This window comes from Sus scrofa, chromosome 11 (genome assembly GCF_054392235.1).
Source record: "Sus scrofa isolate SSC_HxYL_T2T_F1_AM1 chromosome 11, Sscrofa_HxYL_maternal_Yorkshire_Landrace_v2.0, whole genome shotgun sequence".
In the NCBI taxonomy this organism is placed as follows: Eukaryota; Metazoa; Chordata; class Mammalia; order Artiodactyla; family Suidae; genus Sus; species Sus scrofa.
The window spans coordinates 67,739,665-67,811,753 of NC_139393.1; the positions used below are offsets into that span (position 1 = coordinate 67,739,665).

The following is a 72,089-nucleotide window of genomic DNA, read 5'->3' on the forward strand; positions in this document are numbered from 1 at the left end:
ACGGAAAAAAAGCATATTTTTCAGTGGCTCCCCTTTCCTTCTGCATAACTTCTTTCACATCTTCATAAATCTCATACTGGAAGCAATTTATATTAACAGCAAGCTTTAACACAGAAGAACTAAGTTTTCTAAATTATTTGAAACAAGAATCTTTTTAAAAAATTGGGGAATTTAAATATGGGACTTTAGGGACAGGATTTTTTTAAAAGGGTTCTTTTTTTCATGGTATTTTAACATTAGACCAAATTCCTGGCGTGTCTGTAAAGCTGCAAATGACACACCACTGATGGCAGGGAGAGCCAGACTGTGTTCTGTGGAATGAATGGTACAGGTTAGAAATGATGGAACAGAAGTGGCTCCGGTGAGAATGCCAAATTAAAAACAAAACAAAACAAAACACAAAAACAAAACAAAAACAAAAAAAAAACCAACCAAACATTTAGTAGAACAAAGGTCGTTACCACCGAGTGGGAGAAAATAACTCCCAGGTTCACTCTAAAAACAAAACCTATTTGAAATATGGTGTTCACAACAGTAATCCTGGGACACAGGTGGATCTTTTCAAAGAAATCTTTTCAATCATCGCCTACTCTTGTTTCTACAGATGCGTGTCTACCCAACCTGACAAGCAGGGGACTCGGCCCGACTCTTACCTGCACAGCAACATAGATTTTCAGGTAAAGACAGTGTTAACATATTTGTTCTTATTGGATGATATCTCCTTTTTTCACTATTTTATAAATTCTGCAAGTATTGACCATTGCCAAATTAGATTTTGTTAAAATAGTTAATATTTTCTCATCTTAAATAACGAAATATGTAGGATTTTATTTAACTTTTTATTCTGTTTTCAGATAAACCCTAATACTTGCAGTGGACACAAAATGATAGCAAATACTCCATAGAGTCTGTCAGCTATTTGTATTATATGCAGTTTTCTAAGGCGTCTAGAAATTTAAGCTGGTGTATTATTTTCATGTGCTTTGTTTGATGTGAAACATCTTGAAACTAAAAATTTGTTCTCAACCTTTTATGTCATCTAGCCTTCAGAACTATTGTTAATTCCAAATGGGTCAGTTCTGATCCTTCAGGGCAAAGAAACTTTTCAACAATCATTCGTTTTCATTAGCCTTATTTCAGAAGTTTTGGCAGAATTTTTAATGAAAAATCGTTAAGATTATAATTCCCATGCATAGGGATGTAATGATTTTTTTTAACAGTTAGCATTCTCTTTCCCAGTGGATAACTGTAACTCTCACCTTCGTTTTTATGTGCTTACTACTAAATATTTTAAAGTCATAAATTTAAAATAATTATCTCTAAGTACATACCTTATGGTTCTTTGTGAGAGAAAAATTAGGAAACATAGAGATTCAGATATGAATAGTTATATTACTTTGGATCACGAGGAAAAATGCAATTTTTAACGGCTTTTTCTTGTGCAACCCTATTCGGAAAAAAACACTTAGGTACAGTTTACATGCACAACATGCTTCACCCTTTCCTTGACTATTAAAACCACTAATTAGCAGCTGTTCAATTACTTAAAATAGTCGAGCCGTGTATGCTGTAGCTCAGGGCAGAATGCACAAGTAGAAGAAAACCAGTAGTGAAGTCATCATTTCCCTTCTGAAGGACAGTTGTTAAACAGATCTTACGTCTCGATTTATTGTCACAATGTGATCCTGAGCCTCACTAAGAAACCGTAGATTCAAAAGACCTGTTCAACACAAATATGTTTTCTTTATCCCATTAAAAAGTTAGTAGTGAACAAAACTCAGTTACTGAAATAACAGTTACTAACCGATTATGCATAAATTACTAAACATGAGAGTACAGAAACTTCGTTTCTCTTTCATTGTTAGCATCTTTCTTGACAAAATTCTGCAGCAAAATGTAAATTCATGTTGAATTTTAGATTTATAGTCATATGTAATATTTGCAGGAAAATGGTTGACTTGGTTAAATAATCTTTTTGTAGCTAATAATTAATACTTATTTTTAAATTAAGTATGATTTACTAAAAACTTTTTCAAAGACTATTATATTTTTAGAAATAGCATCATTTAATATGTGTGGCAGAAATGAACAATTAGGATATGTTTATAACAAAATAGTTTTGTTGGTTTCCACTTGGTCATATAAAATATTTTCTTTTGTCATTTTCTTGTAGTTGCTATATTTCTTGGAACCATGCATTCTTGCTAATTTAGAAATTAGGATCAAAATGTTACAAACCTAAAATTTATTAGAAACTCGAGATTAGAAGCATTTGATAAAATAATTCAATCCAGACTCTTTGGAATAAAGTTTCTTTTTCACATTTGGCAAATAGATCATTTTGTCCCAAATCCTTCAAAAAACATTTCATTAACATAATTCGTAATAATGAGGAAGTAAAAATTGTTTAGTGTTTAAAAATGTAAAACTTTCATTCATTTTTATTTCTTAAAGCACAAAACATCCAAAGCAATCCTTAAAATAGAGGGCATGTTATGTCAAGAAACTTTTTAGAAAATGTTTGATACTTTCATAACATCAAAGAAAATGATAATAAAATTAACAACAAGACTTCCCCCCAAATCTAGTCAAATGTCACCTTTGTGCTATTACAGGTCTTACAAAATAAGGACAAAATGATTTGGGGATGTGTTTTCCTACATCTGGTATGCCATATATTCTAATATACCCTCACACTAAGCAATTAAGTTCAAAGATTTAATTAAGAGGAAGAAGAAAATGTTCTCCTTTCTTTTTCAGATCTACTACTTAATTTTTCCTTATTTAACCAACGTATCTTAGATTAGCATAAACAGAATCATATGTATTCCCTGGTCCTCCCCTTCCTCTGGAGAATGTAAGATTTAAAGGAAATGAGCATCACGCTGCTTCTTTCTTCCAACTGTAACTATTCCACAGCAATTCAGGACATAGATAAATCTACACATGCCTGTCTTGTTTTGAAAAGCTGAATTTAAACATCCATACGCAGCTGGTGGAAGTATAAACTGCTAAAACCAATGCAGAAAAATAATTTCACTTTACTTGGTAAGGTTTAATGCATGCATACTGTATGACCATTCCTGTGTACTATACTATATAGACTAGAGGAATTTCTCTTCTTGTGCCCTGAGAGGCATGTCCAAGTTCATAGCTGTTCTCAATAGCAGAAAAACTGTAAATAATTCAAAAGCCCAATGACAGTGGATAAGGTAAACCACTCATGGCATACTTATATACTGGAACATTTTATGAGATGGAAAATCAATGAACTGCAGTTTGGGCATCAACAAGAAAGATTTTTTAAACACAAACATTAAGTAAAAAATTATGGAATGGAGGAATACAATATGGTTTCCTTCCATTAGTTTCAATTTCAAAAAAAAAAAAAGAAAAGAAAATAAACACCCATTGTTTAGGATCACAGGCAAATGTAGTAAGATTATAAAGAAAATCAAGGCCATGATTGGCACCAAATTCAGGAGAGAAACTATTTCTAGGAGAGAGGGAAACAGGTACAAGAGAATACTATGCACTCAAGAGACCTCAAAGGGACCAGTAGTGTTTTCTCAAGCTGGATAATGGGTATACAAGTGCTCAGGGCTTTTGTGAGTTTTCTGTTTTGTTTTTTCTAACGGCTTTCAGTTTTTTGAAAATTATATATGTACCACATTTCACAATAAAACAAAGAAATCAAAGAGGAAAGACGTTGAATTTAGTCCTATAACTGGTTAGCAAAATGCTAGTAACTTGCTGAACGGTTTCAAACTAGCCTACCGACTAATTGCATGTCTTCCCTGGACCAATAAACAAGCAAACAAGCCCACAAAAAAAAAAAAAAGAAAGAAAGAAAGAAAAAGAAAAAAAGTGTATGTTTAAGGACAGAGTAAACCAAGAGAGGTATTTTCCTAATGTTCATTGCACTAAATCTAAATTCATTGGCTCTAAATCAAGGCAGTGATTCTCAACAAAATCCTCAGTGAATCTCACCCAAGAAAAGGAAGGAAGATGTAGAAAGGGGGCAATATACCTCGAGGATGAACGTGAGAATGATGGTGGGAGAACTGTAAAAAGTTGTCCCCCCAGCTGTGTTATTCCCTTAGAGCAGCACGCCTTCACCTCCACCCATCTCTCTCCCTAATCTCCCCAATCTCTCTCAGCTCCCCCACTCTCACCCCTTAAATATATAGACACTTACACTTTATTCTTTCCCATTGAGAAGCCTCATCATCTCATTCATTCACACCTTGAACCATTTATTTATCAAGCACTTACAGTGTGCCAGGTACCAACTTTCCAAATAAAGCAATGGATAAAATAAGCAAAAACCCAAAGTTCAGAAAATTCAGATACATGTAAATCAAGTAGATGCCACTTACCCACTAGGGTTAACATCATGCTTAGTCTGCTAACCGGGAACATATCTATTTCTTTTCAATTAAACAAATAAACTTATAAACCTTATATACTTAAAAATAAACTAATAAACTTCATAAACTTAAGGTTTATACATAGACATCAGTGTTTCATTCACCCATCATTTGATATACAGTCTAGTCCATTTCTTTGCCTATGAGCCCATTGATTGAAACCCTTCATCACCTTTCTTGTCTAAGCCGTTCACATCACGCATTGTGTACAACTTCCAGATTCAGGTTCTTCCATGTAAAAGAAGAATTTGAAACAGACCAAAAGTTACAGTTAAGGACACTTTAGCTGAGAGCCGACACTGGGCGGGGTGGGGGTGGGGGAGTGGTCCTTGTAGTTTTTCTCCCATCCTCAGTCTCCCACATTTTTTTTTTTGTCTTTTGTCCTTTTAGGGCCTCACCCGTGGCATATAAAGGTTCCCAGGCTTGGGATCTAATCAGAGCTGTAACTGCCAGCCTACGCCAGAGCCACAGCAACGCCAGATCCAAGCTGCATCTGCGACTTACACCACAGCTCATGGCAACACCGGATCCTTAACCCACTGAGCGAGGCTAGGGATCAAACCCACAACTTCATGGTTCCTAGTCGGAGTCGTTTCCGCTGCGCCACAATGGAAACTCCTTGCACAACATTTTAATAGTAGTTTGTATCACTTTTCTTTCATGAAGCGTTCTAAAACATTCAATTCAGTTTCTCTAGAAATATCTTCTTTTCAAACTTATCTTGTATCTTTTTATGAAATTTTAAGTTAGGCTATTAAAATAACTGCAACTGACATAAGAGGTTTCAGAATTGACATCTTTTGGGTTTTAACTCTCAGATTGTTGATAAGCACACAACTCGGCTGGTGGAAGCAAAGATGAGCAAGAATTACTTATCAGAGAGGCATCCACCAGCCTTAAACACTCATTGTCTTTGGCATCAGTCACAAAAGAAATGGAGAGGTTCTGTTAACCGCATGTCAGTTAGGGGGAGGCTGGTTGAGAGAACTTATTCTACTATCAAATCCAAATCAACCACAGCAAAAATAACAAGGGGTCATGAGGAAGGAAACTTCAATCTGGAAAATACTGTGAAAAGACGGCTCCTATGGGGAAGATTTTAACCTATAAGATGAAACTGACATGCAGTTTGGGGGACTTAGATTCTGCCCTAAAATACAGTGGTTTTCAATCTGTGCATCCTACTGCTACCCCTGAAACAGTGTAAAAAAATATAGAGACTATAATAAGACTGATTAAAATCAGCAAGAAGAATGGTGCCTACTTTCCTCAAAGAAGAGTAGATGGCTTAGATGAGCTACTTATTAAAAACAGTTGGAAACCTATTGGCACCATCCTATGAAAGGCTATACATGGAAGAGTGAAAACTCACAGGATCCTAGATTTCACTCTGCAAACTCGAATAATAGCCACCAGCTATCAAAGTTCTGAGTTTCCAATACTGCTGTAGGAGAGACCAACCGGGAAAGAGGCAGCATAAAGGGGCCCAAGCAACCCAGCAAAAGCCCTAGGGGAAGGGCTCCAGGCACCCCAGTGTGGGGACAAACACCCTCTCCTAGTAATATACCAGAGGAGCAGGGCAGGAGGCTCCCGGGGAAACTGCCGGCCAGAGCTGGAGGCCGTGCACCTGCGCCCCCCCACCCCTGCCAGGGCTTGATGTCTCTGGAAAGAAGTCACTTTGAAACTGGCTAGAGAACAAAAATATAAACATGCAAAGACAAAATAATAGAAACGAATACATTGTAATAAATTCAAACCTAAATCCCTACAAAAGTGAGGAAAATAAAGCCAAGCTGGTACTGCACCCCCCTTGCACGCCCTCCTCCTCCCCCACCTACAGATGGTCAGGTTTGGGTGGAACAGAGAGGGTCAGGGAGCCAGTAGGCCTAGACCCGCGGCAGCCTCACCACCAAGGGTGCAGGTGCAGCCCAGGTCAAGGAGGCAAGGGGCTGGGCCCACGGAAAGGTGGAGAGCTTCGGTCTAAGGGACGTTGGCCCTTACGTGAAGCCTTGGCCCCTCATCACTGTCCAACCTGCAAGCCTCGCCTCTGGAAATCTACAAGCCCGGCGCCCCCCACCCATCCCTGGGGATCGGAGGAGACTCTGTGGGCATCGGAGCAGCAGCGGGCTGGGCGAGACACTCCCAGCATCAGGCCCCTAGGATTTCCAGCAATGTTGGCCAGGCAGCCTCTCCATCCCCGCTCCACTCGCCCTCCCCATTGAATCTTCTCTCGTGGACCTGCTTTGGGTTATTGGAATATTCTTCCAATTGCTCCCAAAACACCTGAACCCAGATTTTTTTTAAAGCATGTAGCTTCCTTTTACCGTTGCTCTGCGCTCGAGTCCCTTCCCAGCCGCCTCTTGTCCACACATGCTGCTCATATTCACCCACCTCGCCTTGCAGGCTGATGCTTTGGGGGACGGGGTGGGGGGGTGGGGTTATATCACAGTTTCCGGAGCTCGCCCCTCCCTGCCTCTAGGCCCACGTCCAGCTGAACCCGGGTTTCTGTTGCCTCCTGGGACAGCTCTGCGCAGGCTGCCGCTCGCCTGTTGAACTCCAATTTAAAATGGAAACTTCTCCATCACACACCTGCCATCAGAAAAGTGCAACAGACTACCTTTGTTCGACTGATCCGGTGATTTCCTCTCCTGAACTTTTACAAATGTTGAATGGCATAGAGTTCTGTTTTCATTTGAAATAAATTTTAAAATAATTGAGTTTGGAGAATTTCACAGCATTCAGTGGAATAACTGGAGACATACTTGTGTTGAAATAAAATCAAGGTTTGGGGGGGAAAAAAAACCAAGGTTTAGAATCCTGGTCTGCACCATCTAGGCCTTAAGATTCTGCAGTCCTGTCTTTTACTTCTGTTTTCAATTTGTATTTTAATTTTATATGTTTATTAGAAATAAATGCCACGCTCTAAACATCACCATTATGGGCCTTTCAAATAGGACATTTTAATCCCCAGAATGGAGGAAGCTATACTCTTACAATGAAGTCTGAAATTCTGAATTGCTTGAACTTAAACCTTACCAAAAACTCACTGTTGTTCAGCTTAGTTTCCTTATTTTTGCCTTGCTCAAGAGTAAGCTTTGGCATGGCTTGGCAGCATGGTGAGAGCAGGGTTTTAAGAGCCACGTGACCTTAAATCATCCTGATGGTTAAGTACAATATGTAAACTGAGATACTGTGGGATGCTTGCTTACATCATTACTCTCACCCACCAGCCAACCTTGCTGAGGGAAATCTCTCTTTCCCTCCTTCATAAAGGCACCTAAGCTAATCAGGAATAGAAAACAAGCTTGACTAGGCTATTTTCAAGTATCTTCTTCAGTCTGCCTTACAGAGGATGTACAATTCAGAGGAAAAGCAAGGCATTCTCTTGTGGTTCAGTGGGATAAGGATCCAGCATCGTCACTGTGTGGCTCTAGTTACTGCTGTGGTGTGGGTTCAATTCCTGGCCCAGGAATCTCTGCATGTGGTGGGTAAGGCCAAAAAAAAAAAACAAGCAGAAAAGCACATTCATGAAAAGCTGCTGTTAGGGTGTTCTTGCTCTACCATTCTGTATAACATAATTTCTGACCAGAAACAAAGCAAAGTGACATCACGGCAGCACGTCACTTGGGCGGTGGAGAGGAAAAGGACTTGTCTCTGAGACATTTCAACACAATGTGTTCAGTGAAGAAAGTCAGCAGGACACCTGTCAATACACAAATTCACCCCTTGTAATAGGGATGCATGCAATAACCGATTCGTGTTGAGATTTCTTTGTGCATGCTGACTTTGGGAACTGACTTATTAAAATGGATACATCATAGTGGAATCAGAGGGTTCTGGCTTTGATTCTCAGCCACTTGAGTGTGCTGAGAACTTGAACAAGTTTGGGTACTACTCTGAGCCTCAGTTTCATCTTTTTAAAACAACAATAATCTATTTTATTATCAAGTCCATGTAAATTAAAACTGCTAAGTGTTATATGAAAGAATATGTTTGTGACATAAACATATTTGTGTCTATACTTCCATATGCAATGAATTGAATGAGAGAACGAGCTCTCAGTGATAAATACCAGGAAGGATGAAGCAATATATGCATTGCCTGTATGAGGCAAGATCATGCGTTTGCTCTAGGAGCCCACATTAAGAAGAACAAGCATTCTTATACTACCCTTATTGCAAGAATTGTGTTCCATAGTCTTTGGCATGAGACCATAGAGAGTTACAGGCCAGAAGAAGAGGGACTGATGCATTTGCAGACATATATGTGAGTCCATAGATTTTATTTATTTACTTATTGTCTTCTTAGGGCACACCTAAAAGGTTGGAGGTTCCCAGGCTAGGCGTGGAATCAAAGTGTAGCTGCTGTCCTGCCACAGCTACAGCAATGCCAGACTGGAATACCGTCTGCGACCTACACCACCGCTCACGGCAACACTCGATCCTTAACCCACTGAGCAGGGCCGGGATGGAATCTGTGTCCTGATGAACGCTGGTCAGATTTGTTTCCCCTGAGCCACGACGGGAACTCCTCCATAGACTTTAAAAGTGAGCCCATTGTGGCGCAGTGGTTAATGAATCCGACTAGGAATCACAAGGTTGCGGGTTTGGTCCCTGGCCTTGCTCAGTGGGTTAAGGATCTGGCGTTGCTCTGAGCTGTGGTGTAGGTCGCAGACGCGGCTCGGTGACTACAGCTCCAATTGGACCCCTAGCGCGGGAACCTCCATAGGCCGCGGGAACGGCTCAAGAAAAGACAAAAAGACAAAAAAAAAAAAAAAAAGGTGAGCCGAGGAGTTCCTGTTGTGGCTCAGTGGATTAGGAACTCAACTAGTATCCATGAAGATGTGGGTTCAATCCCTGCCTTGCTCAGTGGGTTAAGGACCCGACACTTCCACAAGTTTCTGCGTAGGTAGCAGGTGCTGCTTGGATCTGTCATTGCTGTGGCTGTGGTGTAGACCTGCAGCCGCAGCTCTGATTTGACTCCTAGCCCAGACTTCCGAATGCTGCAGGTGTGGCCCTAAGAAGAAAAAAAGAAAAAAAGAAAAAATAAAGGTGAACTGAGTAAGCTACAATAATTCCTGGCTTGCCATTATATTATAGGAGGAAAAATAAGGAAGGAAGGTTACAGGTTTTCCCTCTTACATCAGAATTACTTCTAGTGGGTGTGGCCAAAGGCAGAGATCCACAGAATATTATACTCCTCTGGCTTCTCCTGATCTGTCTGTTTTGAGGCACTCATTTAACAAAAGGTCATGAAAAAGGCTTGTCAGAAACAGTATTACTGGCTAACCACCATCAGGTCTTTCTGCGGCCTTAAGGAAGCAAAGTTAGAAATGATACAAGAAGAAAAGGTGGGTCTCAGCAACAGCCCTCACAACCACGCTCTTTATTAGTGAGGCAGTGATTCGTAGAGTCTTGGAGAAACAACTCTCCAGCCATGCTGCCTGAGCATGAATCCTGTCCCCACCGCTTCCTGTGTGACCTCAAAGAAGTTAGCTAACCTCTCTGTGTTTCAGTGTCCTTATCTCTAAAATCAGGATCACATGGATATTAGGAATTACCTCAGATAATTTTTATGAGGATTAAATGAGTTCATATTTGTAAAATACCCCCTATACAAATATAAGTGGCATGAAAATATTTGATAATGATGCCTAAAAAGTACTGCTAAAGAGGCTGTGTAATGATAGACGGGAAGAATTGCTTAAGCAGCTTTTATCTAACCATCAGTTATTTTGTTTTGGTATTAGTGTTAGGGTTAATTCTTTTTTATTCCAACAGAACTAGAATCTTAAATACTGCTGGAACCAGGAGAAAGCCTCAATCAACTCTTCACCTAGCCTCCATATTTTTTCCATTGATTTCTAAGGAGATTTTTGTCTCAGAATGGAAATAACTGGTAAGTGTTATATTTCAATATATTTATTTTGCATATGAGTGGTGCCCATAATCTCCATCGATAGTGTCCCACAACCAACTGAGGGTGTTGTGGGTCCAGGGAAATACCTCCTCACCTCCAGAGCTTACTGATGTGCATATGTGCAAATAGTTACAGTTTCCTCCTCTCTTTCCCCTTCACCAAGGCCAACAGAGTTTGGAAGGAATTTTAAAAATAGATCTATTGAGGAGTGCCCATTGTGGCGCAGCAGAAACAAATCCAACCAGCAACCATGAGGTTGCTGGTTCGATCCCTGGCCTCGCTCAGTGGATTAAGGATCCGGCGTTGCCTTGAGCTGTGGTGGAGGTCACAGATGTGGCTGGAATCTGGCCTTGCTGTGGCTCTGGCGTAGGCCGGCAGCTATAGCTCCAATGAGACCCCTAGCCTGGGAACCTCCACATGCCACGGGTGCAGCCCACAAAAGACAACAACAACAAAAATCAGATCTGTTGATCGTGACTATCTATACTCACCCTCTTCGTAAAGCATGAGTCTGATAATTTCCCTCCTTCCATGAGTATCCAAAGCTGTTCACAATGCCCTTCACATTTTTATTTTTGTAGCCTGTGGAACAATGGTTAACCAAGCCTTGCCTATGGGCCCATATCCCTATTTTTAAATAAAATTCAGTGTAAATAAGATGATCAGACAGTTTATGTACAATTCCAAGCAAGCTGATAGCTCTTCTACCCACTTGTGTCTAACACTAAGTATTAACCAAAAAAAAAAGGAAATGGGAAATTTAACATAAGGTATCCAGCATATCCAAAATTTTATTTTGCCCACTGAGAACATTAAACATTCTACCATCTTAATTTTTTTTAAAAAAATAGCAATTTTAACACAAAACAATAAAATAGACATAATTTAAAGACAGTCCTTAATATGGAATGCCTTTAGGATTTTTAAAACAATTACATTGTCTTTATTCTCCTTTTTTCATCACAGACCTAGTATTGTCTGTTGAGAAACCAGTGTGAGAGACACTGCTATAGATCATGTTACTTGCGTGTAATAGAGCTGTCTTAGTCAGTTCAGGCTGCTATAAGAAAAAATACCATAGTTTGGGTGGCTTAAACAACATTTACTTCTCACAGTTCTGGAGGCTGAGAAGTCCAAGTCCAAGGTCAAGGTGCCAGCAGATCTGATGTCTGATGAGAGTCCACTTCCTGGTTCTTAGGCTGCCATCCTCTTGCTGGGTCCTCCTGGGGAGGAAGGGGCTCGAGAGCTGTCTGGGGTCTCCTTTATAAGGGCACCAATCCCATTTATGAGGCTTCCACCCTCATCACCTCATCACCTCCCCCAAGCCCTACCTCCTATCACTTTCACATTGGGGATTAGGATTTCAACATATCAATGTCGGGAGTACACATTCAGTCCATAACAACATGGTTTAAGCACATACAGCCCCATGCTTCCTGAACAATATCCTCATCCCTGTAACCTGAGATGTACCAGGTCTTACAAACGGACATCAAATTTAGGAAATAGTACAAGGAATTAGTCTTTAATGGTTTATAAACCCAAGTCAGTCTAGCTCCCTTTGAAACATCACGTGTTACAAACAAATTTACTAAATGCTAGAGTAATCAGCATTTTACACTGCATGCTTAGAATTAGGCTTCATAAAACTTGTGACATATAAATTAGCATCTTGATACAAATAGTTGCATTAATATACAAACAAATGCAAAATGGTTAACTTGCATTCTAATTGCGTTAACATCACATACGTAAAACATCTAAGTGTACCTTTTATTCTGAATCTCCTCCATGTAGGGTCCAGGCTTTTTCTTTAAGTATAGCTTCATTGATTAGAATTTTATTGGTCAGATCATGTCCTTTACATATAAACTATACTTCAGGGACTCTTCTGAAATTTCTAATATTGGTTTAATAAAAATTAATTTGTAAAACATTGGCAAAATGATGTGAGAAACTTTTAGATTTTTGGCTTATTTTCTTCATAACCTTTGACACTTCTCATGCATATCTAAGTTAACAGAATCTTTTTTTTTTTAAATCATACTGTCTATAGGGAATCTTTCTGAAGACTTCAACTCAGGTTTCCTAGAAACAACAGTTTTCCCATCCAACTCTTATTTCATCAGTTTATGTAACATTTAATGCAATTACATAATTACAATAACAACTAGCATAAATTGGTTTAGAAACAAACACAGCTGATTTTTGGCAAGCCCCCAATTCTGACTGGTGGGAGCAGAAACCTAGAAGTTACTGGAAGGAAGCCTACAAGCTCTAGTGAATACTCTGTGGCCTTGGGTCAGTATGTTTTGCAGAGGAAAGAGAGAGCTTTCATGAATGTATTAAATATAAAATAATATATTTAGGTTAACTATTTTCTCAGTCTCCATTAACTACTGCAAAAGCTAATCGTGAATAGAATACTAACATATTAGCATTGCCACATTATGAATGACACAGAGAAAGTCGTAACAATGTTATTTACAGACATAATCATTTAAAACAAAATTGTACCTGGAATATTTTGGCTTTGAAAAAAATGAGATTATAGGTGTGGGGCAGTGATATTAGATCTGCCCTATTCCCTCCTCAAATTTTCAAGCTGACCACAGAAACATCATAACAGGGACAAACTTTGTTTCCTACATTTTACCCTCCGCTGTCCTTTTTCAAACACTCATTATCTGTATCACACTTCACACCTACTACTTCTTTCAAACCCGTACTAAATCTTTTTAGCTGGTCAAGTGTCCTTCATTTCTGATATCCAAAATTTTCTTCCCTCAAAATTCTTCCACATCAAAACTTAGCTCTTTCCTATGTCAGTGCTTCATGTTCTGTTTTTGTTAGGTTAGTGGTTAATAAGGTATACCAACATGAATGCATTCATGTGGTCAATATCATGAATATCTAACATATGTCCAGTGGTTGATGTGCTCCCCTACTGGGACAACATATGGGTTATAATAGAAATCTTACAGAGAGAATCTATCACCTAAAAAGGTGTAATTAATGGTAGGGTACTATGGCAGACTTAAAAACTGGGAGAGAATTTTCAGTGACTGTACTTCTTAGCCCCCTTTAAAAATCAATCCTATGGAAACCACCTAATCATACCAATCATTAAGACTGTTAATTTCTTGCACCAAAGACATACAGCTGTCTCAATCAAAGAAGAAGGACAAATTCAGAAGATACATCTAAAACTCAAAACATTTTTATTTTGATTCAGAAAGTCAGTGTGTGTGTGTGTGTGTTTATTTTTGGCATACTTGTTAAAATATGTTTCCAAAGGAAAAACAGCATGCTGTCTATAATTTCTAGAGGACTACTGATCTAATTTTAGGTCCATTCAAAGGGTTTATTCTTAAGAATAGCTGGAGTCATTCCTATCTAACACCCTAATCCAGCTACAGGTTACTCAGCTGTAACCAACAAGCCAGGGCACCACATTTGTCCCAAAAGCTAGAGGCAAAAATTGAAGCAAACAAAATCCCCAAATGTAAAGCTCTCCACTCATACACAGTTTGACTAAATCTCTTTCTCCGGCCCTTTTTTTTTCCTTAAACTCCATAAATCAGGAGTAAGAAACCTTCTGTCTCAGGCCATATCAGTTTATAGCCCATACTTTAAATCTTTGTTATTTTAGAGATAAAGTCTAGGTTATTGGATGGTAGTACACATTGCATTCCATTATTCAATAATTCTCCACCATTTCTGAAGTTTCTGTTTTCTTCCTTTGGCTTTCAAGTCTATGAGCTCTACTTTTAATATAAGAAATAACAATTCCACAGATTCTGAATGAGACGCTGGGACTTACACAAGTTTATCATTACCTCTTTAAAGTGGAATTACTAAGAAATTCTTTTCAATTGTTAATTTTTCATAAACTAATTTACTACAGCTCCTTATGTTATCAAACATAGTTTATAGTTTGAAATATTTATTTGTCCCTATACATTTGAAAGTTATAATTTAACGAGCATTCGAGTTCCCACTGTGGTGCAAAGTGATTAACAGCATCTTGGGAGCACTAGAATGCAGGTTTGATCCCCCAACCTGGCACAGTGGGTTAAGGATCTGATGTTGCCACAGCTGCAATTTAGATCGAAACTGTGGCTCAGATCTGATCCTGGCCTGGAAACCCCATATGCAGTGGGGTGGCCAAAAAAGAAAAAAAAAATTTTAACAAGCATACCTCCAAATATCCACATATGTATATATACAGGCTTTGGGGATCAAAATAAAATAAATGTTTTTTTCTAGCTTTAAGTGTGATTCCAGAATTTGTCCTGTTTTTTGGTGGGATGGTTTTGTGGTCTGTTTTCCATGCAAAGAATTAGGAATCGGCCCTAATGATTAGGTGTCTACCAAAGTACGCTTCTGAACTGTCTTAGTGTCTACAGTTTTGAAGCCTTAGGGAAAGATTATATGTTTCCTTCAGGGTAAGCCACTAAAGGGAATTATAAAATTGGCATTTTCTAAAGCCTCTTTCAAAATGTATTGACACTGTGGTTGATGGCCTGCATCACTAATGGTTTGTAAGCAAGTTTTGCAAAGAGAGCTGACTATATACACAGTTCATTTTAGAAGACTATTTAAAGGTTTTTGGTTGGTAAAAGTGGCATATTTCTAAAAATACTTAATTAGGGAGTCTACCAATACAAAGAGACAAGTGAAAGAGTTCCATTGCTCCAGGTTCCTGCATCTTACGAGGGTTGGTCTGTCTCTGATTGTTTCGTTGCCTAAATAGATTAATCCTTGGAAAATCAGAGAATCTCAGCCAATAGGACAGCATAGGATGTTATGCCAATTAACTGAGGTATTGCCATTTTTTGTACCCACCATGAGTAATAATAAATTAACATTGCCCAGAATGAGGCTAGATTCTCAGAAATAGCAGTCTTTTTTCATGCACACACATGCCCCACTAAAATAAATTAGATTTAAGATTTAAATTAATTAGCATTTAGAAGTTTTGTTTTCTGTAGTTTTTCCCCCATTTGGCTTTATCTATTCCCAATTTGGCAGAGGGAGGGGCCGTTGTAAAGGGTGTGGGCAAGGCTGCAGTAGAAATGACTTTGGGTAAAACAAAATTAGAATTAAGGAAAAGGTGCATCAAAGAACCAGAACCTTTGGTTTCTGAGGAAACTATTAAAAAAAAAAAAAAGAAAAAAAAAGATGTTCTTAAAGACCATTTGTTTGAGCCAAGAGAGGCAGAAAGTAAACAATAGACGTAATAAGAAAGTAAATTGAATGTTTTATTTAAGATATAAGTGCTTTAAAAAACAGTAAAGCAAAGAGAAGATTGGGAAGATTTTGCAGTTTTAAGTACATTCTACCAAGAAAATGGAAAATGATACTTGGCTCCAGTTCTTGGGGTTGGGGTAGGAGGGTTAGGGGACAGGATTGAGAAAACAGCCTTAAAAGATTTTGGGCTGAGCCCTTGGCTCTTAAATAAACGGGGAAAGAAATCTGTATTCCCTGCCCTCCTTCTGCTTTCTCTTCACGCATCCAGCAAACGCCACAACTCTCTTAACTTCAGTTCCCCGAACAAACAATACTGAAATGATGCAGGCATATCAGTGAAGATCCACTTTTTGTATATTTATCTTTAAAATGTATAGACATAGACAAAGAGACCCTGTATGCATGGTCTTCTCACTGGGAGGCATTGTGCTGGCTGTTTTCCTGCACAATACTTACACCCATGTCCATTCTGTGGATATTTCTTCTTGAAACAAGCACTCTGTGTTACACCATTCTGCATCTCACTCCAGGATTATCTGTAGACTGAATAAATGAATGAAAGAATTCACTCATTCATTACTGAACATTGGATTTGGCCAAAAACAGGGGTGGGAAACTTGTTCTATTATGAACCAAAGGAGGCAATGTCAAGATCCCCTCAGAACAAATGTATCAATTTGGAGGCAATTTCAAAGGCATTTTTCATTCTGGTAACTCTTAAACCAGGGACGATGACTTTGGAATAAAAATAAATATGTCCTCTTTGTACTAACTGCACGACTAGGTTCAAATGTACAGTTTATCTTGCTTCATGAACACACAACCTATCCAGCTCTACATGTCCTGCGTGTGTGAATACATATATGTTTGGATATGTAGAAGAGTCTATGTAGGGCTATTTTTAGATATTTTGATAATGAAAAGGCCATTTTTATGGTGAAAAAAATTACTGCAATGTCTTCAATGATAATTTAATCTTATAGAATGTTTTAAGAATCTTGCTCACTATTTGTAGAACAATATAATTTAGTATCTTTTCAACAATAGAAAGAACTGAGCTGTTGGCAAATAATCCTATATTTTGACTTTATATAACCATTAATAAGGATAATAGCTAATATTTATTATCTTTGGGTACTATTTGTGACCATTTACATATGTCATCTCATTTAGTTCTTAACGAAATAAAGTAGATATTATTAATGTTCTTATTTTAAAGATGAGGAAATTGAGAGCTAGAAGGTTATCTGTGATTATATGTTAGCAAATAAAGCAGCTGGGACACTCACATAGATCCTTATTGCTCTAAATTCCATTCTTTAAACATTGGTATATAGTGTTCCTATTTTAATAAATAGCCATGGAAATGCCCATTGTTCTGTAGACCAACTGAGAGGGTTCTGAGATGACTTTGGGACTTCAGGAGAAGCTGAAAGAGATTACTTAATCTCAATTTTATGCTGTCTAGTACTGACCATATAAGAATAACTCTTGGAGTTCCCTTGTGGTGCAGTTGGTTAAGGATCCAGTGTTGTCAGTGCTGTGGCTCAGGTCACTGCTGTGGTGTTCCTGGCCAAATTTCTGCATGCCCCATAAGCAGCAAAAAAAAAAAATCTTGGCTTTTGTTTGTTCTTCTGGCCATCAGCACCGTGGTAACTTTGCTATTCATTGAATGTCTATGGGAACTAACAGTGAGATTTCTTTAAATAAGTAAATAAATAAATGAGCCATTTATCTTATTTCTTTTAAAGATTTACTATAGGATGATTTGATGCCTTGGAAAGGTTCAAATTTAAATTCTTTAATTTTTTTCCATACATTCACGTTGGCATATTCTTAATGACTAGCAACACCATATAAAATGAGCAATACTGTTCTACCAAGGCAGATTTTAGGGGCCTATTCTTCCGGAGTTAAAACAAAAATAAAAAATACATGTAGTGTTTTAAACCTCTAAATCTCACTTAGCTGATATTGTTTGAATGCACTCAAAGATATATCAAATATGATAGCACATCTAGGAAGGACTGCAAAAATGCAGCAGTTAATCTTGTCTAAGAAGATGAAAAGAAGCTAGAGAGGGTCCTGCCTTCAGGATAGGGGGAAGGGGCCAGTGCACCAGAGGGAGAACTATTTATGGTGGCCCTTGGTGGTTTGTCTTAGGATCTACCCACGCTTAGTGTCCTATTGCTCAGTCAGTCTAACCTTTCCTTACTTGCTCTCTGCTATTGATTCAGGACCGCCAGTGGTTAGTACACTCTGAACAGGAAGTATTTAAGACACCCAGTTGGGATAGAATTTTGTCACCATTTCAGATTTACCAGCTAGTGTTATATTGTTGTTGCTTTACACTGACTTTTTTCTTGCTATAGTCCTCTCCTGGTTTCCACAGTTCCACAGGGAACAGGGGGCTTTAGGGAAGGGGAGGGGGAAGGGGTAGGGGAAGGGGAAGGAAGAGTCTATTCTAATCCTAATATAGCCATACTTTGGAGGCTACTGAGGTTCCAGACCACTGCAATAAAGTGAGTAACGCAATTTTTTTTTTGATTTCCCAGTGCCTATAAAAGTTACGTCTATACTATACTGTATTCTATTAAGCGTTTAACAGTGTTATGTCTAAAAAATGTACATACCTTAATTAAAAAATATTCCATTGCTAAAAAATGCTAACCATCATCTAAGTCTTCACTGAGTCAATGTTTTTTTGTAGTAGTAACATCAAAGATCACTGATGACCATAACAAATATAACAATAATAAAAAAAAATTTGAAATACAGCAGGAATTACCAAAATGTGACACAGAGACAATGAACTGAGCAAATGTTGGGAAAATGGCATCAGTGTAGACTTGCTCATCGAAGGGTTGCCACAAACCTTCAATTTGTAAAAAAAAATGCAGTATCTGCAAAGGGCACTTTAGAGAAGTACAATAAAAAGGAGGTACGCTTGTATCTTCTTTGCACATTTCCCATATTCCCAGGTCGGCGAGCTAGAGATCATATTCACAGGTAATGATTACTGGTCATTTGCTTGTTCTCAGGTAGGCAAGTCCATTCATGGCTTTGTTATCACCATGGGTTGCGTCAGCTTTCTAAAGTAGAGAATGCAATCATCTTGACAAACATATACAAGAGTAGAAGTGGTTGTATTACTATTACATTGTTGGTTAATGGTCAAAACACCATCTGCTCTAATCTATTAAAGCTCTTTCAGAGTTCCAGTCAAAAGTCGTTTTGTTAGAAACACCCCTTTCTGTCCCACATCTACTCTGGTTTTATGTCAGGGATATGTGACATGGTATGAAGTTCCCATGAACTTGGCTGTATCAACCTATACAAAGTCCACTGCTGAACGTCCTCGCTTGTCCACTTGTCGGGAATTATTTTTGATGTCAGAGAATGATATCGAATGATAGCTAGTGACTCACAGTCAGTGGAAGAAGGCAGTGCCCAACACGATTTACGACAAGAAAACTTTCCTCTGGGGGCTGCAGAAGTTTCAGGAGTCATGGAGCCATCCCAGAGAGAGGCTGTCTTCCCAAGATCCATTTCTAGTATCAGCAATGAATTCAGTGCCTCGCCTCTGTCTCTGTTTCTCTGATTCTGCGTCAGCTGTTTAACTGTGATCAGCCGGTCCTGTTCTTATAAGTTTGCCCCCCTGCCACTTTGAGGACACCTGACCCCATAGCCATTATCAAAATTTTATCCCTTTGTCTCAACTCACCTCTGATTTCATAGCTCAAAAGCTTAATAATCTTGTGAGTCTAGTATCAGTATCTCTGCTCTTTCTTAATCCTGAGCTCTCCCATTCTCTAGCCTCCTGCTGCTTCCTGCAGACTTCAACTAATTCCCTTTGTATAACACTACATGAGCATAAATAAAACCAAAAAATACCCATCTCCTTCTTCAGATAGAATTACAAGATTTATTCATTAAATATGTCTTTAAGGATACATTCATAAAACAGGAATTACATTCATGATTCTGCAGATAAGACTTTCATATTCATTAATTCAACAAATAATTTTTGAGCACATACTCTGTGGCAACTATTTTATTTTATTTTTTAATTTTTTTGGCTGTGTCCATGGCATGTGGAAGTTCCCCAGCCAGGGATCAAAGCCATGCCACAGCAGTGACCTGAGCTATTGTGTGACCTGTTGTACCACAAGAGAGCTCCTGTGGCAACTATTTTAGATGAACTTATGTTAGACTTCAAAAGATCTCAAAAATTTTTTTCTTGGTAATAGTAAGCACTAATCTTGAACACTGGCTTTTGAAATAACCAGCTCCCATAGCTAATGTGAGATGTGGATGTATACAATGCCTACCAAAGAGCCAGCTCACTTGGATAATTTAAGATATTATTAGTCATCTCATACATTTGACATTGAAAAACAGAATTCTCTTAGCTAACGTTAGAGATTAATCTTTTCTTGAATATTTGATACCGTCTGGCTAATGTTAGGCAATAATAGTTTTTTAAATATTACCTGTGTCTAATTTGTCTGTCCTGGCCATCACTCTTTGATTGCAACCAGCTCATCCATGATGGACCATTTAGAGAACACACAACAGCCAGCAACAGACAATATGCAGGTATTTAACCATATTGTCCTTTCATGTGTCATTAATCCCTCCTCTTCTGTTTGCCTTGGGTTTGCCTGCTGATTCCTTCCTCCCTGTTGTTGTTGTTATTGCTGTTTGTATTGTTTTGAAACTGAAAGATAATGTACACAGAACAAAAGGTGAGTGTGTAACCATGACTTTTTTACACCCATGTAACCACCTCTTAGATCAAAAACATAGAATATTTCCAGTTCCCACTTCCTAGGCTATTTTTCCACACCCCATTCCCATCCTCTGACTACTGCCTTATCCTCCTTTTGCTATCTTTTGTGGACTTTTATGGCTCGTAAACTTCAGTTTCCTACATCCCTTCCTATCTTAACTTGGCTTTAAACATTCTCTTGGATAAATTTTACTTGCAGCTCTCTGTAACAGCTACCATGACCTCCCAGCCAGAGAAGGCAAATGATTTGCTCTAAACATTTTGCAAGCCAACTGAACACTGGACATATCTAAGTATGTATGGCGAATCTAATATCATTTGCTTTTAAATTTATTCCCACCTAATTTGTGGGAAATTCCTATAAACAAATGTGTCAGAAATAGCTTGTCTTCCTATCACCACAATGTCATCATGCACATATTCTCAGAAAACAAAGAAAATCATTCAGATTCTCCAGACAATTTCTGAGGCTAGGGTGGGTGCGGATCTCTCTTTGGACAATTGTTGTGTAGAGCTACGATTCATAATGTTTTGAATTGTCCCTCACACTTTTATAGTGTCAGACATAGAACTGCCATCTTTTGTTCTAATTCAGTTTGGCTTTTACTTGGTCAAAACTTTGTCACGTACTTCCTTGTTTTGAATATTGGCATGTGAAAAATAAGCTAATACACAGAAATTTACTGCCTTCATTTGGAAAAGGCTGAGTTACCTAATTGACTAGCATTTAAGGGAGCAAGGGTGCATTGGTTTGTAGGATTTTCCCAAAAAAATACTCTCATGTAAATAATACTTCTGTACTTTTATAATTGTATCAGTTTAGTGATTCGCTAGGCACTTATAGAAATACAGCAATTGAACCATCACAAATCTTCAATCTGAACACAGTCATCCAAACATGAAAGTGACTTCAGAAATTTTTATTTAAAATTATAACACACAATCACGTGCAATTTATATAAAATAAAAATAATTTTTTTATCACCTAACCTTGATATACACAGAAAATATTAGGCCTGACTGTTAAGGTGAATATATAAGTACTTAAGTGTAGTTTTGTAAAATAATATAACGATTATGAAATCTGTGTTATTTTAACCAATCTTAAAGAGGTATTTATGCAATCACAATCTTGTTTCTGGAATTATTAACTAACAAAATAGATGTAGATGATAGGCTGAATCAACTTGTTTCCTCTGATACAAATTTAAGTTAAAGCCTATCTTTAAAAGCAAAATTAAAATAAGAAAACCTAAGAAGCTTTTAGGAAATTAAATAAAATCATTTAAAACCATTATTTGGAAATTACTCCTACCTGGGACCTGTCTTCTTGTGGTCTGTCTTTTATTACTTAAAAAATTTTATAGAGGACCCAGATGATGTCAATATACCCCTTTCTCACAGCTAAGTGATTGGGGAAAAAAATTCAACTTAAATCTACATATATCTGGTACAGAGAATTTTTTTCAAATATAACACGATCCATGTTTGGAACAACTTTTCATTGTTAAGTAGATTTATTAAACTGCAACCCCAGATAGCGAAAATTTACAGCATTCTATGGTTTCTAATGTGCCTCCTAAACCAAGTTTGCTACAATTAATGCACAGTTATTTCTGAGTGTTTTATCTTTCTTTGACCTTTGATGCGCACACATGCTTGGTTACACAGATGAAACATCCTGGGTCAATTTCTTAGGGTTTCTCTGTGTGAGTTAACAATGCGCTATGGATGGACACTGGCGCAGGCACTGATCAAGACAAGCCAACTGCAGGTACTGATCAGTCAATGCAGTACTATGTACTTAATGCAAGAGCTAAGTACCAGAGCTTACCAATCCTGACCTAACATAAGCAGGATCTGAAAATTTTTTTAAGCAACGATGTTCATATTCCCCTTCTAACCAGCTAAATTAGAATATCTGCACTAAGGGCCAGACGCTTGTGTGTTTTAAAGGCTCCTTGGGTGATTGTAAAGTAGAGCCAGGTAGAGAACCACTGAATTAAGTTAAAACGAGAAGTTTAAAATAAGCAAATTCTACTTCTGACGTTACACTCTTGTAAAAACACGTGAAAGACACATGGGAAACACTTTAAATGTTTAATTAAAAATGTATTAAATTTGCCTTCTAAAAGCCATAACATTTTACATATATTGATAAACATCAGTGCAGACTGCATTTCTTTAAGGGTATAGACTATCTCTTTATTGTGACAAATGATACCTAGTATGTCTAGTTTTCTTAATTAAATAATTATTGGTTACCCCCATCTGGTTCTACAGAGTACCAAAGGGACAATTTCAAAATAAATTTTTTTTTTTTTTAAAAGGAAAGTACTTTCTTCAAATTGCTTCTTTATTCAAAACCACAGACTTATTCATCTTCCCCTCTGTAATTTATATTTCCTTAATTTCAAAACCACAGATGGGATTATCAGGTTAAATGAGCATCATCTTTCTGTTCACCCCAAATTTATTGTCATTAATCGCACCTTGGAATGTCATTTGTAGTGAATAGTCCATATATTCATGTTATGAATGATTATCAAATAACATATACAAAATATAGGTGTTCTAAATTCTTAACTAAGGAAATAAATTAATCTGACATCAATGGGATTATTTTATTAGGCATTGGAAGGAATAAATCAAATGAAGCCTGAAGACTTGAATCTTTTGGCTTATTCATGAAACATTCATGGTAATCAGTAATATTCTGTAATTCTTAAACTTTTCACAGGCACATGCTCTGTCTTATTGCATCTTATAACTTCCACCATTGCCAGAAGAATAGCAGGCACTTAATAGATGATGGTTAATTTGTACTTAATTATTTTTAAAATCCTAAATATAAAACAAATTCATATAGTAAGACTAGATAGCATTTTCAGATGTTTACAGACATACATTGTACAAAATCCAACATTTCATCACTGAATTTGTCTCATTGATTGCTGTTGTTATGTTACAAAAAAGAGTTCAAAAATATTCTTGACTTATAATCAGTTAATTTTCTGAAGTCAAAGTGGGTTTTTAAATTTATTCCCCTTTCCCATAAAATTCATATCCTATGAAAAAATAATAAATTACTATAGGAATTATATTAACAATGCCAAATTGCCAAAATATGAAAGACTAATTTCAATAGCCAATTTGTAGATTATCTCCAAGTTACTATTCAATTTATATATAGACATGATTTTAAAATAACACTCATAGTTGTATTCGTCTTATACTCCTGCATTTTTCTTAAATTTTCACATCCCTAATGTGAATGTAATTATTGCTTCAATAGCTTCTTAAAATCTTATAATGATGTTCTAAAACATTTATCTTTCAAAAATTCAATGCAATTAATTGATATTGAGGTAGTCAAACAGCAAAATGTAGAGAATAAAATGCTGAATGTTATTAATAAGGTCAGAAATTTTTACACATTCTCCATTCATAACATCTGTGTCTATCAGATTAAAGCATCTGGATAAAAAGTGAAAAATAGATATTTCTCTAGTACTTGTTCTATATAATGTAAACAGTCAGTTATAGGCAACTGTTCTGATGTTGAACTGAATTTTCATTTCATTTGAAATGTTCTGGATTGTGTAAAACAGTACCGTGTGTTTTAGCGAACTTGAGAAGGCTGTGTCTCTACTGTGGCATTTCAGATAGTTTTATTTTTACATTCCTTGGTTGCAGAAAGCATTTGTTAAAATAAATGATATCTTTCTGATCTTCAAAAATCATAACCACAAAATCTTTACTTTAGTGATAAAGTCTACCTAGCTGTGGCCCCTGAAATTGAGGAGGATGAGTTTCTAGTTAGTAGCAACTTCAAAAAATATATATAAAGTTGGCTAGTCTTTAAACTCACTGGTATGGGAAAGTTTTCAATTATTCTAATTATACTTATAATAATTTATATATTAAGTTTGAAAGGAAGTGTGACCAAACCCCTTAAAAATAAAATGCAATCTACTAATTGTGAAACTTTCTGGGGTTTCCAACTAAGTAGGTTTAAATGAATTTACATATTCTAAAATCCTGATTACAGTAAAAAAAAATGTATACATTTACAATTAATCTCATACTGTAGTCTTAGAAAACAGCTGATTTCACATTAGATTTCCACAGAAATATCGTTCGGTGTCTAGAAACAGCTTTTCAAAACTTAGGAGTATGGCAGGGCTGACTTTAGTCAGAAATAAACTATGAGAGAAATAACACTTTTCTGCTAAGAAACCTGTATATAGGTGGGATTTCCCATGATTCAGAGAGTGTGATGAACACTTAGTCACAGCAAGCCTTCTCCTAGCCATTCTACTTTACATCAGAAGATAAAGTTTTAAAGAAAAAGGGATTGACCTATCAGTCAATGCTGGCCAAAAGTCAGGTAAGTTAGACTCCTAATAAAATTAGCAATCAGTTTTGGCCTTTGAAAGACTCATAAATGACTGTTATTGAAAGATTAAATAGTGTAAAATTTCCGATTTGGCCATCTATTTTTATTTGTAAAGCAGAAATATCTAGAAAATAGATCCTTGATATAAAAGAATAGCAAAAATAAAGAGTTAATCCTCTGCTTTTGTGTCATCACTAATTTGGCAACTGAATTTAAACAAACATGATAAAACGAGTCAGAAAGATAGTAAGTAGCAACAACATCAAGATGTGACCGTCGAAAATTTTATCATCTGGACATTACAGACGTCTTCTGGTAACAGGTTTTTTTACCAGTTGACTTGTAAAACTCACGAAATAGTGGCATGTGCTTTCCAATAAATAATCACTATTATTTTAAAACAATGTAAAATTACTGTATTGGTAGTGAGTGCTATGAATCCTCACTTCTTTTAACGACTATGTTTCTGAGAATTCTGGAATTTCCTAAACCACAACATGTAGAAGGAGGTACACTCCTGAGTGGGCTCTTTTTCTCAGCTTTGCTTTGTGGTTGTTTATGAGGTTCTTTCCGAGATCTACTCTTTCTACAGGAGAACCATGAGTTCTTACTAAACGCAGCGGGGTATGGGAGGAAGATCAGGTACTGCAGCTGTGAAACCTCTGCTCGGGCATGCGTTTTGGTTTACACACGGTTGGGTTAAGGAAACACATTTCAGCGATTTGTGCATGCATAAGTCTCGGTGTAGGGCATTTATCTCCGCGTCTAAAATGATCTTTGCACTGAGTAATCCCGTTTCGACGTGAGAGAAATTCACTGGGTTTTACTTATCTTTGGTTCACGTTGGCATGAAGCAGGCCCCTAATTACCACCGAGACCTGTCTCGGGGAGGGAAAGTAATAAACAGTAATCATATCGCGTATACGTCGAGTGCCAGAGGGAGCAGAGCCCCAGGAAGCCGCAGGAAGCGTGCGCTTCCAGGATGGTGTGCGGCGCGCGAGGGTCTGCACGCGCGCGGAGCTAGTTAACTGAGGGCGTGCCGGAGGCGTGGCGCGAGGTGTCCCGGCAAGGCGCTCCGCGAGGCAGGCGGCAGTGGGCGGGCAGCAGGGCAGCGCGGCCGGGGGAAGGCAGCGCGGCGCGGTGAGCGGCTCCCGGCTCCCGCTCTCCGGGCCGCGGAGCCCGAGCCGCCGTGGGCGGGGCCTGCGGTGATTGGCGGGCGGGCGGGGAGGTCGGAAGTACTTTGTTTTTTATGCTAATGAGGGAGTGGGGCTTGTCCGTATTTACGTTGAGGCGGGAGCCGCCGCCCTTCATTCACCCACATGGTCCTTCGAGGTGCCGCCGCAGCCGCCCGACCTGCGCCTTCGCGCCACTTCGCGCCCTCGGGCGAGGCCGAGGGGGTGGGGACGACCCCTGCCGCGCCGCCGCGGCTCGCGCCCCTCGCGAAGCCCCTCGGCGGGGCGGGCCGGCCGGCGGGCCGCACCCCCGGCCTGGGGCCTCGGGTCGTAGTAAAGCGGAGGCGGGTGGGGAGGCGGGAGCGAGAGCCCGCGGCGGGCGAGGCGAAGATGGTGGCGGCTACTCCTCTTGGTGAGTCTGCCCGCCCCTCCGCCGAGTGAGTGAAACCTGTTGTGTGTGGCCCGGGTCCGAAGGGCGGCGGGCGGGTGGGGCGGAATGGCCCGGGGCAGCGTGGCGGCGGCGGCGTGGCTGGGGACCGGGGCGGGTCTCGGGGCCGTTGGCCGCCCTGGCGTGTGGCAGCGGCGACTCGCTGCCCCCTCTCTCGCACGCGGGCTGGCGGAGGGGCAGGGCCGGGCCGCGGTCGGGAGAGTGGGAGGGGGCGGCGTGCGCGCGGCGGCCGCGCCCGGGACCCGCGCGGACCCTGCCCGGGCCGGCCGGGCGGGTGGGCGCGCGGCGGACACAATGGCCCCTCGGGGAAGGGACGCGCGAGGCCTGCGCCCCCTCCGGGGCTCAGGGCGCACGCGAGGCGCCAGGTCCCCGGGCAGGGAAAGTTTCTCCCGGGGGCGAGAGTTAAAGCGCCTCCAGAACAAAGCGGCGGCGGCAGCGGCACATGGGGCAGGCCGCGGGCCGAGAGGGGGCGCGCCCACGAGGTACCTGCGCGCCGGCGGGCGGCGCGGCGTGGCCGGGAGCTCGCGGGCCCCCAAACTTTGTGCGCGCGAGGGTGGGCGGAGGGCGCGGGTGCTTGGGGCGGCGCGGCCTGGACGCCACCCCCACTCCGTGTGGGCTTTGTTAACCCGCGTGGACAGCCCCCGGGCGGGGCTCGCAACTTCCCGGGCCGTGGCCGGCGGAGCAGGCCCAGGCCGACCTCGGAGGCGGCGCGGAGCCGTCTTCGGCCGCCCGCTGGCTGCGAGCGCGGCGCGGGAGGGCGCCCGGGCTCGGCGGGAGCGGCGGCCGCGCCGCCATGTTCCTGCGGGGCGGGCTGCGCGGGGGTGAGGGCGGGGGACATGGCGGCGACTGCGCGCCGCCGCCGATTGTTCCCGGCTTAGGCCTCGGGCCGCGTGCGACGGGCACCGCAGTTGCGGAGCCCCCGCCCCTCTGGGCCGGGCTAGGGGGGGCTGGGGGACACAAAGGAGGGGCGGCGCGCCCGCGTCCCCGCCGCGCTCGGGCCTGGGCGCCGCCGGTCGCCGCGCGGCTGCCGCCGGGAAACGGGGTGGAGGGGGGTGCCGTGTCCGGCAGTGCCCGACTCTGACCCACCGCCCCCTGGCGGCCGCACGGGGAATCGCAGGGCCGCGCGCCCCCTTGTGCGACATGTGCTGCCGGTCCGGGCTCCATGAGCGTGGCGGGCACTTTGCAGTCTCGGGTCCTCCTGGCCCGTTTTCTGTTCCTAAGCGGGACCAAAGCAGATGGGAACTGGAGAAAGCAGGCCCGATTCCGCGGTATGATCCAGAGGAAAAATTAGCATAGTGCTATCGGGACCACATCAGTTGGGGAAACAACTCTTTATCCCGGCTTGCAGCCACGAGGTCTTGATTGGGGGAGGGGTGGGGAAGAATAGTCTCTTTGCTGCTGCTTTTCCTTCTCCTTGGGGCTGTGCAGTAGAATAAACGATTGGTGTTGAGCATTTCAGGATCTTTTAAAATAAAACGTGATACCTGCGGGTTTTTTCAACTTTATTCTTTTACACTTTTTCACACATGTATTGTTGGTCTTTTAAACTCCACCCGCATTGCCTGACTACTCAGTTTTGCAAATGGATATAATTAATTGATAGTGTTGAGGAAAGAACAAATTTAAATACGAATTTGGAGGGTGGTAGTAATTTTGTGCAAATGTTTGTCTTTTCTCTCCCTCCCTTTCTAGTCATACACGTGGACCTAACTTCACCAAAAGCTTTTCTAAGGATACTTGCTGAGAAGGAAGTTTACCTGAATGGGTAAGTGGATTTTAATTTTATTTTGTTAACTTCTTTAAAATAAAAAAAAAAAAAAGTTTTTCTTGACTTAATCTTCGATTTGGATAAATAAGTGCGGTTGGGTTTACAAAGAGAGAAATAGGTGTTTTGTACTCTTTCTAGACAATTAACTTAGTATAGGTCAGCTAACATCTAAGTAAAAATGCAATGCAAATATGTTATAAATCTTTGCAAGCTGGTGCACAGTTTACAAAATTTAGAACTAGTTAAAGTTGGGGTGACAAAATAGATGTAATCTGGAGTAAGTTTTCAAGGCTTAAAATAGTTTAATTGGGACATAAAACTTCTACAACCAGCTGATAACACTTGAAATGTAGTCTGAACTGTAATTTTATTAATCAATTTACCAAGTAATTGCTAATGGGAAGCCGGAAGAAAAGAAAAATGTTTTGCCACGTGGATGTGAAGATTTCCTCTAAAAGGTATATGCAGTCTGGTTTTTTTTTTCTTTTAAAGTATGCATTTGGGAGTGGCCAAGTCAAGAAAGCCACCATTTTTTTCTTAAAGTATTAGAATAGGTAGGTAGTTATGATTGTCTTGTGGAAAAAAAACTTTTCTAATTTTGAGGTCTAAATGTGCTTTTAAATGGAGTTTGCAGGTTTGAGATAATCAAATGCGTTTTCTCTTCCCCATTAAGGTTTATGCCAATTTTGTATATTTTATAAACAACGGAGTTTATATAGAGCTTGAGGTGTTATTTTCTCTAATTATTTATTTCAAATTTAGCAGGAATAAAGAGACCATCACCTTGTAAACCTGAAGACTGACCAGTCAGAATAATGTCAAAGTGCTTACAGTGCAGGTAGTGATAATGTGCATCTACTGCAGTGAAGGCACTTGTAGCATTATGGTGACAGCTGCCTCGGGAAGCCAAGGTGGGCTTGAAAGCGCAGGGTCTGCTGGTGTTGAGTGCTTTTTGTTCTAAGGTGCATCTAGTGCAGATAGTGAAGTAGATTAGCATCTACTGCCCTAAGTGCTCCTTCTGGCATAAGAAGTTATGTTTTCATCCAATAATCCAAGCCAAGCAAGTATATAGGTGTTTTAATACTTTTTGTTTGCAGTCCTCTGTTAGTTTTGCATAGTTGCACTACAAGAAGAATGTAGTTGTGCAAATCTATGCAAAACTGATGGTGGCCTGCTATTTCCTTCAAGTGATTTTTACTAATTTTCTGTACTTTTATTGTGTCGATGTAGAATCTGCCTGGTGTATCTGATACGACAGCTTCTGTAGCACTAAAGTGCTTATAGTGCAGGTAGTGTTTAGTTATCTACTGCATTATGAGCACTTAAAGTACTGCTAGCTGTAGAACTCCAGCCTCGGCCTGTCGCCCAGTCAAACTGTCCAGTTACTGAACACTGTTCTATGGTTAGTTTTGCAGGTTTGCATCCAGCTGTGTGATATTCTGCTGTGCAAATCCATGCAAAACTGACTGTGGTAGTGAAAAGTCTGTAGAAAAGTAAGGGAAAATCAAACCCCTTTCTACACAGGTTGGGATCGGTTGCAATGCTGTGTTTCTGTATGGTATTGCACTTGTCCCGGCCTGTTGAGTTTGGTGGGGATTGTGACCAGAAGATTTTGAAAATTAAATATTACTGAAGATTCGACTTCTACTTTTAACCATTCCAGAGATGTAAAGTATTTTCGAAGTTTTTGTAATTATCAGTGTAAAATTCATGTATGTACACAACTTTTTGTTCCTTGCAGTCAAGTTTTGTCATGATTCTGTACCACTTGTGAGGTGGCATGTCATTTGACTAAAAGCTTTTGCTGTATTGTCAGATTTATCTGGGTATCAAATACTCAATTGTGTCTGTGAAGGAAATTTACTTTAATAAATGGTATGTTGACAATTTCGGAGATGATATGCCTTTTGCTTTCTTTGGACCTGCTATTCAGGATATCTAATCTGAAAGACACTTACTGTTGCTTTACCTTGTTCAGGAATTTTAATTTGTGAAAATGCCATTCTGTTTAAAGTATTGTGTAAAGGAAAGTGTTTTAATGTTACTTTTTTAAAACAAGAAATTTATATTCATGCGGGGAGGTTGTCCTGATGTGTAACTGTTAACTGGTTATATGCAGATTTTCTTAAAAATTCTTAATGATGTATAAACTGTTAATGATCCTTAGATTATTCTTAGCTTTATCGAACTTAAAAAATAGGACTTAAAAAGAAAACAGCACGTGCTGATGCTAAATGGAGTGACAAGTATGTGTGTGTGCGCAGGTTTTAATGCCAAGAGTATTGGAGTTGAGCGGGAATCCAAAATTAGTTTCTCTCTTAAGTCTGTAGTTTAACATTTATGTTCCCTACTCCCTTCATAAACCAGACTTACCAATAAGGACAACTGACTTTAGGCTTTTGTGACTTGTGTCATTAGAGTAGAACCTAGGAAGAGACAGTTCAATATTTTAGCCAGCCTTTCTGCCTCTTTCATTTATGTTTGTCTGTAGCTTGTTTCATATATGTATAAAAATGTGATTTAACTTGAGGAATAAGATTTTAAATGATCAGGCTTTGAAACCGGACCCAAGTTGAATTTTGGAAGATAATACATTTCCATAACCTTACTTAAATAACATGCTGCCTGATAGATTAGGAAGCATCTTTTTAAAATACATTGTGTGAAATCTGACACAAGTTTAACCTCTTATGTATCCCTTCTTTAAGAAATTTAAGGAGTTTAATTATGGACCCTGAATATAGAAAAGGTAAGAATTTCACAGTTCTGGAGTTCACTAAGAGGTAAATTTCCAGAATGAGACATGCTAATTGTCCTTTAGTGTCCATTTTTAAATCTTCGGAATTGGAAGGAAACCTAGAAATTGTTTTCGTTGTCTAATGATAGACACTGCTTTAAACGAAATGCTCTAAAAGTCCCATTATGTTAGCATGTTACAGTGGTCTGCAAAACGGTGTACAGTGGATATCAGTGAAAAGAAAATGATGTTTACACCTACCAAGCCATACAATTTTATTTTAAAGTTTTTGAGGGAAATAGAGTTACTGTTGGAAGTGGAACAGTGATAAGGTTGCCAAATGATTTCTTTAATATGCTAAAATAAGTCAAATAACTGTTAATAAAATTATAGAGTTAAATGGTTAATACTTACTAGATGCTGAAGTTGTGTAGTGCTTGTGTACAGAACTAATTGGACTTTTTTAATACATGTGAATGTTTTCAGGTGTGGATTGTGTAGGGTTTAGAAGGCTTTGCATTTGATTTGTTTTTGGTTTTAAAATGTGTACGAGTTCTGTGGTTTTTAGTCTGTTAAGATTTTCTTGGGCATGACAACATAGTTTTCAAGTGGCAGTAACAAAAAGCCATGCAAAAGTATAGGCTGATATTTATTCAGCCATTTGAGATACAAGTAAGTTGATTTTAGCTGGTAATAGCCCATCTGTAATTGACCTGGGGAAACAGCTCTGGACCCCCCCCCCCCCCCCCCGAAGGGCCACACCTGGGGCATGTGGAGATTCCCAGGCTAGGGGTAGAGTCTGCTGCAGCTGCCGGCCTACACCACACTCATAGCAACACGGGATCCAAGCTGCATCTGTGACCTACACCACAGCTCAGGGCAAAGCCAGATACTTAACCCGCTGAGCAGGGCCAGGGATTGAACCTGAATCCTCATAGATGCCAGTCAGGTTTGTTACTGCTGAGCCACAGCAGGAACTCCCAAAGCCTTGTCTTTTAATCCTAAAATTCCTTAAGACTTAATATTGTTTGATAGCTTTAAAGACTATTTTCAGAAAAAAAATTCTTTTGCATGTTATTCATATACAATTCTCCAGTCTAAATGTGTTTTAAAGGAAAGCACTTATGGTTTTACAAATCTTTCTCAAAACTGCTTGCGAAGTCGTGATTTTACTAAAAACCTTGAGATCTTCATTTTACAGGCAAACCTATCTAAGCAGAGCAAACCAGACTTGAGGTTTTCCCTGTAGTTTGAAGAGCCCTACAGAATGACTCCTGACAAAGTGCAACCTACAGCTGCCTGGAGAACAGTCAGTGTCACATCAAAGTTTGCCATGTGTTTAATGAAGTACTTTTTTGTTAGCATTTGACAACCCTGGTGTTGTTTATCTAGAATTAAAGATTAGGAGACTCTGAGCTGAGCAGTAAAGGTAAGGGAGAGCTCAGTGTACAAGGCCAACTTTTGTTGTCTGACTGGAGGTGATGCCAAGACTACTTGAGCCAGCACATTATTCTTTGCCTTAAAGGTTGTTAAGGTTTCATTGTGCTTAAAGTCTGAATTAATAATTTTGATAATTTGATTATTTTGATAAATTCAGGATGTAATAATCTGAGTATTAAAGGATAACTTAAGATGGATGTATCCCATGAATGTTAAGACTGTAGAAAAATTAGTAAAGCCTTAGGAGATGCTTACTTAATGTATTTGCAATTTAGGCTGAGTTGTTTTAGTGCTTTTAATATTAATAAGTGCAATTACGAATTTTGAAAACTACTTGTTAAATTGCCTAGAATGAGCATTTTGAAATAAAAATTTTAAGGTTATTCTTGGTGGTGGCAGTTTTTCTGTTTTTGTTGTTACTATGAAAGATCCAAACATTGTTTAGGCACAGATATCCAGGTATTTACCTGTATAATCTTCCCTAACTTCAATATCTATGACATCTATGTTTGTATCCTAATTTTATAGGTAGGGAAATGAAGTCAGCCAAATATATTTGTAAGAAGATGTAAAGCTGATAAATGGGCTCTGAATTTGAACTCGTGTCGATAATCAGTCTATTGACAAATACTCAAATCACTCTTGAATCTAATTAGGAGACTTAAGTTCCTAACGTATTAACTTAATATCTGATAAGGATTCCAGTTAAATTGTATGAGTTTATTTTAAAATTAAAGATCATAAGCACTTAAAAATCAGCCAGTTGAGATTTTATTAATCTAGGTAAGTGAAACATCTCCATTTTATTACTGGGATATTATGCATATGTTTAAGTTTGCTTGTCTATTGATGCGTGAAGTTTAAGAAAGCACAAGCATGTGAAAAGTCTTAAAACAACTGCTTAATAAATACCACAGATTTGCTGATAGTAGGATTGAATGTTACTTAATGAATCTAGTGTATTTAGAAGTAATGAAATGGGGTATATTCTCCAAAACTGTCAGATTTCATAATATAAAAATCAGATATTAGCAGCAAAGTAAAAATTCCACTCATGCAATTTTGAGTACTTAAAAAAAATAAGTAAATGTTAACACCACATAAATGCAGGTTTAGTCTTTAATCAGGCAAGTATTTAGCATGCTATAGGGGTGAAGAACAAAAATCTGAAGTTGATAGCAAGTGGCACCAAATTAAATTTTTGCTGTAATGGTCACTATTCGTTTTGTTTTGTTGAAGTATAGTTATTTACAAGGCTGTGATAATTTCTGCTGTACACCAGAGTGACCCAGTCACAAATAGACACATATCCTTTCCCTCTGCTTCTTTTACCACATAGATTATCACAGAATACTGGGTAGAGTTCTCTGTGTGCTCTACAGAGGTCCTTTTTGGCCAGTCATTGCATATACCTCAGTGTGCATGCATGTCACTATTCTTCATACTTGCGATTAACATGTATGAACACTTAGAAGAGCAAATTAGCATGTACTCATTTCATGTGTTAAATATATTACTATGAAGGACATTACTATGAAATTGTTAATCTAATGCTTACCTCAACTTAGACTGAAAGACAAAGCTTCTGAAATTCCATTGGTAAACTTTAAAGGAATCATTCTTATGCATTGATTCAGACATAAGGATCTGTGTAGGAACACCTTTATTAAGCAGATTTAAGGAGCTGGGACTTCTAAACCTTGCAAGGGTGGATAGAAATTATCTGCCTGTGGTCAAATGTATGAACCCTTTGATCCACCAGGTGACCTTAAGCTAGACATCAAGTTCAGTGATCTCTGATGGAATTTTAGAGTAATTATATACATGTAGAGCATAAAGGTTATAACCAGTTAGGCATTATAATTACCCAAAGATACTTTTCAAAATAGTCTTGGAACTTTTCGGTCCAGATGCATTAGATGGAATCTTTGTGGAGTAGGTAGGGCTGGTTACTAGGAGGGATACATGAAAAATCTGTTGATCTTGATGAGTATGTTTAAGAATGTAACTGTTTCCCTAAATTGTCCAAAATGATGAGCTAGAGGAATGCAAAACATCAAAGCACCACCTTGGAATTTGTCCAGAGGTAAGAGCACTATGGAAGACTAGAAGATTGCCATTTTTGCTGTTGTATCTTTCCTATGCTTTAATTCTCTAGTTTTAAAGCTGTTTGCTTAGCATGACACCTTTCAGCTAGCACCAACCTTGAAATTGCTTCTAAATCCTCAGGGTTCCTCTCCCCAGTTGAGATAGTATCTCTCCTTCCTCTTCCCGTGATACTCAGCTTGGTAAGAGCACTTGGTACCCCAGGTGTGTAGTATTAGCCTTTGTGCTGAACTGGATTTCCTTAAGTTTTGGCTCTTGTCACTGCTCTACAGGGTCATACTACAGGCAAGTGGTTTTTCTGAGCCTCTGCCTCAAAAGGAGTGTCAAACATATCAAACCTGATTTCTAAAATTCCTTCTAGGCTTAAACAGGGTTTAATTTCTGCCATGTTCTAAACATTTCTGATCTCTACCTAATTTTACCCATGACTGTTGTGTATGTGTACATATATCTCCTTTTAAAATGAGAAACTTACTGGAGCTGCTAACTTTCCCACTAATTATCTAAACAGTCTTGTTCTGCATGCCCTGACCCTCCACCTTTTCCTCTCCAGCCTTTTTCCTCGTGGACTTTGTTCTTCCCTTAGCTTGGAAAAATTTCTCCCCAGATAACTGATTTAATCCTGTTTGCTTCCAGTCTGCACACACATCAAACTTGCTTTCCTCCTAACTGTGCTGTTTGCTTTCCCTGGTGTTTTCCCTAATAGACTACTATTAGCATCATTGGGGATCTTGTTAGAAATACAGGATCTGAGGCCCTTCCTCAAGCCAGAATTGGAATCTTTATTAAAAAAAATAACCCCCTCCCGTAACCTTCCACTCCTCCCTCCCCCCGCCCAGGATGTTGCTTCTTGGGTCCAGAGATGTGAAGATGTTTGGTACATCAGTGCATATACAGCACCTAAAGTGACACAGCACATAGAGGGAACCTACTAAGTGCAAGTTTGGATGGGTTTATGGCAAACAAGATGGTGTGCTAGTGTATTTGAGACGTGAAAAAGGTATAAGTGCATTACGGGTAGTCTGTCAACTACCTGGTTGAAGAGGGGGCTCAGAAGGAGACAGGTAAGTAAAGGTTTACAGAATCCAGCAACCTGGCAAAATGCAAACATTTCTCTTAAGTGAAGGGTCAAGAAAATAAAGACCTTGCCTTTTATGTTCTGTTAGTGTGACGGTGTAATGGTCATATGATGTAAGTAAATGTTGAACCTCTTCAGTCACACAAACCGGAACAACTGACCTTCAGTCCCCGGGTTAAGGAGAGCACTGGCCAAACCACCAGGGAAGGGGGATGTGGGGCTTGTAGCACGTTGACATTGTGATTTTGTGGTTGGGATGAAGTTGGACTCTGTCATGTATTTATTTTTTTTTTAAATCACTGTCCACAGTTCTCTAAGCCTTAAATGTGCATGTTAGGAAACAAGTTGACATTCTTACACTGTCACAGTGCTAACATAAGAGCAGTCAGTTTCGTTTCTGACTTCACCCCTGGCAGAAGGTTCAGGGATACAAAAAGTCCTACATTGGTGTAGGGTGCTTTGATAAAATTTTGGGTCGTCTCTGAAAGCCTGAGACAGCAGTGTACTAGTAAAACAAGTATGCTTGGGGTGTACTTTGTAAAGATGAGAGGGAAGGGAATTGGGGACGGAAAATCCGGTACCTTCTCAGATTAATTTTGGGAAACAGAGTGTATGGCAGTTGATCTTTCAAAACTGTATACCTTCATCTTATTTCTGAGCCCCAGTTATATAAGTAAACTCCATTTGGAAGACTGCTGTTCCAAGTTGCCATGTGGTACTTGGTTATTTGAGAAATTTAAAGGATGACTTGAGTTTTCTAGTGTAATGTTTAAGAGGGAAACTTCGTGGTTAGAATACCAGCTTTCGATCAGCTATTTTGGTTCTCATCCAGCCAAAACTAAACCTGTATCCTGCCTTCAGAATGGAGTTCACACTGTTAAGAGCACGTTCAGGTCTGATCCTTCTGCACCTTCTCTAATGCCAGTGGCAGAGTCGAGTTATCCTGAGAGGCACACGGAATACCTGGGCAGGATGTTGGGGTGAAAAATGAGTACAAAGCTAAGGGTTGGGGGAATCCGTTGCCTGACTTCAATGAAGAGGGGGGTTTCAGGTAAGTTTAGTAGACCTTGTATCCAAGAGGCAGACATTTTCTGATGCCTTTGGCATGACTGGCTTCAACTCTTCGTAAGTCTGGGCCTGAATGTCATTTTCTCTTCCTTGGTTACTCTCCTCAGCTCAGTTCTTCATCTCTCCCTGACACATGTATTATCTCACAGTTGCAGGTCAGGATTTTTGACAACTTTGACTGGGTTAGGGTTTGAAGCTGCAGAGAAGTACTTCTGGAGGCTCCCAGGAAGGGGCCCTTCTCTCCCTTTTCCCAGCTTCTAGAGGCAGCTTGGTGTTCTTGGCTCACTGCCCCTTTCAACGTTTATAAAGATTCAACCACTGCTGAATATGCACATCTCACTCTGATGCTTCTGCCTGCCTTTTAAACTTTAAAGGACCCTTGTGATTACATGGAGCTCACTGAGGTACTCCAGAATAATCTTACTTTAAGGTCAGCTGATCAGCAGTGTTAATTACTTGGTGCCACCTTGATTCTGATTTATTGTGCAGGTTCTGGGGCTAGGATGCAGATACTTGGTGGGGGTGGTGGGTTCTGCCCTCCTGCCTGCTTTCTGGTGGGATTATGTTGGGTTTGAACATCGTGCCCCAGGCCTGCATAACTAATCATAAACTAATTAGAGTTTTATTCAGACTGAGCTTAAGTAAAGTTAATGAATTAAGGGAAATACTTTGTAACAATCTAGTTGGAAATAGTAAAACTCATACTACCTTAAGGACTCGCTACAGTGTCTTGAAGGTCTGAAGAAAAAGCGATTACTCATAAATTCAGTATCCAGTTGTTCTTGTCTGAGTAAAGCATTTTCTCAGATGGCAAGGGTTCATAGTATTACTTTACCTCATTGTAGAAAAATTAGAGAAGTACATCAGTCAACTAACAGGTTATTTAAAGAAAGACCTCCAGAATGGAGGGACCATTAAGTAGTTGTTAGCTAGTAAAACATGTAAACATTAAGAACTCCTTCAAGAGGTGAAAATATAGAATGTAAAGTGACCATCAGGGTCTAAAACCTGCAGAAACTGGGAAATAAGCCTTTAAAGACAGAAAGTAAATCTTTGTTAATTAGTAATATAGAAATGATTTAAGTGTTACTTTTAAGTCAACCGCTAGTGAAATAAAATACTAAACTGAAATTATTAGAAAAAAACTTAAGAAAACAGCAAAAAAAAAAAGGAAATAAAATTAAGAGCAATTGTGGGAATATGTAGTACAGAAAGTAGTTTTATGTAGTTTGTGTCTTAACTCATACAGTTGGTTTCATAATCTGCAAGCCTTGGTTATTTGTATCCATGGGCAAGCAGGCTGGTGGCTTGTCCATGCTCAAAGTTAAGCCCTGGCCCTTGCCTTGGTACTCAGCCTGGCAATGAGACTTCTCTTACAGCTCAGCTACTTGAAAATAAACAAATCTTACTTTGAATTCCCTGAGGTGACTGCAGAATAATTATTCAATGAATATCTATTGAATGCATTGACGATTACTCCCATCACAAATATTTTTTAGTTTTAATGTTAATTTTAATATTTTCTGATATACTGCAATAGATTGCCATGCCATTCTTTTTTTGTTTGTTTTTGTTTTTGCCATGCCCTTGGTATGGGAAAGTTTCCAAGCAGGGGTCCAATCCATGCCACAGCAGTGACAACACCAGATCCTTACCCCACTGAGCCACCAGGGAACTCCATGGCTCACCAGTCAAATGTCTCATCTGACGTCAAATTTTGTCCAGAAGTCAAGGCTGAAGTGTTTTCTGGTTATATAGAGAAAGACTGTGGCAGGGGATGAGGGCACTGGGTATAAAGAAAAAGCTGTGCACATGTGTATAATGGGTTGGATGAATGAGGTGGAATAGTGATCGGGTGAATTCTGGGAGCTTTCCTGGTGGGTCATGGTGTGCTACAAAGGTTCAGAACATCTCAGAAGTAACTCGCAACCAGTTTTCCTGCTGTGTAACTTAGGAAATAGGAACTGCATCTATGACCTCAGCACCACTGTTTTTGTTTGTCTTTTTGCCATTTTGGGGGCTGCTCCTGTGGCATATGGAGGTTCCCAGGCTAGGGGTTGAATCTGAGCTGCAGCCGCCTGCCTACACCACAGCCACAGCAACAGGGGATCCAAGCTGTGTCTGCAACCTACACCACAGCTCACAGCAACGCTGGATCTTTAACCCACTGAGCAAGACCAGGGACCGAACCTGCAACCTCATGGTTTCCAGTGGGGTTCGTTAACCAGTGAGCCACGACAGGAACTCCCTGACTTTTTTGTTTTTTGGTGTTTTTGTTTTTTTTTTTGTTTTTTGGCTCTTGCTGTTCTACACCAGATTCCTATAATCCTTGGGAAGTAAGCTGCTTAATAAACTGACAGATATTTGTCAAAATAAATATGTATGACTTTATATTAAAGGCTATGTGTACTCACAGAGATTGTAAGATAAATCTCATGTGTGTAAATTGGAATTAGTAAAATTAAGTAATAACTAAAACTAAATAAAAGGCTCAGAAAGCGGGAGCTCCTGGAGTTCAGAGGGGACATAATATACTGTGTGTGCATTTGGCACACACTGGAACGTACAGGCAACTTTGAAAGGCAGATTTTAACTCAAATGTAATTTGATACACATAAATACAGTAATGAAGGGTTTTTTTTTTTTTTACCAATTTAGTCATGATATGTTGATTCTTGCTTAATGTTGGGAATCTAATATTTTATAAATTTTTTTTCAAGCTGAAAGTGGAATGTGCAGTTGAGTATGGAGTACCAAGAAACCATTCAGTCATGGTTGATTGATACTACTTGTCTGAGAATAAAGTCCTGGTTTTCTTGCTTGTGCTGAGTTTAGTACATCTCGTCGCTATAGAAGTGCTTTGCCTACTTAAAGTCGTGATGAAATATTAAAATATCAAAGAACCCAAATACATTTTACTCATTTTAAAGACTTATTCAACCTGCTGATGTTTAAAGCCTGCTGTAATATTTTAATCATAGGTCTGTCCAAAAGAATGCCATCTAGAAGTAATTTTCATTTTTGTATGGGGTTATTACTTTGCATTCATTTGATTTACAAAAAAAAAAAAAATCAAGGGACAGCAAGACATTTATACAGTCATGTAATTCAAGTGTAAATTAGAGGTTTTTACACATATCCAGTTCTGGATAATGACAGATCTAGAATAAGGAAGCACTAATGAGCCTTAAAATTTTTAATATCTACCAGGAAAATGGTAAAGTCATAGTTTGATATTCAGTGAGTTTACAGTGCAGACATGAAATATGTTATATAATGTCATTATTTCAAATAACTGAGAATTAATTAGTTAGGACTTTTGCCCACTTTTTAAAAAATACAACGCTTGCTAAACCCAGGACACATGGTACTAAGATGCTGAGGAAACTTTTGAGATTAATAATTGGTTTTTACACTTTATCCATATTTTAATAGTCTTGAGTATTGCTGACACTGTTCCGTCTTAAACTCATCAAATAATTGGTCCAAGTTTGAGGAAATCAATCTCTACTAAATAGTTAACCATAAGGTATATTTGTATTAGCAAACAAAATGCTTTCAAAATGTCCCACTTTTGAAATTGAGTGTTTTATGTTGACCCAGTGACTTTGTTTGCAAAGGTAAACTGAAGTGGAGTTAAGCAATTGCCTAGGAAATTTGATCACTGAGATGACTATACAGCATAAAATGAATAAAATGACTATTAGAAAATGTACTTAATGACAGCAGAATTTTACTTTTCCTAAATCCTCAGGACTTTTTGTTTGCTTTCAGGGATTGTCGTTAGAATGCTGCGTTCTTTCTCTTCCTTTCTTTCTCTCTCACCCTCTTTCTTTTCTAATCTCTCTTTCCCTACCCTTTACCTCCTTTTTTTTTCCTGCCTCCTTTCCTCCCTCTCTTTACCTATTTGTGCATGTATAAATCATTTCAGGAGTTCCTGTTGTGGTGCAGTGGTTAACGAATCCAACTAGGAACCATGAGGTTGCGGGTTCGATCCCTGCCCTTGTTCAGTGGGTTAAGGATCTGGTGTTGCCGTGAGCTGTGGTGTAGGTTGCACACTCGGCTCAGATCCCGCGTTGCTGTGGCTCTGCTGTAGACTGGTGGCTACAGCTCCGATTAGACCCCTAGCCTGGGAACTCCATATGCCGCAGGAGCGGCCCTAGAAAAGGTAAAAAAATAAATAAATAAATAAATAAAAGATCATTTCAGTGATATGCACATACTTAAGGATTTTGCCAAGTCCTTATAAAATTTTAAGTATCAGGGAGCCTATCAAGGTAATTGGAACACATTTTTAGTTTCAGTTGGATGTTTTACATTCATTTGGAAAAACTCAGAGGCAAGGGTATTAAAACAATGGTATGTTTTGAAACAGAAGTGAAAACCAAAATTACTTTCTACTGGATTCTTACTACCACCTGAATTAACTGCTTATTTATTGGACCGTAATCATAACAGTATTTCCTAGTCATCTCAACTTAAAAATGCCTGGAATTTGCGTGGTGTTCCAGTCTGTCTTGATACCATTTTAATCCGAGAATTAAATAAAGGTCTCCCAAAGACTTTTTAATTTCATGAACTCGTGTGCAAGGAACAGTGAGTTTAAAAGATTTCATAACAATGTCAAAGGAAAGCTTCTTGTCTTTCAAGAGCAGAGAAGATTCCCTGGAATGTGGACAGCCAGGGATGGAAGGGAGCAAAGAGTACAGAGGCCCCACGGCTCTGTTCCTGTCTTTTATGGGGGTTGGGCACAGATAGGAGATAGCAGAAGTCCTAGTGATGCTGGAATTTGACAACTGGCCTTGTTACTTCACTCAGGTGACAGGCCTGAAGAAGACTTACCAGATTTCTTGACACTCATTATGGCTCAGGAGAGTGGTGAAACAGTTCCTTCCGTGCATTTCAGGAGGCATGGGAATGTCGGGAGGATCCCTTTACTTGTGGAAGAGAGCTGTGCTTGACCAGGGCTTCAGTCATGAGCACTAGATAACCCAGTAGTGACAAACATGGCCCGATATCCAAAGAGCAGAGTGGAAAAAGCCTCTCCCCACCCTGAATTTGTGGCCGAAGTTCATTCTAGCTACGAGTGTACCACGCATTGAAGAGAGGATATTAAGAAAGCATTCTTAGAAGAATTTGGTCTAGACATAGGAAGAGGAATGAGATGGGATTCAGAAACAGTCTTTTGTGGTCAACGTGAACTCTAACTTTTGAGGCCACAAAGTGAGAGGAGGCTGTGGCTGAACCTTACTGGTGGGATAAAAGTGGATACTGCTGAAAAACAAGATGCCTCCTTACTCTCTTAACCTTGACTCCTTAAGTAAAGGAAGAACCCTCAGAACCACCACCCCACCCCTAATTTGTTTAGTTCCTTAGCAGAAGCAATGTAGTAATAGGCCAGTCAATCTGCCCGGCTGCTGAACCGGAGAAGATTGGAGAATTACTTTTGTGACTTTAAAATTCATATTGAGTGGCTTGAGTAATTTTGTTACGATTCATTCAGCCCTTCATCTTTCTTGCAGGACTTGTGAATGTCCTTATATTAGCTTAAAGATAGTAGTAGCTAATAGTTATCAACCCCCTGTCAGACCCTGAGTATTTATTTAATTCCCATAGCAACACTGTAACTGCTGTGATTACTGTTCGCATTTTATAGATGAGGAAACTGAGGCAGAGAGATAGGCAGCTCACCCAGTTCACGGGGCTGATATGTGGAGGAGCCAGTGTTTAAATCTAGGCAGTCAAGTTCTAGAACCAGTTCCTTAACTGCTGTACTGCCTTTTAGAACAGTGTGATACTTCTGGTCACAAAATTTAAACAGCAAAATATTAACATTACTTATTGCTGAACAGAAAGATTTGCAGGGAATTTAATATCTGAGTTTATCCTTTTCCCAAATTTTATAGAATAACCCACCAGGTTTCTGTTCCTATCAGAAAAAAAGTAAATATTTAAAAATGAGTAATTTTTATTAAAAAATATGTAAAAGAGTAACATGGCAAGAATTACATAAAGGACTCTTTCCAGAAAGACTGAGAGATAAATGCAAAAATGCCCATTGCAGTGTTATCTGAGTGGTGAGATTTTTTTCAGTATTTTTTTTTTTTTGTAGTTTTGGGTTTTTTTGGGGGGGGTGGTATTTGGGTTTAAACCTTCGTTTAAAAAAATAAGGTAAAATTATGTGTAGGTTTTATGCTAAAAATTAGTCTTTATGCAATCACTGATTTTCTGAAGAAAACAATACCAAAAATGATTCAAAAAATGTATAAATTGATCAATAACTAAAACACTTTAAAATGTTGCTGAACAGTTATTCACATCAAAGCCTTTAAGCCTAAAGAATTTGGGGTATTGAGTTATTTTAAATACCTGAGGATGAGCCAATTCCAATGGTGTTATAAACTCTTAAAGATTACGGGGAAAGGGGAAAGGCTTCCTAATGCATTTCTTCAAGTTAGCACTAACATCTGAGAAAAACACAAAATGTAACAGGAAAATCTTGCTTATCTCAGATGCAGAAGAACTACATAAATACAATGCAAATAATATCATAACAAATTAATAGTATATTACATACAGCAGCTAGTTTCACCACTGTGACTTAGCTCTGTTTTGGTAGTGTTAATAAGCTCGCTGAAATAGAACACAAATAATTGCCATAACTATTGGAAAAGTGGAGGCAAAGTGATCATTGCTAGCATGCAAAATGGTTGCCTTTCTTGGAAACCCAAACAAAATTAGAAAAATTAAGACCAATAAGAGACTTGAATGAGGTAATTTAACATAAAATTAAGACATAAAAACCAATGGTTTTTCTAGATTCTAACACATAAAAGCTACAAAATAAAATAAAGGACTGCAAAATAGTAACAACAATATAAAATACCTAGGACAAAAATCTTAAGAGACATGCAGAGAGAAAGGTAGAAATATTTAAGCTTCACTGAGATTCATAAAGGAAAAGTTGCATAGATATAGCTAGAGTTTTTGTATGAGAAAACACAGGACTATATCAGTCTTCCCATTCTATGTTATTGAAGCAACACTGCTCCAAGGAAAACTCAGTGAAATTTCCTTTTGCATTTGGAACTTTGCTTTTGCATTTGCAGATAGGTGCTTTCTAGTATCTATCTGGAAGAACAAACAGGTGAGAAGAGGAAAAACTGAACATCATTGAACTAGGTACTAAATGTTTTAGGAAATTAGTGAGACACACTGGCAATAATCAAAATAAATCAATGGAACAAAATTAATAAGACTCCAGTAGCCATTGTTTCATGTGTAAGAAGCCCCCAAATAAGAAAAAGCCAAAATGAAAATAAAAATCCAAACACTAAAGAAAATGTTTGAAAAAATAAAAGAAATGGTTACTATTCTTAATATAAAAATGATCATAGTCCATAAAAGAAATCACAAAGTTCTTTAAGAAATGAACAAGTGAAAAAATGGGGTGTTGATAATTTAAGGGAAATGAAAAAATGAAGTGGAGATATGTGTGCTGATTGAGAGAAATGGCAGAATTAGTGTCAGGCATGGGTAGTAGTAGGGGTTATTTATATGACTCAGTACGAGGGATTTTTACTTAGTGACAGGAACATTTTTAGAAAATTATTATGTACTACTACATTTTCTCTTTTTTTTTTTTTTATGGAGACTGCTTTATTTCACCCCCAATATATATCTGTTTTTCCCATTCTCCATCTAGGAGCAGGATGAGCAAAGTTTTACCTGGACATGTGTGGGTGCCAGTTAGAGACTCCTGGATTCTATGCAATAGGAGTGGCTGTGAGACTTAAGTTCGTGATAATGAGAAGAAACAAGAAATGACTTGAGCAACTTCCGGTCGCTTACATTAAAGGAGTGTGCTTATATTCCACTATCTCTTTTCCCCATCTTTGGGACAAAATATGGATCTGGTGCTGCTGAGTCAGCTTTGACTATGCAGAGAAGCAGAGGGCAACTCTAGGAGTTGGGAGAGCAGCAGGTTAAAGGGACCCTGGATCCCTGGATGGCCTTTGGGTGCAGAACCTTCTACCTGGAATGGGATTGTCCTGATAGTAGACTCTGAGAGAAAGGTCTGCATGCAAATAATTTATTTTAAAGTGATCCCAGGGGCAGAAAAAAGGAAGAGGGAAGTGAAACAGGAAAGGAATGATCAATTTGGGCACTATTAAAGTTTCCAGGTATTCCATTCATAAAACCCTCTGGAGACCCTTATGAAATGCATTCCAAAACTCCCTGCCTGGGATAAAGGGGGAAATCATTTATCTTACTGGTTCTCAGTTCCTACTAACTAAAATGGCTCCAGGGGTTAACCGCTCCACTCTTCTAGAAAGCACATATATGTCTATAGCTACTAGATACGCCTGACAGAAATTCGGTATTGTCTATGTCCTCTGTAAAGCTGATCAGTTTGTATAGATTTCTTTGCCTCCAAAAAGAGTTGGAGTAAAAGGTAAGATTAAGGAGATGTAAAATGGTGCACGTGTGGCATTCCCATTGTGGCACAGCAGAAACGAATCCAGCCAGGAACCATGAGGTTGAGGGTTCCATCTCTGGCCTTGCTCAGTAGGTTAAGGATCTGGCATTGCCGTGAGCTGTGCTGTAGGTTGCAGACACGCTCAGATCCTCAGTTGCTGTGGCTGTGGCGTAGGCTGGAAGTTACAGCTCTGATTTGACCCCAAGTCTGTGCAAAAAAAAAAAAAAAAAAAAAAAGAAAAGAAAAAAAATGGTGCAAATGAAGATTTCCCTCATAATTTAGCAGATTATGGATCTGGCCTTGTCTCTGCTGTGGTGCAGGTTTCACCCCTGGATTGGGAACTTTTGTATGCCAACGGGCACAGCCAAAAAATAAAAAAGTGGTGTACGTGTGGTGGCCAACACAACACACCTCTTGCACCACACAGATTTGCTTGTGTTCTGTATTCCAATTTATCAAGTTCTTTCTCGCCACAATTTTAACAAGAACTTAGTATAAGAGGGTTACTGAAGAAATTTCTAGTGCTATTACTACAGCTAATGCCTTTGTTATTGAATATTTAGCATTTCCTACCCCCCCACGTTTTCTAAATGATTTGTTTTTGGCTTTTTTGGGGGGGCCACACTCCCGGCATATGGAGGTTCCCAGGCTAGGGGTTGAATCGGAGCTGCAGCAGCTGGCCCACACCACAGCCAACAGCAATGCCAGATCCGAGCCGCGTCTGTGACCTACATGACAGCTCACTGCAATGCCAGATCCTTAACCCACTGAGCAGGGCCAAGGATCGAACCCAAAACCTCGTGATTCCTAGTGGGATTTGTTTCCACTGCACCATGACAGGAACTCTTCTAAATGATTTTTTGAAGTGTATTTTCCCATGTCAGTTCCAAGTGCACACATACTGATGTGATATTTCTGAGCAAAATAATCACCATGATAATTCTAGTTACCATCTGTCACTAAGCAAAGTTTTTACCTTCGACCCCTGAACAACTCAAGCATTAGGGTAATGACCCTCTTCCAGTAGGAAATTCATGTATAACTTATAATTAGCCTTCCAAATGTGTGGTTCCTCCATTTTCCAGATTCATCCATAATCTTGATTCCGCATCTCCAGATTGAACCAACCACAAATCTTGTAACATTGTATTTGCCATTGAAAGAAGTCCACACATAAGAGGACCTGGGCAATTCAGATTCGTGATGTTTAGGGGGTCACATGTACACCACTGTATTGGACTATACTGATTATATTCCCTGTACAGTACATTTCATCCCTGACTCGTTTACTTTATAATAGGAAGTTTGTACCTCTTTGTCTCCCTCACCTATTTCACTTATCTCCCCATCACTTAAGCTCTAGCAATCATCTCTTTGTTCTCTGAATTTATGACTCTGTTTCTGTTTTGCTATGCTTGCTCATATGTTGTTTTGTTTTATATTTCACATGTAAGTGAAGTCATACGGTAGTTGTCTTTCTCTGTCTGACTTATTTCACTTAGTATACCCTCTGGGTCCATCCAGGTTGTCACATGGATATATATGTATGTATATACACCACGTCTTCTTTATCTGTTCATCTTTTGATGGGCACTTTGGTTACTTCCATATCTTGGCTATTGTAAATAATACTACAGCGAACATAGGGGTGCATACATCTTTTCAAATTAGTGTTTTGATTTTTTTTAATGGCCGCATCTGCAGCATGTGGAAGTTCCTGGGCTAGGGGTCGAATCAGAGCTGCAGCTGCAGACCAGTGGCACAGCCACAGCAACACTAGATCCAAGCCCCATCTGTGACCTGCATTGCAGCTTGTAGCAACGCTAGATCCTTAACCCACTGAGAGAGGACAGGGATCAAACCCACATCCTCACAGACACTATGTGGGGTTCTTAACCCACTGAGCCACAATGGGAACTTTAATGTTTTTGTTTTCTTCAGAAAAATACCCAGAAGTGAAATTGCTCTATCTGATAGATGGCAGTGCAGAGTTTTGAGATCATCCTTTCTGTTTTTCATAGCTGATGTACCAGTTTACTTTTCCCCCGACAGTGCAGAAGAGTTCCCTTTTCGGTACATCTCTGCCAACATTTATTTGTCGTCTTTTTATTTTTATTTTATTTTTTGCTTTTTTAGGGCCATACCCTCAGCTTATGGAGGTTCCCAGGCTAGGGGGATCGAATCAGAGCTACAGCTGCCACATCTACAGGAACATAGGATCCGAGCTGCATCTTCGACCTACACCACAGATCATAGCAATGCTGGATCGTTAACCGACTGAGCAAGGCCAGGGATTGAACTGGCAACCTCAGGGTTACTAATTGTATTCGTTTCCTCTGTGCCACAATGGGAACTCCTGTTGTCTTTTTGATAACTGCCATTCAAACAGGTAGGAGGTTATATTTCATTGTGGTTTTGATTTGCATTTCCCTGATAGTTAGTGATTTTGAGCATCTTTTCATGTGTCTGTTGGCTATGTGTATGTCGTCTTTGGAAAAATGTCTGTTCAGCTCCTCTGCCCATTTTTTAATCAGGTTTTTTTGGTTTTTTTTTTTTTTTTTTGATGTTGGGTTGTATGAGTTCTTTGTATATTTTTATACTAACCCTTTATCAGATATAGCACTTAAATATATCTTCTCATATTCAGTGGGCAGCTTTTTCATTTTATTGACAGTTTTCTTTGCTGTAGGGTTTTTCGTTTGGTAGTCCCATTTGTTGATGGGACTTTTCCCTTGTTGCTCTTTTGCTCTTTTTCCTTGTTGAACAGATGTACTATCCAGAATAAAACTAAGATGTGTGCAGGAGCATACTTGGTTGTTTTCTTCCAGGAGTTTTATGGTTTCAGATCTTCCATTTAATTTATTCTTCATTTACTTTTGTATATGGTCTGAGAGTATTGTCCAGTTTGACTCTTTTGCATATAACCATCAAATCTTCCCAACACCATTTATTGAAGAGACTGTCTTTTCCCAAATGTATACTTTTGCCTTCTTTATCATGGATTAATTGACTGTATAAATATGAGTTTATTTCTGGTATCTCTATTCTGAACCCTTGATTTATGTGTCTGTTCGTGTGCTGCTACCATACATTTTATTACTGTAGTTTTGTAGTTTAGTTTGAAATCTGGGCTCATGATACCTCCGTCTTTGCTTTTCTTTTTCAAGGTTCTTTTGATTTTTCTTGGTCTTTTGTGTTTGCATCCAAATTATAGAATTATTTGGTTTAGTGGTGATATTCTATCAGTGTTGTTGGCCACTAATTTTCTTTTTTTTTGTGGTATCTTTGGTTTTGGTATCAGGGTGATGCTGGCCTCTAGAATGAGTTAGGAAGCATTCCTTATTCTTTGATATTTTGGACTGGCTTGAAAAGCATAGGTGTTAACTCTTCTTCAAATGTCATGTAGAATTCATCTGTAAAGCCATCTGGTCCTGGATCTTTGTTTTGGGGAAATTTTTTTTATTACCGCTTCAGTTTTATTACTGAAAATCATTGTGTTCATATTTTTATATTTCTTCCTGATTCAGTCTTGGGGGATTTTACATTCCTAGGAATGTATCTATTTCTTCTAGTTTGTGCATTTTATTGGTGTATAATTGTTTGTAGTAATCTCTTACTATCCTTTAAGTTCTGTGTTGTCAGTTATAACTTTCATTTCTGGCTTTATTTATCTGAATGGACCCTCTCTCTGTTTTTCTTAATGAGTCTGGCTAATGGTTTGTCAATTTTGTTTATCTTTTCAAAGAACCAGCTCTTAGTTTTATTGATCTTTTCTATTTTTTAGCCTTTATTTCATTTATGTCTGCTCTAATCTTTATGATTTCTTTCCTTCTACTGATTTTAGGTTTTGTTTGTTATTCTTTTTCTTGTTCCTTTTGGGTGTAAGGTTAGGTTGTATATTTCAAATTTTTCTTGTTTCCTGAGGGATTCATGTATTGCTAAAAACTTCCCTCTTAGAATTGCTTTTGCTGCATCTCATATATTTTAGTTTGTTGTGTTTCCATTTTCCTTTGTATTCAAGGATTTTTTTATATCCTCTTTGATTTCTTCAGTGACACGTTTGTTGTTTAGTAGCATATTGTTTAGCCTCCATGTGTTTGTTTTTTTTTTTTTTTCTAGTTTTCTTCCTGTAATTGATTTCAAGTCTCGTTGTTGTGTTAGGAAAAGATGCTTGATCTGATTTCAATCTTCTTAAATTTATTGAGACTTTTATGGCCTAGTATGTGATCTGTTCTGGAGAATATTCCTTGTGTACTTGAAAAGAATATATATTCTGCTACTTTTGGATAAAATGTTCTAACTCAGTCTGTTAAGTCCTTCTGGTCCAATGTGTCATTTAAGGCCAGTGTTTCCTTATTGATTTTCTGTCTGGATGATCTGTCCATTGATGTAAGCAAGGTGTTAAAGTCCCTTACTATTATTATATTACTATGAATTCCTTTATGTCTGTTAGTATTACCTCATTTATTTAAGTACTCCTGTGTTGGGTGTATATGTATATATATATTTATAGATATTGTATCTTTTTCTTGGAGATATAATATCTTCTTGCCCTTTATCATTATGTAATGTCCTTCTCTGTCTCTCTCTCTCTCTTTTTTTTTTTCCCTGTCTTTTGTAGGGCCGCACCTGAGGCATATGGAGGTTCCCAGGCTAGGGGTCTACGGAGCTGTAGCTGCCGGCCTATGCCAGGGCCACAGTAATGCAGGATCCGAGCTGCATCTACGACCTATACCACAGCTCATGGCAATGCCAGATCCTTAACCCACTGAGCAAGGCCAGGGACTGAACCCACAACCTCATGGTTCCTAGTCTGGTTCATTAACCACTGAGCCACAACGGGAACTTCCTTCTTTTAAAGTCTGTTACATCTTTCTTTTAAAGTCTGTTTTTTTCTGATGTAAGTATTGCTATCCCAGTTTTCTTTTTGTATCCATTTGCATGAAATACCCTTTTTTCAGCCTCTAATTTTTAGTCTGTGTGTTTCATTAGCTCTGGAGTGAGTGTCCTGTAGGCAGCATATAAATGGGTCTTGTTTTTATATCCATTCAGCCACTCTGTTTTGATTAAAGCATTTAGTCCATCTGTATTGAAGGTAATTATTAATAGATATGTACTTTTTGCCATTTTCTTCACTGTTTTGGGGTTGTTTTTGTAGTTCTTATTTGTTCCTTTCTCTTTTGCTTTCTTCCCTGGTGATTTGATGAAAATATTTAGTGTTATGTTTGGGTTTCTTTCTTTCTTTCTCTTTTTTGTGTAGATCTGTTATAGATTTTTGGTTTGTGATTGCTATGAGATTTATAAATGAGTAATAAAATGAATAAATCAATATTTTAAGATGAGCAGAATAAATTACACTCACCATTTCAGTAACTCCCTTTTTTGCCAGCTTGTGTCCCCTGCTCAAAGGAGCCCAAAGTTACCAGGTAGTTTTGTAGCATCAGGTTCAGTGTATTATTTAATCCTCCAAGTGGAAACACTTACCAGCCATTCCCCTTCTAGACATGGTCATCATATATGTCAGACTCAATGTATCAAAGGCAAGAAGCACAAATCATGCAACAGGTCACAGGGAGTAATGGTTTGAAGTCAGTTCTTGTTTCACTCACCCCTAAGTTCTGAGAAGTATGTCTTCTAGCTAATTAAATGGTTAATTTTATGTGATAACTAGCCTGGGATAAGGAATGTCAAGGTAGAAATGTTATGTTATTTCTGGGTGTGTTTTTGAGAGAATTTCTGGAAGAGATTAGCATTTGATTCAATAGACTGCATAAAGAAGATCCTACCTCACCCATGTGAGAAGACATCATCTAATCCATTGCAAGTCCTAATGGAACAAAAAGGCAAAGAAAGAGTAAGCTCATTCCCATCTCTTCTTAAGCTGGGATGTCCAGCTTTTCCTGCACTTGAATATCAGAGCTCCTCCTTCTCAGGTTATTGGACTTAGGGACTTACACTTGGGGGCCTCAGTTCTCACACCTTTGGGAGTCACAGCAGCGATTCCCCTGGTTCTCAGGGTTTAGGACTGAATTATACTAGCGGATTTCCATGTTATCCAGCTTGCGGATGACAGATTGTGGGATTTATTTGCCTAAACCATTTATATAAACCATATAAACCAATTCCTATAATCTCTTTTTTCTATGTTCATTGCAGCATTATTTACAGTAGCCAAGATATGAAAACAGTCTGTGTCCATCAACAGATGAGGGGATAAAGAGAATGTGGTACAAATATACAATGTGATATTATTCAGCTACGAGAAAAAATGAAATCCCAGCATGTGCTACAACATGTATGCAACTTAAGGGCATTGTGCTAAGTGAAATAAGTCAGAGAAAGACAAATACTGTGTGATATCACTTAATACGTGGAATCTAAAAAGGCAAACTTAGAGAGTAGCATAGTGTTTACCAGGGAGCTGGGGGAAACGGGGAGACATAGGTCTAGTTATAAGATGAATAATTTCTGGGAATCTAATGTATAGCATGATGATTATAGTTCATATCGTATAGACTTGAAAGGTGCCAAGAGAGTAGATCTTAAATGTTCTCCCCACAAAAAAAGAAATGGCAATTATGTGATGTGATAAGAGATATTAGTTAATGCTGTGGTAATAATCAATAATCATTTAGCAATACATAAGTGTATAAAATCAAACACACGTCTTAAACTTATACAATGTTATATGTCAATTATATCTCAATAAAGCTAGAAAAAAGAATAAAAGGAACTCAGGGAATAAATGTTACATTGATACTAAAAAATTAAAAGCAATTTATCTCTCTATATAAAACCATATATACATATATATATGAAACCTATGTATCGCCTATTATTTTAGATAGGTATAGATAGGTTCTTTTTCTGTAGAGAACTCTAATACCTAATACATTGACCATTGACCTAGGGCACACATTTCCTGCTGGAGCACTCCAGCTTAGTACTTATCATCCCTGAGGTGGTGCTTATCTACTCCACCTTTATTATAATAATTATTATTATCATTATTAGGTTTCTAGGTGAGGAGAAATATTTAAGACCAGCAGACAATGTGCCAGTGGCCCTGAATATTTTACTGTAAAGCAGAGTTCTTGGTTTGAGTGATAAGCTGTTACAATGAATCTGGTATTCTCTAAGTCTTCAGATAGTGATGCTGGTCGAGGAAGAACTATAGGAAGAGACAGCAAACCCATATTTGGATGAGAAGTCTATTACAGTAAGGACAACTTGTTGCTCCCTTCAGGGTTTAATATTGAGTTAAGATAATCAACTAGTCTTCCAAGTGGTTGGTTAGTCTTTTTGTACATAAGAAGCAGCAGTACACCCATTCTAAACAGTGCCTACCTCTAGACTGTTATGTGAGAGAAATACAAATTTATCTGTTGTTTGAACCATGGTTATTATGACAATTTAAGCTGTATTCAAATTAAGGCAGACATTTTTACCTAGAAATAGGGTGCTGCTTTAATAAGTACTTGAAAAATAAGGTTATGGCCTATTGATTGGAAAGTGGATAGTAAAGAAGCAGATGCCGCAGGCTGGACAACGATTGTCAGGTAAGAATTAGTCACTTTGTAAGCAAAAGTGAAAGGGAATATAGTTCTAAGTGAGCTATAGTATAAAATCTGAATTGACTGATATGACAGTGTTTGGGTTCTCCCAGGTTTGGCGATTAACACCCTCCGTACTCCAAACCGCAGGAGACAACATTGTCCTTCAGATTGGGAGCCACCGTATCTGTTAGCCAGACAGTGGAAGCTAGGCCTACAGTAGGGATTGAGAGCATTCCATTCCTACCTAGGTGTTTTTTTAGGTGGCCCCAGGTAACCAGTACTAAATTAAGAGAGACTGAACACAACAACCGTAAAAGAAACTAGAGGAGTTTCCCATTGTGGCTCAGCAGGTTAAGGATCCAGCTAGTATCCATGAGGTGTGGTTTCAGTCCCTCCCTGGCCTTGCTCAGTGGGTTAAGGATCTGGCATTGCTGTGGCTGTGGTATAGGCCAATAGCTGCAGCTCCGATTTGACCCCCAGCCTGGGAACTTCCATATACCACAGGTGTAGCCATTAAAAGAAAAGAATAGAAAAGAAAAGAAACTAGAGTATGAAAGCTTAAGAACTATAATCAGATCGGATCTTTGACTGCTGTACTTTTATATGGACATAACTAGAATCAAGTCAACTAGGAACCTCCTAAGTTTTGGGGGAAATAGTTTGCTACAAATATCACAAACACAGTGCCTATCTCCAGAAATCCCCAGCTAGAACCTGTACCAGCTGAAATCAGATGGCAAAAGCTGTGTAGTCATCAAGAAGGGAATACAGTCAATAACTCACTTCAAATGTATGTCAATTATCAACCTATGCCTTTCAGCTCCAAATTCACCCTTCATTGCCTATTGTGCAAAAATGGAGCTTGCCTTTTGATGGAGCTTTCCAGCTGACACTATGTTAAGCTTTGTCACTAGGAGACTCTGGAGCCAGATTGTGGAAGGAAGGGTTTTTCTTTCCCGGTTTCTGGTGTCCTGAAGCTCGTGGGTGGGCTACTCTCTGTTACCCAGCTGACTGTATGTTAACAGTCAGCAGCGCCAGAGGCAGCAGCCTCCTCAGACGATGCTACATTGCAGACCCAGTGGCCAGATACTGCCTCACGAATAGCTGTCTCTAGCATCCCAGAGAGTGGGTTTCTTTTAAACTTTCTTGTTCAACCCCCCAGTGACTTCTCTTCTTTGCCATTCAGTTAGCCATGCTGATCCTGTCTAACGAGTTCAAGATCTCAGTTTTAGGGGGCTTCTTCCATGGGGCTCTATCTTAGTCCCAGGACTAGTGGTTCCTCCTTGTATTTGCTACCCCCGTGTTCTTTAGAGTTGTTTTTATTTTTTTACTATCCAATTCCTTGTAATTCCAAACCACTGTTTATTTTGTAGTTCTTCATATTAAACTTAACTTGCTCAAATTACCACAAGGTTTCTCTGTCCTGACTGGAACCCGACTTATATAGGATGATAACACAATAGATAATGGAAAAGAATGAACCTCCCAGGGACTAAGACCAGTGGCCACGAGAGCAGTGGACAAACAAGTTCTTTCTAGAGATTCCAGAGATCAGAATTGGAGCCTAAGCAAGGAATTTACTTTATCGCCTGGGAAGGAAGCCTTCTCAGTTCCTGCCAAACAGAGTATCATAGTGGTTGCTATGTTTCCCATTTTTCATTTTCAGAATGGTGTTTTTTGGTTGTTTTGTTTGTTTGTTTTTGTCTTTTTAGGGCCGCATGCACAGCACATGGAAATTTCCAGGCCAGGGATCAAATCAGAGCTACAGCTGCCGGCCACAGCAACCCCAGATCTGAGCCACATCTGCGACCTACACCACAGTTCACGGCAACGCCATATCTTTAACCCACTGAGCAAGGCCATCGATCAAACCTGTGTCCTCATTGATCCTGGCCAGATTGATTACCACTGAGCCATAGTGGGAACTCTGAGAATGGTGGGTTTTATGGCAGCTCTTTATCTTGTATTGAAATGTATGGGAGTGTAAGTAACTTGGCTGTTATATAATGAATTGCTAGTCCTTGAAGGTCCACTCCAGATCAGCTGGAGAGAGATAAACATCACTAGGTGATCCTAGCTGTTGAACTGCGAACAATAACTAGATGAACTTTCAGTCGCATTCTTTGGGGAGGCCCTGTGTTTTCGTGTGGGAAGACTGGTGCGCGTGGGTATGTGTGGGCTAGAGGCTAAAGGCAGGAACATCTGTTTTGTTTGTTTGTTTGTTTAATATTCTTTACCCATTTTTCCTTTAATAATAAAACTCCTTAAGTTTTTGGTGAGTACTTGCCCAGCTAGAGACTGTATTTGCCCATTCTCCTTTGTAGATGTGTACAGATGGGTGGGTTCTCGACAGGAATGTGGGAAGAGGTGAGGTGTGCTCTTAAGACATTTAGGGGTCTGTCCCACTCTCTCTTTCCCTTGGTCTTGAGTCAACACAGTGCTGGTGAGCCAGCTTCGAATATGTAGTCGAGGGGAAACTTGGGGGTTTCAAAGGACCCCCCATAGAAGACCTGAGTTCCTGAATGTCTTTAAGAAGCAGGGTCTCCTGGTTACCTTAGGACTGATACGTGAGAGAAACATGACAATTTGTTGTTGTTGCTGTGAGCTAATGTACTCTCGGCCTCTCTGTTGCATCCACTTAGCCTCTTCCCCAACTAACGGTCTTCTTTCTCCTACTCCTTTCCTTCTTTCTGACATGGAACTTTTGCAGTCTGCCCCTCCCAGTTTCTGAGAAGAGAAGGGTTTGCTGCAATCTTTGGCTTCATCTCATTACTCTTTACTGTCACTGCCTGCAGGCAGAGCCGTAATGTAAATGTAAAACTGTGTTCAGCACAAGTTCCCTTGAGTATATAATTATAACGCATTCCGGGGTGCACCTAAATAAGACGACTCTGTTTCTCCAACCTGAGATCGCTTTTAGTGTCAGTCACACAGTAGGATATAGACAGAGGCAGTAGCTGTAGTAACTAACACTAAATGAGGCAGACCACAATATAAAATATTACCCGTTTTCATTGCTGATGATCTGGGGAAGATTCAGATAACTTGGAGGCCTTAGGGGTGGGATGGGGGAATCCTAATTCATCTTGGAAGTGTGCAAAAGTACTTCATAATGAAGTGATATTTTTGTTTCTCTTCAAAAGCACTAAGTGACTTGGTTCTATTTTTAGCATAAAATGATGAAAACAATATTATCATGTTTTCTATCATCAAATCACAGATACTGACCAAAGTGTAGATATTGGATTCAGTTATATAATTTATAACAGCTACTGTATTTATATACATATGAAGATCATTTAATATATAAATACACTAAAATATATTTTAAAAGTATATGCATATTTATATACCACCAAAACCTTTAAAACATACACACAAAAGCAGTCGTTGTAATAGTGCTTTACCATTGATGGCCAACTCTTTCAGTGACTAAATTATAACATACTTATTTAAAAAAAATAACATGCTTATTTCAAAACTCAAACTCTTATTTGAAGCAAATCTTCATAAATCAATTATTTATTTCATGATTAAATAAACAGGTTATTCTTATTGGATTTTGACACATATCTCAGGACTCAGGTTTGAATCTAGAACCTTTACATAGGAGAAGTTATTTTTGTGAATCATTCGGAAAAAATATTCAAGTAATTAAAAATAAATGCCTTCATTTTCTAAAATAAATGAACTTAATTGCCAATACTAATTTAACGCCTTTGAAAATAAAGTTTTGAAGAAGTAAAGGGATGTAACTAATTTCAGCGCTGAAAATCAAATAGAAGTAAAAAGTTTAGAAACAATGCAGTATTTCCCAAATTTTAATCACTGACCCACCTTCACAATTTTTGGCATAGCCATAACACTTAAAATAATATTTATCAAATCATTTTTTAATCATAATTCATTCATTTTTCTTAAATATTTTTAATTTGAAAAATCAGCATCAGAGTTTTACTTTCTGTAAGTATTGTGCTCAGCACATAATATTGATTTCTACATACTTAAAATACTTTTGGGTGTTCTGTCTAAAGTCATCTCACATGGCCCACATATCACATTTTGGTCGATGATTGATATAATGCTGAAGTATATAACTTTTTAATATTTAGGGCATAAGTAAAATATGCTAGACTTAAAATTTCATTGTGGTGAAAGTGTATCCATGCCCTAATTAAGCAGCATTAGTGTTATTAATATGAAATAATAATTATTCCATCACTTTAAGATACTCAAACTGTTGAGCAAGCCAATGAGACTTAGAGCACATTTTATAGAGAAGTAGACAACGGTGTTATTAATAAGGGTAACTTCACTCTAATTGAGCTGCTCCAGCTTTGTGTTCACCATAGTTAAAGAGATAAGGTGCCAGTGAATTATATCTCTAAGATTAAATATGTTCAGTAGCAATTATGCTATGAAAAGAAACTTTTTTATGAAGAGCTTAACAGAAATGTTTCATTTGCCTAAAACAATTGAATAATATGCTTTATAATTATCTTTGAGGTAAGAAAATAATAGCACAGCACTGAACAATATTTTAGGTTTTTGTGATTGTATTTATGCATATCTGTAAATTGCCAATTTGCAGGCAAGAACTCTCAAAAATTCAAATTATGTTTTTTAGGTAATAAAGTGGTAAGAAAGATTACTCTACAAATGCAACACACCATTTTCATTGACTATGACACATCCATCTGAAGAGCAGTGCATTTGGATTTGGAGACAACATATTTATGATACGGGTTTTCTGTCACCTAATGTCTTGGATTACCATGTACTTACAAATGTGATTATGGACCAAAATGCTGGATGCAGTCAAGCTTCAACTCCATTTAATTCTTGGAATTTTGCCCAGATAAATGTGCTTGGTAAGCTGTGACACCATACATGCTTTAGAATGACTACAGCTGAGTAATGAAGCTTCAGTACTCCGTAAAATCACCCCAGTTGTGCAGAGTACAGCGGAGAGCCCTGGCATAACCACGTAGAGTAAGCCCGTGCTGTTCCATCCACCCCGTGCTTTCTCAGTGGGCTGAAATCCATCTGGTCAGGCCCGCTTTGGAGGTATATTCTTTTCTATTGCTGTGTAACAGATTCCTACAATTTAGCAGTTTATAACAACACCTAATTTATTAGCTCACAGTTGTATAGGTTAGAAGTCCAGCACAGCATGGCTGGGTTCTACTCAGGCTAAATCAGGGCATCAGGCAGCCACTCTCACGTGGAGTTCGGGTCCTTTTCCTAGTTCATACTTATTATTGGCAGAATACACCTCTTTGCTGTTGTAAAACTGAGGTTTCTCTTTCCTTGCTGGCTGTCAGTTGGAAACAGCTCTAAACTCTTAGAGGCTGGTCCCCGTTCCTTGCCGCGAGGTCCTCTCCATCTGCTGCCTCAGCAGAGGAGAATGACCCTTTGAATTTCTCCAACTTCCTCTTTTGTGAGCATCCAGAGGAGAAACTCCTGTTTTAAAGAAAGTTAAAGAAGTTTCTGTTTAAAACTTCTGTGTTGTGATTAGGTCAGACCCTCCAAGATAATCTCCCCATCTCAAAGGTTAATTGTTCATATAATCACAGCCATGAAACATACTCACTTCAGTCCTGGGGACTGGGCAGGCTGTGTACACCAGGGACAGGGAATATTAGGGAATATTTTAGAATACTGCCTGCCTTTGAGGCTTTTGTCACTTTTACTCTCAGCTTTACAGATTTCTTGGATTTCAGCCGTACACCCAAGCCTTTTTTTTTTTCTCAAAAGAAACTCAGAAAAACTCAAATTGTCACGAAATTAGTCTACATATAATAAAATAAACATAAAAGAAGTGTATTCCTGGGCTTGCAAATGTGTTTCAAAATGTCACCAAATAAGCTTAGATGTTATTCATCATTCTCATTGCAAATGTAGCTTTGACTAAACCATCACTTTATGGTGAAGGACTTTTGTGACAGTATAGTAGCTGACAATGTGGTTTAATAATGGCATTCTGTTACTTCCAATATGATTTCTTTCTAACCAGTGCCAAGCCTATTTGCAAATGTGGGCAAATAACAGGTTTATTTTGATACTAATTTATTTGTTTATGATATATTTTTTCCCCCTACACAAGAGTATTTTTTTAGGATCTAAGAGATTTGTAGGCAAGTAGTGAAAAAATAATTATTGGTGATTTTTTCATGTCCACCTATTCTGAAATGCCTTATCTCACTCACCATGTCTAATTATTAATTGGATTCTTGTAGTAGCTAATTCTCAACCAAAAGTTTTGATTTACCAGTGCATAGGTGAAAAATTATTTATTAAGACACAAATGTCTGATTTGGAGGTGCTCAATAAAACACTAAAATTTATTGCTAAATATCAAATTGCTAGTCTTGAATCAAGGTAAATACCAGTGATAGAAAATAAAATATGCAGTTAGTGTAGTGTAGTGTTAAGAATAATAAGGAGTTGGAGTTCTGTTGCGGCTCAGAGGATTAAAAATCCGACTAGTATCCATGAAGAGGCGGGTTTGATCCCTGGCCTTGCTCAGTGGGTTAAGGATCCAGCAGTTGCCACAAGCTGCAGGGTATGTTGCAGATGCAGCTGGGATCTGGCATTGCTGTGGCTGTGTTGTAGCCTGGCAGGTGCATCTCTTATTCAACCCCTAGCCTGGGAGCTTCCATTTGCCACAGGTGAGGCCCTAAAAAGAAAAAAAAGAAAAGAATAATAAATAGTCAGATGCTGGATAAGCTATTTAATTAACTTATCTTGAGTCTTGGGCTTTTCATTATAAAAGATCCTCCACCTTTATTGAATTGTGAGAATTGAATGATGTATCAAATATATAGCCTGTAATAAATGTTCAATAAATACTTCTCTTCTCTGATGGAATAATAAACTTTAAAATGGGAGAAATCACAGTTTAGATAGAAAAAAACAGGTTATTTAAATGAGAGGAGGACAGATCCCACCCAACTTCGTATTGATTTATTCAACATGGAGTGCCTATAATGAGTCCCTTGTTATTCTAGGTGCTGGAGATGCAGCAGTGAACTCTGCAGTTGGAACCGCCTGCCCACATGAAGCTTACATATGCAGAATTAGAGAGGAAATGGCTGTTCCTTAAGGAATATGATTAGGAGTCGAGGTGTGGTAAAGGGGAGTTTGGTTAAGAGACTTTGTTGGAGAGAGTTGTTGGCATGTGTATTGACCAGGAGGGACCAGGATATATTATGATAACACATCTGCACAGATGAGCCAGGTATCAGGCATGTGAGATGTCATGGATTTTGTTCAGTAAGGGCCAGAAAACTTCAGCAGAAAAAGGATGAAGATGAACACATATGGTTCTAAGAGTGTAGGCAGAGAGGAGGAAGACCATCAGGAAGAGAGATTCGTCTGACTGTCTGGTTCAAGGGCACTGTGGGAGAAAGAGGTTGTGTGTTCAGGACTCTCTGAAGAGAGAAAGGGCGGGGGGACCAAGAGCAGGACACTGCCCCACTACCCTCTGCCCTCCACCACTTCTGCATGACATGTCTCCAGGGAAAGCAGATCTGGTATAGGATAAAAGAATGTTTGATCCTAAATAAAATTTAAAGTTTTGTTTACTATTTTCTACTGGCAGTCTACTTTTTAAATTGAAACTATGCTGATCACTACCAGTAACTGAAGAACTTTTATTTTCTGTGAGTTAGTGACCACAAAAATCAGGAGTTTGCTCAAGTATACTTTCGAGGTAAGGAAAGATTACCTGAACTGAGTAAATGTTGAAGCCAGGTAAGAGACATAACTTAATTGTCACTGTGATCACAATCCTTACGTAATGCCTGTACACCACACCCAGTTTGCATCTTTGGGGTAATGGGGTACGTTTTTCCCAGAGAATGATGGATAGTTCTCCATTTTTCCTACTCCTACTGGCGAGAGAATTCACCAGTGGGGACTGGTGAGGAGTGGGTTAGTCCAGCTATCTTTTGGCATAACAGTGGACACCTGACTCAATCTCAGTGAGAATGATGGGTAGCAGGGTCAGCATTTGATCCACAAGTCCGCTTTCGTAGCTCTAGGGGAAAAGCTCCATCCTTCTGTTAAGGTTCTTCAGCTGTAGGTGGAGTAACCCCACAATGTGGAAAAAGAAAGATAGTACAAGCCTGTATCATTTTAGTCCCAGACCCATGAAGATTTACCATAAAAAGTGTCCCTTACATAAGCCAATTAAATATACCTTTTTATTAAGCTAGTGTGATTTGTCATTTGCAACAAAAAGACTTTTTGACCAATATCATAAAGAATTATATCTTCCTATGGCTTTTTCAAAAATTGAAAGTGAATAAAAAGTTATACATAATCTAAGTATAAAGTAAAATCAAGAAGAATTCTGCTGCTACCTGGCTTGAATTCAAACGCAACACAGTGGAGTAGTTTTTGGTCTGATCCTCTTTGGCAAGTTGGAAATTCTTACGATCATGCAGAAGACATCTGTGGTTTGCAGTGCTTATCGCTGCCTGCAGAGTCCTGTTTGGAGTGAAATTTTTAGGACTCTTACCTTCATTCATAGTCTGGAGAAATTTCTCCAGTGCTGGGCCATCCACAATGGTGTCTACTTTCAGTATCCTTTTCCAGAATAGCAACTTGTGCCTAAAGATGAGTGACTTTTCATCAGCATCTACAATGTCACTTCAAGGCCTCCAACCCAAGGATTTACCTTCTTTATGTAGGTAAAAATACCTGTCAAATGACCCAATCCATGACTCAGCTCTTCCCTGTAAAAATGACCCGGAATTTGGATTGTCTTTCTCTACCTAACGGTAAAACTTCAAAAGTTTTATTTAAATGTGTGAAGACTTGTCTTTTGGAAAGGCGGCACTAACATATTACATTTCTTGTTATGACAAAACCTCCTGAAAGATAGCACTTCATGGGCCCATTTAGCTGTCGACTGATAATGTGCCAACAAAGAAAGCCATGATCTCGAGTTCCACTGACATGTGGCACTTCCTTCTACACTCACCCACGGAACCTAACAAGTTCCAGCTCTACAGGGCCTCATCCATGCTTGAAGCAGAAGGACTTTCCTTCCAGTTGAAATTTTCTTTGGCAAAGTCCTATCTTGAAGACAGCGATACCACCAAGTTGGTGATTTGTTTTTTGATGCTATCGGTGGGAACACTATGGACAAAAACCAGGAGCTGACTGCACTGACATTTAATGTTTCATCCTATGGTAGGCTGAAGGGAAAATAACAGTAACATGAATTCAGATTTAATTTAGGCAAATATTAGAATTTGTTGTGATGATTCTTAAGTACATACACAAAAATTGACTGAACTTGAGTGAACAATTTTATTTAAAATTTTTTTTTCGGTCTTTTGTCTTTTTAGGGCTGCACGCATGGCATATGGAGGTTCCTATGCTAGGGGCCTAATCAAAGCTGTAGCTGCCAGCCTACACCACAGCCACAGCAATGGGGGATCTGAGCCGTGTCTGCGACCTATGCCACAGCCCTCACAGCAATGCTGGATCCTTAACCCACTGAGCGAGGCCAGGGATCGAACCCGCAACCTCATGGTTCCTAGTCAGATTCGTTTCCTCTGCACCATGATGGAAACGCCTGAACCATTTTAATAACATTGAATCTAATAACTGCTCATAAGATAAAAATGGTTTTAAATCAGATACTTTGAAAGAATATGTAATTTTTTTCCTTTTAGGCTCGACCAGCAGGAATTTTTTATATTCATATAGCTATAAGAGGATATTCAGTTTGTTTGAGATATAAGGCAAATCTCTTTCCAAGAGACCAAAATAGGTAAACATATACTCTGTCATTTTGGAATGGTTGCTAATTGTGCTTAGCTAAATATTAAATTGTCAAACTTTCAGAACAAATATTATTCTTGAATAAGAGCCATACTTTTGAGTTTATAAATATTAGTGTTCAGTCAACAGTTACACCTACAATAGTACATACCTTTACCATTGACTCTAGTATAATATCTTTCTCAATGATTAAGTTAGTGTTATTCATGTTACCTGTATACTCAAGCACAAGATTTAAGAAAATTGGTCTTCTGGAGTTCCCGTCGTGGCGCAGTGGTTAACGAATCCGACTAGGAACCATGAGGTTGCGGGTTCGGTCCCTGGCCTTGCTCAGTGGGTTAAGGATCCGGTGTTGCCATGAGCTGTGGTGTAGGTTGCGGGCGCGGCTCGGATCCCATGTTGCTGTGGCTCTAGCGTAGGCCGGCGGCTACACCTCCAATTCGACCCCTAGCCTGGGAACCTCCATATTCCGCGGGAGCGGCCCAAAGAAATAGCAAAAAGACAAAAAAAAAAAAAAAGAAAAAAAAGAAAATTGGTCTTCTAACAGCATCAGCATATATGAAGAAAGACCTGGGTAATAAGTAAATAATGACCTCTGAGGATCACATTTATCCTTTAATAATAATAATAATAATAATGACATCTCTTCAGAGTCATTCTCTAATTTTGGCTTAGGTGTCGTGTGCTCAAATTTACACCAGAGCATTACAAAAAAAATAACTGTTTGAAAACTTGCTTCTGCATTTGTTACAGAAAACATTTCGTTAATACATTCCTGCAACTTAAAGTACCAGTTGAGACAAGTACTGAGAAAAGAGAAATAAAGGCAAGAAGGAAGAAAGAGGGAGGGAGGAAGCGGGGAGGGAAGAAGAAAGGAAGGCAGACAAGTAAGAAAGAACTTTGCCTCTTAAGGAAATGGTAGTCATTTCAGAAACGAAATGATACCTGTTTACTTGTCTGTCTCCCCAGTTAGGCTGTGAATTCCTCGAGGACAGAAAGTTTCTTCTTCACTTATATTTTTCTGGTGTCTAGCACAGAAGCTTGTACATGGTGGATATTCAAGAAGACATGGTACATAAACGAATGAACAAGTCACATTTCTTTTTTCTTTTTTTTTTTTTCTTTTTTTTTTTTGTCCTGGTGGAAAAGGTTAACACTTTTGCTTCCTCTTCCTCTTTGGGACACTGATTTTCTGTTTAGTCTGTTTCAACCCATTTGTTACATCTAATGTGGTGCAAAGTGCAGGAGGCCAGATTGCTGGAGTTCAGAGCCTGACTCCATTTAAGGCTGCTCACTCAATATTATTGTTATTGTTTTCTTATGGATTTTCTGCTTTCTCAGCATCCCGTCCCAATCTAGTCAAACTCTTGTTGTCAGTATCCCACAGGCAAATCAAATTACTATTTTTCTATCTTCTTTCATTTTGTTCCTATTTCCTGGAACATCATTCTCTTTCTCTTCATTTTGTCCAAGATATATTTATTCTTCAAAGCTCTCACCGGTCCTTTCTTTTCAAGAAAACTTCCCTGGTTCATCAGGACTTTCTTGAACATTTGGCACTTACTGTGAAGTTTAGCACCCATGCTTATTCTGTAATTTTCATCCCCATGTCATATGTGTCACTCTTGCTTCCCCAACTATAGAAGAGGTAGAAATTACATCTCTACCTTTTCTGTGTAACACTAAACAGACAGCCTGGTTCTCTATTCTGCCTGTGACACATACTTTCAGACTTGTTTGTCTGTGTGAAATTGTATTGATGATAAGGTTACATGTTACCCATAAAGATCTAGAATTACTTCTTCTTCTTCTTTTTTTTTTTTTAGTCTTTTTGCCTTTTCTAGGGCCGCTCCCCCGGCATATGGAGGTTCCCAGGCTAGGGATCTAATCGGAGCTGTAGCTGCCAGCCTATGCCAGAGCCACAGCAATGCGGGATCCAAGCCACGTCTGCGACCTGCAGCTCATGGCAATGCCGGATCCTTAACCCACTGAGCAAGGCCAAGGTTGTGAACCCACAACCTCATGGTTCCTAGGCAGATTCGTTAACCACTGAGCCACGACAAGAACTCCTAGAATTGCTTTTTTAAAGAATAATTCTAACATAAAATTCCACCATAAACAAATCATTTTAAAATGAGAGGTTTCAAATAGACACATTTAAAACATGATGAATCAGAATGAAATTTTGAGATGGTGTCAAGTTTTAAACTACAAAGTACGTTAGAATATAGACCTTTACCAACAAACTGATAGTTCTAGGTAACTTTCTGGGGGAAGATTTATTTGTCATAAAATTCAGGTCAGACCTGGAAAACTTAAAATGTTCAATTTCTCAGAGGATTGATTGAGTCCACAGAGGAAAACAGAAGATTGTAAAATATTCTTAAGATTGTAAAATATTCTTAAATCTCTTTAAACAAAAAAAAATCTCTCTAAATATTAACATTAATCAGTTTGCCTAAAGATAGGTATGCCTCAAAATAAAGAGTGCATATGTCTCCGAACACAGTTTTCATGTCTTTCTCCCCACACGGCTTGTGAAGCCTGACTTAATCACACAGTCCTTCTTGAAGGCCGCCACCAGGACAGGTATGCCACGGTTCATTCTGACAGTCTCTGACCACAGCAGCTGAGACATTTTTTTTTCATGTGTCACCAGACCTTTAAGGATCCCTTTGTTAGTAGAAAATAAGATTGATGTTCGGCAGGAGTTCATTTGTGGATGATGCTGGAGAGTTTCTGGGTTCTCTTTGGCCACAACCAGCACAGACAGGACCTGTGGCCTGCCTTTCTCTGCAGCAGGTTCCCCAGAGCTATTGGGATATCCTTGCTGGACTTGTGAAACACTCAAGAAAGACAAATTGGATGGACCGAATTCTGTCATTGGCCCTGTTACCTAGCCGGGACATATGAAGGTTTAAGTTTGCCTCGTTGATTGGTTTGCTTCTATGTCCAGTCCCAGGAAGGAGACATGGCCCTCCTTATTTGTCACATCAAGCAAGCCTGAAAAATTTTCCACCAAACTAGCCGGGGGACTCAGGGACTCTGGTAGGAGCCAAGAGGGGCCATCAGGCCTCAGCTGCCATATAGTGAGGACATCTGGTCCTGAGTGAAGCGCCGCCAGCATTAGGGGAATTGATTGTAGCCGTAACTGTCATTAGCAGCACTACTGCGCAAAAAAGGGCCCTGCAGAGCCAAAGCCCGCTATCAGTTATTGATACATTTTTAAAAATCACGAAAAATTTATAAGCATCCGCTTTTAAAAATATGTATAATCTGCCTCGTTTCTGTTGCATGAATAATTTATTATTATTTTCTGATTTCTACCAGTTAAAATGTTCAATAGCACAGCTATATATGACTCACTAATATATACTTGAAATCTTTTAGTCTAGATACAGCTTTCCATATACTTATCCGTGTTCTTTTTTCATGAAATATTTCTGTCTATTTTCCAAATAGAATTGACTGAAGTGTGAGTCAGTGTATTTTCCCTTGATGAACAAACCACATTAGTTTAAAATAGAAATCATACTTACTGTCTATGTATTATTTTCAGCATTTTTTTCTTTCATAGAATTGCGTTTCTAGCAGGTGTTTATGTCTTCTTCTGTGGATTGAGTTAGCTGGGTATTGCCACTTTTGAACAGTTGGTGGCTCCAATGCTTTGCAACTGTCTTGTAAGGGTGGCATGAAAATAAGCTAGCTCTCTTTTAAGTGTTGTGTGCAGAATTTTGAAAACAAAAATGCATTTGAATGAATATGGTGCGTTTAACCAGAAACTAAAAGTTATATCAGATATGAATTCAGAAGAAAAGTTTTAAAACTAACATGTGATTCAGACTATGTGATATGGTGTGAAGACATATATTTACTAAGGGCACTTGCAGGATCAAAAGTGTTCCACTAGAGATATAATACACAGGTAATTTTAAAATTTCCACATATGTAATTTAAAAATTTCCCAGTAAGAATATTTTAAAAAGAATTAAAAATGGATAAAATTAAAAATATATTTTATTTAACCCAATATATCCAAAATATTATAATTTCAACATGTAATTAATAGTAAAACCTAATAATGAGAGGCTTTGCATGCTTCTGTTTTCTTCAATATCTACTGTGTATTTTATACTTACAGCATCTCTCAGTTTGGACTGGCCACAGTTCAAGTGCTTGATAGCTGCATGTAGCTAGTGCCTACCCTGTTGGTGAGTCTGGTTCTAAAGTAACTAAGGGCAGCCCTTCCATTCATATTAGAAAAAAAATCTATGAAATATTGGATGGAAGTTAATTTTTGTAAATGAAATTATGTAAAGGAAATCTTTATTTTTGCATTCATTTTTATTCTAAGATTGAAGCTCTTTTTGTGCAGAAAATCATCTACGAGACTTTGCTTTTGACTTTCAGTGAGATAAGAAAGAAATGTATGGCTTAGCTGGCAGCACATTAGCTTGTGTTATTGGCATTTCTAGGGATTTGTAATACTGAAGGATTTTTGGATTTCCCTAGAGCTATTGGTCCTTTAATATTTTAGGCAGGTTGTAAAGTTTCTCTCATGCTTGATTTTGATTTCTGGTTCTTCTCTTCCACATTTCCAGAGTATGGCTCATCACACTCTTTTATGTGGCATTTACAAAATCTACTCAGACTCAGTTGTTGTGTCTCCTTTTACAGGCTGCTGTTAGCATCTAGATTTGTAAAGATCATAGTCTCTCCAATCAAACTAGCTGAATTTGAGTCTTGGCTTCATGTGATCTTGGACCAATTATGTACTTCCTGTGCTTCAGCTGACATCTAAAAAATGCAGAAAAGGGCTTCTTGCTGTGGTGCAGTGGGTTAAGAATCTGACTGCAGGAGTTCCCATTGTGGCTCAGGGATTAAGAACCCAACTAGTATCCAAGAGGATGTGGGTTCAATGCCTGGTCTCCCTCAGTGGATTAAGGATCCAGCGGTGGCTTGAGCTACATTGAACTGTAGTTTGCAGACGTGCCTTGGATCCTGTGTTGCTGTGGCTGTGGAGCTGGCCGGCAGCTGCAGCTCTGATTTGACTCCTACCCTGGGCCTTATGCAGCAGGTGGGGCCCTAAAAGGACAAAAAAAAAAGAAAAGAAAAGAAAAATCTGCAGTGGTTCGGCTTGGGATGCTGCAGAGGCTCAAGTCCGATCCCTGCCCAGTGCAGTGGTTTGAAGATCCAGCACTGCTGCAGCTGCAGTGTAGATCACAGCTGTGACTCAGATTCAGTCCCTGGTCAGGGAGCTTCAGTATGCCATGGACGGAGCCATCAAAAAAAAATGCAGAAATTGTAATGCCTGGCTTATGAGTTGTGGTAAAGATTAAATAAGGTATGTTAGTGCTAGCTATCTAATACACAATAAACATCAAATCTGCAATGTGCTTCACGTCTAATACACAACAAACATCACAATAAACTGCACATCTCTTAGTTAAATGTTTAGATCTTACAAAATGTTACCAGGGTCTTCATTTATCAATTCTATAATATTTAACACAATAAAAATAACTTGACACTAAATCTTTATTTTTTATCGTAAAGTGAGGAATTTCACTGGAAGGTGTTTGTTATTTACACAGATAACCTAATAAAATACAGTTTAGGTCAGTCTGCCTCAGAGTCCAGGGTAGGATCTTTTGAATATTTCTCAGGAAAAGTGCTGAAGAATCCCACAGACTGAGGTGCATGGCTCTGGACAGTGTCTTGGAAAGTATAGCTTCAAGTTAAATATATGATTTTTTTCATTTCTCCCTTGTGCCATTTATTCTTTATTATATAGAATCTATCCTGTTGCTAAGGAAGGCAAAAATTTAACTTCAAATGTAATTGGTCTGTACATCTATATTAATGCATCAACTAGGTGATTATAGTGTGCTAGGTATTATTGTTAGATTGGGATTGCTTAAAGAAAATGAGACATAAAAATTGAAAACAGTAAATTGGTTCTGGGCCTTGGCGAAAAAACTTTGACTTTCTACTTAAGCACAAAGAAATTGAACATGCTTTTCAAGCTAGTCAAGAATGTTTATGACTTCCTCGATTGTAAATTGAGGTTTTACATCAAAAAAAAATCTAGAACATCTGGAAAAACAAGTCATCTGTACCATCTGCTATAGTCTAATGCAGGAATAACGATCTAGGGAGGAAAAAGAAAGAACAACCAGTAAGCTGGTAACAATTCCAAAAACAACCCCTAGAAAAATATTTGTATAATGATTAGTATCTTGGATCTTTTGATGGATGTACATTTACCATCTGTGGCCACAACTGTTAGATCTATTTCTGGACAGTGAAAATCTGGGATAAGTCAGGAACTGGAGATGTACTGTGAAGGATATCATGTAGAATAACTTGAGATGGAATTGTATGGTAAGAATATGCTGTATTCACATTTTAATTCCTCATTTTAAAAATATTCATGAATAGATTTATTTCCACAGTCAACAACAAGTATTTACCAGGTGCTTGCAGTGTGTAGGCACCTGAGATCTTTTAACTGACTTCATTTTCTTATTATATGTATGGGTCTCTTTTGTATTTAACTGCCATGTTTTTTGAAGGCACCATCTTTCATACTGTAATTCACAGGGGTCTCTGCAGAATATATTAGTTACAGGAAGTTGAAGCTTGGATTCAGCTGAAGGTAGTAAGAATGATGAAGAGTAAATCCCAGAAAATTTCTGAATTGACAATTGATAATATAATGATTGACCACATGGATATTAAAAGGAAAAGGAATACCTGTGATAAAATGCAATAATACGGTAGCAATTCAGTCTGAAATATGATGGAAGGTGATGAAAATGAAGCACTCGGATAAGATTTTTTTTTCTTTTTCTTAATGATGAGCACATTATTAGTTGGAGAGTAGAAAGCTGATGGATACAGGTCTTGAAGAGGTTTCTAAGGAAGTGAAGAAGGCAGGCAGGCAGGCAGTTAACAATGAAGAGACACGTCGTAAGCAGAAAACAGAGCCAAGACATTTTTTTTGATGGCAAATGTTTTGTTATGAAGCATAGTTAGCTATGGAGCTTCCTGTGAAAGAACTCTATAGCCTGTCAGGGCAAAAAAATTCTGTGAGCATGTTAAAAGTTTATTTGTTCCATGTTTTCTGCTTCTAATTAAAATTTCATGGTGAGAAAAAAAGTTTTCGCTTTAACTGTAAATGTGTAGATGTTTTTACTGTGCAGACACTGCTAGTTTTTGACTCTTACAGATTAACCAGAAAGGTAAATAAGAGTAAAAATATTAAAATATTTTTCGATGAAATATAAAAATTATCAGAAACAGCATTTTATTCCAGGTATCAGTAGTTGTTGTGAAAATCAGAAATGTAACATAAAGGAAGTCCTAGAGTTCAGTGGCCGAAGTTGACTCTCTTTCCCCATGCTTCAGTGAAAATTAACCAAAACCAAAAATTAATCTCAGCTTTTCTTATTTCTACTTCTGTTTTACTTAATTTTCCTTTCGTGTGTGTGTGTGTCTGCATTCACAACATGCAGAGGTTCCTGGGCCAGGGATTGAACCTACACCACAGCAGTGACCTGAGCTGCTGCAGGAACAATACCAGATCCTTAACCTGCTAAGCACGGGAACTCTTATTTTACCTAATTTCTTTATGTGTGTATGTATGTGTGTGTTGTGTAAATATGTGTGTGTATCCCTCTTAAATGATTCCTCGATTAGAGTATCTCAAGTTTCCAATGCGTGTTACTGGGCCTTAAAACAAAACATTCGTTTTGAAGCTTTCTGATAATCTAAGGTCAGATATTCTAAAGCAACTGCATTCCCTCTTCTCTAAATGCTTTGAGGCTACAAAAATGAACTCTTCATTGATTCCGTACTCAAGGACTTCCCTCTAGTGGAGGTGATAAATCAAGACACAGGAACTATAACATCCAGTAACAAGGTGATGAATGCCACAGAAGGGGCAAAGGAAGTAATGCGAGAATGGAGGAGGGCATCATGACTTCCATACAAGACAAAAGGAGTGTAATCTGAGACACATTTAGGCACTGGGAATGAAAGTCTAGGAACCTATATCTTAGTCAAAGGCACAAAGATGGGAAAAGAGGTGATGCAGTTTGGCTTGAATGAAGCATGTTTGAAAAAGAACAGTGGAAAGTGTCTCTGAAAAGTTAGATTGGGGCTCAGCTCAAAAAAGACGTGGAATAGCACACTATATAATGGACAATAATGTGTCATGGAGGCATTTAATGAGCTGAGTGGCAGTGCTAGGGCAGTGGTTAAGAGCACAGGCAAATCAGACAGATCTGCGTTTCAGATCCAGTTCTGCTGCTCACTAGCTCTGTGACCTCTTCAAGTCACTTAACCTCGCTGAGCCTTGGTTTCTTTCATGTGTGTAACAGGGACTGCGATTGTACCTACAGGCTGTAATGTGGGTTAATGAAAACATGAGCATTAAACACCTACCACAGACTCTGGCGTATAGTAAGCAGTTAAAAAAAAAAAAGCTGCTGCTAATATCAGTAATGCTAATAAATATAACAATAAGATAGCCTTGGCCTTTGCATTATGTGAAATGGTTTTAAATCCTGAGTTACCCACACCATGAGGCAAAGCCACCCAGCACCTTTCTATTGCAGAGCTAGACTTATTTTCTATGCTACTACCAAGATTATCTATCTTAATTTATATGTATTTTGGTCTGTCTTTATGTATTTGTAGAATATGGGGCCTCAAAAATTAATCTTGTGTATAATTTTTTCAGATCTACCTAAATAGTGAGAATAAGTGTCTTAATTCATTTGAGCGTTAACATATTTTGCTTCTTGTTTCTCAAGAGCCGCTTTTTAAACCTAAAACGTTTAAAAAATTTATAGAATTTCGCAGCTGGAAGAAGTATAACAGGCCATTTAGCTTGGTCTCTAGAGAAACTGGAGACTCTGAGAGGCTTGGTGACTGGCATAAGGTAACAGAATACTAAAAATGAAGGGAAATTTTGATTAGATCCAGGGGCTGATGATTCTTCCTCCGCCTCAAGTGGCTTTTAAAATTTTTTTATTTTTTATTTTAAGTAATGTAATTGAAAGTGACTTTCTAGGAAACCCAGCACAGAAAATGCTGCAAAAAAACTTAAGAGGATTCTCTGGTCAAGTAATAATAAAGTAACAGGGATGGCATTTTGTTTATTTATAGCATTACCCAAATGAGCATGCAAACAGCCCCAACATGTCAGTAACACGTTCTTTGGTCCCTTTCGCTCTTTTTAAATACTTGCTGAGATTTACCGCTTATATTTTCACCATCGGCTGTTCCAAGTGACTTGGTTTCGCCACCCCTCTGCCCCCTCTCCCGCTCCCCATCAAACAAGTTACCCAAGGGGATGGGGGAGCTGAAGCCACGTGAGCAGGAGCCGGGGTCTGGGGAGCAGAGGAGACCACAGGGAAAAGGGCAGAGGCAGGAGCTGAGCACATTCTGAATAACATGAAGGGCATGGTGTGCTTCCACTTAGCTGTTTAGCCCTCCTCAAATTGCATTCAGGCGCATTAATTAATTTGGGAATAAAGATTCGTATTTAATAAAAATTTACGGAGCTGCAAAATGAGCAGTCATAAACTCTCATCAAATATCTGAAAATCTCAAAAAAAAAAAAATCTGAATGTTGAGC

At 38.8% G+C, this 72,089-nt stretch overlaps 1 long non-coding RNA gene and 6 other non-coding genes across 8 annotated transcripts; all 7 read left to right on the forward strand.

Annotated features, from left to right (window-relative positions):
- The first annotated feature begins 28,991 nt into the window (after window positions 1-28,991).
- Window positions 28,992-29,068, forward strand: MIR17 (microRNA mir-17). The gene has a single exon (NR_035367.1). It is a non-coding gene; the product is annotated as a microRNA mir-17 (primary transcript).
- Window positions 29,069-29,126: 58 nt separating this feature from the next.
- On the forward strand, window positions 29,127-29,218 carry MIR18A (microRNA mir-18a). Its single transcript, NR_031541.2, has one exon. It is a non-coding gene; the product is annotated as a microRNA mir-18a (primary transcript).
- A 56-nt stretch (window positions 29,219-29,274) lies between these two features.
- Window positions 29,275-29,356, forward strand: MIR19A (microRNA mir-19a). Its single transcript, NR_031536.2, has one exon. It is a non-coding gene; the product is annotated as a microRNA mir-19a (primary transcript).
- An 88-nt stretch (window positions 29,357-29,444) lies between these two features.
- Window positions 29,445-29,515, forward strand: MIR20A (microRNA mir-20a). The gene has a single exon (NR_031537.2). It is a non-coding gene; the product is annotated as a microRNA mir-20a (primary transcript).
- A 58-nt stretch (window positions 29,516-29,573) lies between these two features.
- On the forward strand, window positions 29,574-29,653 carry MIR19B-1 (microRNA mir-19b-1). Its single transcript, NR_035400.1, has one exon. It is a non-coding gene; the product is annotated as a microRNA mir-19b-1 (primary transcript).
- A 40-nt stretch (window positions 29,654-29,693) lies between these two features.
- MIR92A-1 (microRNA mir-92a-1) lies at window positions 29,694-29,773 on the forward strand. Its single transcript, NR_035388.1, has one exon. It is a non-coding gene; the product is annotated as a microRNA mir-92a-1 (primary transcript).
- A 23,003-nt stretch (window positions 29,774-52,776) lies between these two features.
- Window positions 52,777-60,234, forward strand: LOC146398666 (uncharacterized). 2 transcript variants are annotated; one of them, XR_014820111.1, is made up of 2 exons: window positions 52,777-57,516; window positions 59,656-60,234. It is a non-coding gene; the product is annotated as an uncharacterized LOC146398666 (long non-coding RNA). The 2 variants fall into 2 exon arrangements; XR_014820112.1 differs by having other exon boundaries at window positions 54,334-57,712.
- Window positions 60,235-72,089: the final 11,855 nt, after the last annotated feature.